General features: G+C 47.7%; 1 protein-coding gene and 1 long non-coding RNA gene across 2 annotated transcripts; one reads left to right on the top strand and one right to left on the bottom strand.

The window, feature by feature from the left end:
* The first annotated feature begins 33641 nt into the window (after window positions 1-33641).
* On the top strand, window positions 33642-35163 carry LOC125942553 (uncharacterized). Its single transcript, XR_007465200.1, has 2 exons — window positions 33642-34032; window positions 35030-35163. It is a non-coding gene; the product is annotated as an uncharacterized LOC125942553 (long non-coding RNA).
* Window positions 35164-48460: 13297 nt separating this feature from the next.
* LOC119437592 (uncharacterized) lies at window positions 48461-57779 on the bottom strand. Its single transcript, XM_037704602.2, has 6 exons — window positions 57624-57779; window positions 52278-52328; window positions 51570-51641; window positions 50504-50563; window positions 50150-50432; window positions 48461-48765 (listed from the first exon to the last, which is right to left on the bottom strand). The coding sequence occupies exons 1-5, from the start codon at window positions 57708-57710 to the stop codon at window positions 50181-50183; spliced, it is 522 nt and encodes a 173-aa protein (XP_037560530.1). The 5' UTR covers window positions 57711-57779; the 3' UTR covers window positions 48461-48765; window positions 50150-50180.
* Between the last annotated feature and the right edge of the window lie 14310 nt (window positions 57780-72089).

The following is a 72089-nucleotide window of genomic DNA, read 5'->3' as shown; positions in this document are numbered from 1 at the left end:
AGAAATTAATGGCACAATGCATATGATCAAGCAAACAGTGTTTTATTACACTTAATTGATGCTTTAAAAAACTGTCACACTATAATAATATTGCACAAAAGCTACTGAACTAAACCAATATACTAGTACATATTTAAAGATCAATTTCATATTACAATAACAATAACTAATCAATCAAATGTTTATTATAGGGCCCAGAAACAGCTAGAGGGCCTCTGACTGGTGCACTTAAAAAGCAATATGCGAGACAAAATGTACAAAGAACACAATTGTGGAAGACAAAACAATGCGAGATAAAGAAACATATAAGGAAAAAGAAAACAAGGAAGCGTAAACTGCAGTTAATCATACAACATGATTATCTACATATATACAATACATAGGAAATGAACTCTGAAATATGTCAATGCAAGCACAATTCTTATGTTTTTTTTTAGTCGAGCTATATATAGGACAGTCTTTATTGGAACAAGGCCAGGCAGAGAATGTTACCTGGTATACTGTTGCAGCACGAAAAACTGCGCACCTTTGGGAAAGTATAATGCCATGGACCACCTTATACAGGAACGAAAAGGCATGATTTAATAAGTCTTGAATGAGTGACTAACAACTTTATTAATCGAAGGGGTGAGGTTTAAGGGAGTCTAGAGGTGTGAGTTGAAGTACATTTGAGAGTGCTGGACTATAGTCGCCAGAATGGCAAAAAGTGGTGCTTGAAGACAGATATCAATTTATTCTGGATGCATTCAGTGAGGTCAGAATTGGATTTTCACGTTGTACCTTATTCTATAGAGACATACTCTAGTAGTGGAAGGCACACAGCAGCATACGATTGCAGAAACAGAAAAGGTGAGTGGCCATCATGCAATATACGACATACAATTCCAAGAGCGTGAAGGGCACGTTGTGCATATTTAATGTGTGAACAGAAGCTTAGTGTTTTGTCGAAGTACACACCAAGATATTTGATTTCATCGACCCTGGGCAGTGGAGCATCCCAAAGGGCGTATGAAAATTGTACATGGTGTGTTTAGCGCGTATACCTTAATACCATAGTTTCAGAAGCATTTAAGAGTACATATGATTGTTTCTGCACCAGCTTGAGAGTGAGAAAATGTCTTTTTGGAGGTCAATGCAGTCGTGAACACTGTTGACAGTCTTAAATATCCTTAAGTCGTCTGCATAAAAAGCCATGCTGTCCATCTATTAGAATGTTCTTAGCACTAACAGAAAGCAGGGAATGCAATACCGATTCAAACACTTTTGACTCAATGCAGCAGATAAGATATAGGCCGGTAGTTAGTAACTGCACTCGCAGCACCCAATTTGTGCATGGGCAATATCCACATGCTACCTTCCAAGTGCTAAAAATATGCTAGACTTTAGGGAACTATGGAAGATGCTTGGGACAACAAGGACGCTTCTATACGTCTTAAGCAGTGTGGGAGGAATACCATCAACACCACAAGAAAGGGAGGGTTTGAGCGACTTCATACACTTGAAAACAAGGTCTTCATTGACTGATAGCATAAGCACTGTGCCAGGCTGAGAAGGAAGGTTACTTGAAGCATCCTTTACACCATAGACAACAGAAATGTTCTGCAAAGTCATCAACAGTGTTCAAGACATCACCATTTTCATCAAGAAGACACCTCTTTGGTGCTCTCTTTAGAAGAATGACAGCGCACGAAGCTCCAAAAATATTTTGAATTATGTGTCATGCTGGCTTCAACACCATCCATGTGGTTGTAGGGATAATAATAATAATAATAATAATAATAATAATAATAATAATAATAATAATAATAATAATAATTTTATTAACAAATCTTTCAAATACAGTGAGAGAAATCAGGTTCGCCTAAGCCATCGCAGTGGCTTGTCACGCGAAACCCGACAGTCAGCAACAAATCTCAGCCACATAAACTGACTATTTTACAAAAAAGAGAAAAAAAAATGACAGAAAGAAGAAAAAAAAAAAGAGCGACACTGAAACGCTGGCTACTTGCGGACGATAATATACAAGTCAAAAAGACAGGCAGTAACCGATGACACATTTCGTAATGATGTAGATAAAATATATGACGCGTATAATCATTCCACGTATAATTCCTTTAAGTTTTTGCGAAGATCGCGTACAGATTCACAGGACGTAATTTCAGAGGGAAGAGCATTAAATATATCCGGAACATAATATGCTGGAGTATATCTACCAAAGCTGGTACGTGTGAGAGGAACTGAAAAAGTGGGTGTATAGCGTAAAGGACGGCAATACGCAGTGGGGACTTTAAATGTATCGGCCCAAAAATGTTTGAGCACCACTGTCTGAACAAAAAGTGGTCGTAAGTTCGGTAATTTTAGGATCTGAAAAAGGTTGACATCTTGTGGGCTGCATACATCATAAGTAACACTTTTTAACATACATTTTAATAACCTGTTTACACGTTGATGCCAAATACCAGAACAATGAACAAATGTTGTAATTCCATATCTGAGCACACTGTAGGCTAACGAGTGAACCAAAAGTTTCCTGACAGACAGAGGTAAAAACACTCTGATACGATACAATAAACAGACGATTTTACGGAGTTTGCTGCATATGTAAGATAAGTGAATCGAAAAAAGAAGACCGGAATCAAACCATATGCCCAAATACTTTACTGAATCAGAAAAATTAATTGGGGAGCAAGAACAATTGACACATCGAGACGTGTGCAAATAAAGCGAATAAGAGATTGACACACTCTTGAGAGGGCTATGAAAGCAAACCAACCTTGACTTAGAATGGTTAATGGTAATCACATTGATATCAAACCAGTCCATTAATTTTTCAACGTCATTCTGAAGCATTGAGAATTCATTCTGAAGCATGAGAATGTGGCGACAATTGCAGTATCATCTGCATATTGGAATAATTTGCAAGTAGATAGCACATTGGACATGTCCTTAACGTACACATTAAAAAGTAAGGGAGACAATATGGAACCTTGTGGCACACCGGTCCTCAGAAAAACGCGGGAGCTGTAAATGTTTGAAATGGAAACCAGCTGCGAACGATCTGCAAGAAAGTTGTCCAACAACCTAAAAAAAGGACCACGAAAACCTAAATTGTAGAGTTTATCTAACAATATAGCAAGGCATACCGTGTCGAACGCTTTTGCGACATCTAAAAAAAGCGCACAGGATACAAGATTTCTTTCAAGTGAAGAAAATAAATGGTCACTTATTTCTTCTAATAAAGCCTGAGTGCCCCTTTTTTCAATAAAGCCGTATTGACATTCAGAAAACCCTCCTGATTTGCAAATGAAACTTTTCAAGACTAAGAATATATGTTTTTCAATAACTTTTGCTAAACTAGGCAAGATAGAAATGGGGCGATAATTATGCACACATCCAGCATCACCATCTTTAAAAAGGGGTCGAACTACGGCTGTTTTTAACAGCGTGGGAATGCTTCCGCTTGTAATTATCTCGTTTAGGATTTCTAACAGGATATGCTTCAGAACACCAAAGTTCCTGAAAAGATCAAACATGCGAATTTTTTCAATTCCGGGTGATTGATGCCGGCCGAAGCTGCCTAGTAAAGAGTAAAGCTCTTCTTCCGTAATAGTGGGAAGGAAAGCGGACTCGATTACCGAAGTAGTAGTGCTAGCAGTGTGACACGATTGCTTAGACACAGCAGAAAACTGAGCGAAAATTGGTTATAGTTGTTAACGACTGTTGGTAAACCTGAATCAAAATTGTTCTGAATACCATTAGCCCGATTTGAAGATGAACCCCGCAATTCGTTTATCAGAGACCACGTTTTCTTAGTATTATTACGAGACTGATAAAAGCGGTTCCGGTTGTGCGAACGTTTGGCCGCACGAATGAGGGCGTTTACTTTATTTCGAGAAGTTTTGAATTGTGAGCGTAGAACGCTGTCACTGGGTGTATGTCTGCAGAGTTGCCATAGTAGATCTTTTTCTTTGATGGCGGATAATATCGCACCATTCATCCAGGGCTGATTCGAGCGGCGTTGGCGAACGTAAACTTTCCTTTCGCTGGATTTGTAAACAATGTCCATCGAACGCGAAAATTGCGTGTATAGTTCGGATCTATCGGTAGTTTCAAGCAGACCTGACCAGTCGAACAAGGCGACCAGTTTATCAAAAATAGCAGTATCAATAACAGAATGACAAGTGTTCGGTCTAGAATGGGACGGTGACCGAGAAGGAAAGCGCAAGTGACAAGCTATAAAGTAATGGTCGGCAACTTTTTGCTGTAACACAGCACCGTGAACTGAAGCAACGTCCGTACGGATGTTGAAGTGATCAATGCAAGATTTAACTAAATTATAAAGAAGTAATTTTTTTCCTAGTTGGATAGTCAATAATACTTTCAAGGCCATATTTTGCAATGATATCCAAATAATCACATGCCGAGGCTACTGTCGGATTAAGTATATCTATATTAAAATCACCTACTAAACAAATGTTAGGATCTAATGTCGTCCTCTGTAATTGAGCATCCAGCTCATTAAGAAACGAGGTCAGGTTACTTGAAGGAGGCCTATATAATGCCAAGAGTGAAATATGGCTATGCTGGTTTGAAATCTTCAGTCCCAAAGATTCCGCGCTAGAAAAGGTAGTCGCTATCTGCTCGACGCTCCAAATATCTTGTACGAAAATTGCAATCCCCCCGCCTCTCTGATCATACCGAGTGAACCAAAAGGAAACTAATCCCGAAAGAGTGAACAAGTCAGTTTCAGCTGAGGATATATTTATTTCGGTTAGCACAAAGACGTCAACTTTGTGTAAAACGCTGTCAACGTAGGAACAAAAGGTGTCCCAATGCTTTCGTAAACTGCGGATATTAACATGAACTATGGTAAGTGCCGATGGAAAGGAAAAATGACGATCAAATGCTTGAAAGTCAACCAAACTTTCGCACAGGGTCATGAGATTGCCTTGAAAACTGATATCGGCACTGGATGATACGGCGCTATGAACGGTTAGGTTAAGCGCACAAGATCATTCACACGGATCAAAGAAGCACCTTCCTCCTCCTTTGCAAACACGTTTCCATCCTTGGTCCAAACATATTTATAATTCTTTTCCTTTCCCTCCTTCCTGGCAAACCAAAACAGTTCCCTGTTTGCCGCTGTGAGATTATCATTGAAAAAAAAGCCGGGGATCTTTATCTGATTTGCATAAGTTCTTCAGTTCATGACGACTAGACATCCAAGTTTCCTTCACGGATACAGAGGCAAACTTAACCAGAATGACTGGAATTTTGTCTCTTTTGCTCGGCAATCGATGGATGGCAAGAATGTCTGAGCTGTCGAAGTCTTTGATGCTCAACTTTGTGGCAAGATTTGCCGCAAAGGCGCGCAAGTTCTCATCACGTGTAGCAGGAAGGCCATGAATTTCTAAGTTTGGACGGCGACTGTACTGCTCTTGTTCGTTCATTTCAGCCTTCAAAGCTCGGATCTGAGTCTCCTGCTCCTGCAGTTTGAGCGTCAGAGACAAAACCTCCGAGTTGCTCTGTTTGATTTCTTTTTCACTTGCCTCTATCCTAACGAGAAATTCGTCATATTTAGATGACATGGATGCAATAGAATTCTGTATCTCGCTCACGGAAGACTGGAGCTTGTCGACAGTTTGCATCAATCCCAAAAGTTGATCGATTTTAGCAGGAAGCGGTAGCAGAGAATTTAGATGAAGTCTAAGGGAAGAAAGACTGTCCAGTTTTTGATTTATAGCTCCTATCTGGCTTTGCAGAGCTTCAAGTTCATCTGTAGCAGATGAGTCTGGAGCCGCGGACCGGCTTTTTCCTTGTCAACAATGACGACATTTCCATACGTCACGTTTAGTCGACCCATCGAGATAAACGTTGATTCCGAAATTCCAGAACAGGATGAGCCCAAATGAAATGTCTTTTTACATTATTTGCAACACATGAAACGGCCGTCATCAGGAATATGATCAGAGCAATCTGCACAGGACAACGATGGCATTGCGCAGCAACAAGAACATACGCAACCTTAATATACAAAATACAAAACCCTCTATGGCAGTCGGCGGCACGTAGAAAGCAAACAGTGCAGTTAAGAGCCTTAGCTCACCTGGACAGAGACAAGCGTCAGACTGTGGCAAAGAATTGCCGCCAACTACAGAAGGTTAGGAATCAGTCCGGGCTTTTAAAGGCAAGGCTGAGACGAACAGCAGCCCTCTGGTGCCCTGGCTAGTCGATGGGGAGGTTGTCTTGCTTGTGCGGGCTTGATACCACCGTGTCGAAGTCCTGCGGTTATCGCTGTTGAACGCTGACAGATGATCGCTGAACGAGCCGGGCTGGACGACGCATGCTCCTTGACCGCATTCCCCTGGACATAGACAAGCGTCAGACTGTGGCAAAGAATTGCCGCCAACTAAATAGAAACTAAAATAATAATAATAATAATAATAATAATAATAATAATAATAATAATAATAATAATAATAATAATAATAATCTTAGCAGTACCATGGCTCTCTAGACAGCTCGCAAGGCTAAAAAAGTAAGGCTCATGCCTGTATGCTAGAGCGTCTGATAGTCAGCCATCTACAGCAGGAATTTGCTCTAGATGACGCGCGCGCTCGCTCACACACACACACAAAAACACGCTGGCTCACTTGCAGAGCACGTCACACGCACATACAGGCCAACATCTGGGACGTCGACGGTGCACAATGCACAGGAGTGCCGGTTCACTACGGTCGCAAGGAACGGGAGTATTAATGGAGAGAAAGCTCTGTATAAGAATGGAGTTGCGGTGTTGGACTGTACAGGTGTGATGGGGCTCAGGCTGTCCTGATGGCTTGTTAAGACGGACAGAAGAAGAAATATAAGTGTTTCCAGAGAGCCACACAGCGCCCTGCAGAATAGACGGACAAGTGCAATGTTGCGCTGGTATTGCAGGGTGCGCCACTTAAGGGCTTTGAGGGGATCCTTGTAGGCTGGCATGAGCTTGCGACGATCGAAAAGATGGGAGTAGAAGGTTCGCGTTGCCCAGCGCTGAACAAGCTAAAGTTTGTCAGCGAGATGAGTTTGGTAAGGGGACTAAACTGATGAGCAGTACTCAAGTCGTGGTGGTACGAGAGAAGTGTAGAGTGCTCTGAAAACCTCAGGTCCCCATGGAAGGGAGAGACAGGTCACAAATCCCAGAATGCCACGAGCCTAGTGACTTGTGCGGAAAAGTCGAGAGAAGGGCTGAATATTACACCCAGGGTGGGAAGGGCCCGAACGGTCTTCATGGGGGTGCCACTGAGGAAGTAGGTTGGGTGCACAGAGGTTGTGGTGTGGCTGATATGCATGGCAGCACTTTTTTCAGTGCTAACACAAAGTTTCTTATTGTAGGCCCAGTCATCCACCTTTACAAAATGTATTTATTTCAAGCGCATATGCTGCGCTGCATATTGGCATAAAGTTGCAGTGCAAGTGCTAACTAGTGAATTAAACACAGTCTGCGAAGATGCATTACGAACTTGGTTTTGAGTTAATCTTTTTCTTTACTACAGTTTATAGTCTCACAGCGAGATGCATTTTAGTGCAAGCTGAAGAGATTTGGGCAGCTTAAGCATACCGACTGCGCAAAGCACTGATGACACCTTTACCCCTTCCCTGCAATGCATGCACTCACACCATCTGCTCTTTCCATACACAAAAAAAATATCAAAAGCCAATTACAGTTTCACTGACTCAGTACGTGCTGCTTGTCAAGCAGGCATCGAAGCAATCCTGGTATACGCAGCAGCATGCATAAGTCTTGTATGACGCAGGTCCTCCTATGCATTGCACACGGTGCACATAGTGCAAACAGATTTTTTCCCAAGTGCTCAACTACAAGAACAGAAAGACTCAAACATGACAGCGCTGTATCACGTTTCCTTCAGTGTGTCAGCTTTCTTGAGCGCTGCACGAGCGATTTATCCCCAACTTGCCCATAAGACACCTGCACTTGAAAGAAGTGAGTGAAGGAGTACTGTGAACTTGTACTGAACTAGATTTCACATGCCGAATCGAGAGTGCACTTTCAACTAAACGGATGGCATGGCTGAAGATGTATGCGTATTTCCCATTGTTCGGCTACTAGTGTCTCTCGCTTTCGCAAGTTATCTTTGCCGCTGGAAACAGCGCCCGTTAAACCCGAGTCCCGAGACCACATAATTCACACACGAAACACGCCGCGGTTCACCACCTGAAGTTACACACGGTTCAGTTACACCACACCACACACAGCACGAAGTCAGGAGAGCCATATTTAAAATCACAGCAGCGCAAAACTGAACTGAAATTTCATTTCCTTCGGCACAGTTTCTCAGCTGTCGTTCACCGCCGGTCGAACTCGACGGACGCGCTAGGCCTACGCGTAATGTAAACAACATCGGCGGTAGACGAGTGCTGATTATCTAGACTTCGCACTTCGAAAGCAAGTTTCCATTCGTTTCGAGCACAAGAAAATATACATACAACAAGCACATGCGTTGCCACAATCGTCTGCAATCGTGATTCGGTTGGATATTTTAGCAGACGGTCGCACTGAGATCGGCGGAATCCAGCGGGCCGGCAGGTTGGGTTCGGCGGCGTCGTTCGAACGCGGCACGAATTCTCATCGCACTTCCACCACCCACGGTCGTGGGTCGTGTCGGCCTAGTGTCACAACACTGTCTTTAAGAAACACTGTCGCGCGCGTCGTACGTCCGAAGCACTCGGACGATCGTTGGTGTCGGCGCCTTCGCATCGGCGGCCATCATCAGGCGTAGCAGCCAGAGGCTTCGTGGACTCTGATTGGTGGACGCCGGCGACGGTTTGCAGCCTCTGATTGGTGGACGCCGGCGTGGCATCGGCTCGCGCCGCTGGTTTTCTTGCATCGGCAGCTGGCAAAATCTCCGCGCGCCGGCACGCGTCACCCCGTTCGCGACTGACGCTTTTGACGCCTTTGACGCATTGGCGCGTGCCGGCGCGTGGCGAAGCGTGCCTGTGGTTGGGGCTTAACTCTTTGACTGCGCTCCCCACTGGGTTTAGCGCCTTTATTCGGCCGCGTTGCCCTGTCTGCCGCATTCCTAACTTTGCGACGCCGCTTCATCGGAGCACGTTTTCTATTGCTCATTTTCGAGCCTTCCGCTCGCATCTCCTGCTGACCGGAACTTATATCATCGGTCATGATTTCCGTCTCAACCGCACAGGCACAGTCCCAATGATTTGCGGGTAAATCATTCCTCTCAATGCTACCTCGACTGGCGGAGAGCTTCAAACACTTACGGACAATGCAGCTATTTTCCTTTGCGAAACGTAGCTCGTATTCCTGGGAGCTGTCCACAACTGCACTGCCCTGCCTACATTGTGCTTTGGCGCACTTTTCTGACCGATTGGACTCTACACTGGTGCGCTTGTCTGACGACTCGGGGCCACTTAGGGCTTCTGCAAGAGCTACGTTCGCGACGTACTCCCTGGATAACTGTGCCAAATCGTCCACAGCTGGCCTAGCTGCTTCTCTAATATTCCATTGGCACAGTATCTCGTCGCGCTGAATACGGTCCCCATTAACGGGCTCCTCAAGATCTACGTCACGGTCTACGGATCTGGCCTCACCTGTGAACGTACGATTAGGCTCACGGGGATCAGCCTCTCTTCCTACCATCGGTAGGACCGTGCGCGACACTTCACACTTTCTGTGCGATATTTCTGCGGGTGCCTGACATACCTGCTGCTCCACTTTAAATCCCTGTTCTAATCTTTCAATCTCTTGATTCAGAGCATCTATCTCTTTCCTTACCTGCCTACTTTGTTCCTCTGCAATTTTGTTTCGTTCCTGGTGAATTCGTTCATACTCCTGCCTTTCTCGCTCTTCATGCTCCTCCTTTTCTTGTTCTTTCAGAATTAAGTTGCCCAAGTATTCAAAGTATTTCTGATCCCGGTTGCATTCTAAAATGGCTCTAATTTCGGCTTCTGACCTGTCATCCTCTACCTCTACGTCGAGCTCTTCACACAACTGCAACAGGTTAGCTCTCGTCAAACTCATGAAGTCCATGGTCACTACTTTAGGCTTTGACTCAGCTATTCACGATACTTGTTGCGAAACCCGCAAAAATTGCAATGCAAGTAAAAAACTACCAGTGGTTCAATTCTGTTTTCCTAAGAGAAATTGAAGCCTGCAAAATATAGCAGAAACCAAACGCCTATGCACAGAAGTAGTGCCCAGTCCCCAATTTCTCCTCCACCGCATCGATTCAATTGCAAGACGACGTAAATCCTGGGTCGCCTTTAATTGATTACAATTCCGGTAGGTATCTACGTCCCAATTACTCCCACACAAGTATGAGGTCTGGCTTTAATAGCTGGTTCAGATCTATGCTGAAAGCTGCTTTTTGCTTGGATGCGCAACAACCACAGTATCAAAATGGGCAGTTGTACACGCTTCATCGGTTTTGTGAAAGTCTAGGCTAAAAGATCCGATGACTCAAGCGCAAAGCCAAGCACTCACCCTGTACCGTGCAGTCATGATGCGCTGCGTTCATCCAGTCGCTCACGAACCAGTTGGCGATTGCCGTTGGCTGCAGGTTCCATCTTGCCGCTGTCATCCAGTCGCTCGTGAATCAGTTGTTGGTGACTGGCGTTGGCTGCAGGGTCCATCTCACCACGGCGATTCAGTTGATCGCGAACCAGATGCCGGTGACTGGCGTTGGCTGAAGGGTCGATCTCACCTCGGGTATCCAGTTCCTCGCGGCTCGGGGTTAGGATTCATCTCAACGCTGCCATCCAGTTTGTTGAGACTCGGGTAGCGTTAAGGCCGGTGACCCTTCAGCCAAAGGGATGAGTACGTCCGGGAGTAAGAGCGAGAGAAAAAAGGGTTTATTCTACATATTGCGACGTAGCGTTTACACGATATTTAATACGCCCCAAAGACGCGGCGGACCGATAACATTCGAGGCACAGATCAGTCTCAAGATGAGTCCCCACAAGCGATGAAGACCACGAAGCCGATGAGATGATGAACATGTGCAGCCAACGAAGAAGTCGCTAAGAAATGCCCACAGTAATTTCCTCCACGTGCGAGCGGCCAGCCTGGCCGCAACTTAAAGGGACGGCGAACGCCTTGGGAAAGGCTTCATGCGAGAGACGTGGACAATCTCGGCAGCGCGACAGCGGCGGTCAGTGGGAACCACAATAGGTTGGACGCGATAATTAACGGGAGAAGTCTGCCGCAAGACTCTGTATGGGCCTATGAACCGAAACTGAAACTTGTCGCACAAGCCAAGAGTGCGAACTGGTGTCCGGAGTAGCACTTCATCGCCCGGGCGGAAGAACACTGGGCGATGGGATGCGTCAGAGTTTCTTGCGGTCCTGTTGCCGTGCTTCAGTGTTGATGCGGGCGAGATGGCGATAGTGGAGGAAGCGTGACATATATTGTTCACGAGAGGATGCAGTTAGAGTGACCGGGACGGAGAAGAAAGAGACGTCAAGAAAAGAAGAGGGCGAACGGCCATATACAAGGTAGAATGGCGAGTAACTAGTTGTGCGTTGTACGGCGGTATTGTACGCAAAAGTCACGAATGGCAAAATTGCGTCCCAGTTTGTGTGGTCCGGTTGAATGTAGATGGCTATCATGTCGGAGAGCGTGCGATGAAAGCATTCAGTCAAGCTGTTGGTTTGAGGGTGGTAACTGGAGGTTGTCTTGTGGGTGGTGCCGGAGGCTCGGAGCAATTCATCTGCAATTTGTGAAAGGAACGCCTTTACACACGGTCGCTAATAATGACACGAGGAGCACCGTGACGCAGGATTAATGCTTGAAGTATAAACGCAGCCACTTCAGAAGCCGACGCCGAAGTCCCGCAAGCTGTTTCGGCGTAACGTGTCAAGTGGTCGACGGCTGTCACTATCCATCGATTGCCGGTGAGAGTCGTGGGAAGGGGACCATACAGGTCAATGCCAACGACTTCGAATGGTGCCGACGGACACGGGAGTGGTTGGAGCTCTCCGATTTGACCAGATGTTGGTAGCTTTCGGAGCTAGCAAATGGCGCAGGAAGCGACGTAGCGCGCTACACTTGTGGATAATGCAGGCGAGTAGAAGTGACCTTTGATGCGGTCGTACGTTTTCGGGAAAGCAAGATGACCAGCAGTCATGTCGTCGTGATAGGCCTTAAGGACATGCGCGCGAAGAGAGCGAGGCAGAACACGCACCCAGCGTTGACCGTCAGGGTGATAAATATGGCGGTGCAGGGTGCAGTTGTCAAGCTTGAATTGCGCGAGCTGTCGACGAAGACGAGCGTTGGGCGGGCGCAAAGTTCCCTGAATGCGGTCTATTTTGCGTCGACAGTAGGGGTCAGCGAGTTGGTGAGATATGAACGATCCATGGTCATCAGAAGGAGTCTGGTCAATAGCGGTTAAAGACAACACATGCGGGGAAGGACGGTCCGAAAGCTTGTCGCGGAAGGTAGGAGCGGAACCATGGCATGACCTCGTAGGAAGGGGGCAGCGAGAAAGCGCATCTGCGTCCTGATGCTTTTTACCACACTTGTAGATAATAGTGAAGTGATTCTTAAAGACGGATAATCCAGCGATCGAGCCGTCCAGACAAGTTCTTGTGCGTGGAAAGCCAACATGGTGGTCCGTAACAATGGTAAAATGGCGGCCGTGAAGATAAGGTCGAAACTTCTGTACCGACCAAACGACAGCGAGGCACTCCTTCTCAGTGATGGTATAATTCTTCTCGGTGTGCGTCAGTACGCGGCTTGCGTACGTAGGCGACGACCCTCTCACGTAAAGACTCATCCTGCTGTAGGAGAATACCACCGATGGCATGACCACTAGCGTCCGTATGTGGAAGTGTGGGTGCGGTTTCATCGAAATGGCGAAGTACTGGTAAAGATGTGGGGGAGTTTTTCAGATGGGTAAACGATGATTCGCATTCGGGAGACCACTCAAAGGGAACACCCGACCCGAGTATCATGTGCAACGGGGCAGCTATTGAGGCGAAGTCACGTATGAAGCGGCGAAAATAAGAAGCGAGGACAAGGAAACTGCGCAAATCTTAGGTCCGTTCGGGGCGAGGGAAGTGAAGAACCGCTGAAACCATATCGGGATCAGGACGAAGGCCGTCCTTGCTCACAATGTGACCCAAGACCTTAATTGTCTTGCTGGCAAAACGGCACTTTTTCGTGTTCAGCTGTAGGCCAGCGTTGCCAAGGCACGTGAGAACTTCGGCCAGGCGTTGCAGGTGTTGAGAGAAGGTGGAAGAGAAAACAACAATGTCGTCCAGATAGCACAGGCTAGTCTTCCACTTGAGGCCACGCAGAACGGTGTAAATCATGCGTTCGAATGTTGCGGGTGCATTCCAGAGGCCGATTGGCATTACATTGAACTCGTAGAGCCCATCTGGTGTTGAAAACGCTGTTTTTTCTTTATCGTCCTCATGCATAGGTATCTGCCAGTAGCCTGAACGCAGATCAAGACTCGAGAAGTACTCGGCATTCTGCAGTGAATGCAAAGCATCGTCCATGCGCGGCATGCATCCTTGCGCGTGATCTTGTTGAGTGCCCGATAATCAACGCAAAACCGGACAGAGCCGTCTTTTTTCCGAACTAGAACGACGGGGGATGACCAAGGACTAGCGGAGGGGCGTATTATCCTCCGTTGCAGCATCTCGACGACGTTTTCTTCAATGACTTTCCGCTCGGCGAGAGAGACACGATATGGTCGACGGCGAACAATGGACCCGCCATCTGTGTCTATCCGATGCGTGATGACGGAAGTCTGTCCCAATGAAGTGGCATGTGCGTCAAACGAAGTTTCATACTTTTTCAGCAAAGCAAGCAACTGCTGGGACTGTGAAGAGGTCAGGTCGGAACTGATGGCAGCTTCAAGGGCAGAGAGAGGTACGGAACGTCCAACAGAAGGAGCTTCAGAGGAAGCCACTTCAACAGAAACAACAGAGATGCTCGGATTTAGTGACGCAAGCCAACGTAGTGCCCTTAGGGATCAGAAGTTTTTCGGATGTCGGGTTGGTAGCGCAGACGAATGCGGAGCCATTATCAAACCGGACCAGCCCTGATGCAAAGACTAATGAGACAGACTTATGACTCTTATGAGACAGTGCGCAGATGGTTGTACGAACACGTCACCTTGGTCAATGACATCCGACGCGATTGCAACAATTCTCTGATGGCAAGGGAGTAGCTCGGTGTCTTCTGCAGCAAGCAAACGAAGTGCGTCATCTGTATGAAGTGAATAGGCGGTGTTGGTCATGTGGAGAACACGTTTCCGACAGCAGATAGAAGCGGACGCCGTAGAAAGAAAATCCAATCTTAATATCAGCTGCTGGGTACACGAACTGAGCACTGTGAATTGTGCATAATGCAGAATTCCATCAATGTAGACACGAACTGTGCACATGGCGGCAGGTAGAATCGCGTTCCCTTGAGCAGCGAGTAGCGTAGGTCGATCATAAGGAGTGGTAACTTTCCTGAGGCGTGAACACAAATCACGGTGAATAATTGACAAACTAGCAGCAGTGTCTATTAAGGCTTCCACGTGTACGCCTTCTACGAAAACAGATAGCATGTTATGCGGACGCGCTGGAGGAATTTCTGTCCTGTCGAGCCATGCAGCCCAAAAACTGCATACTTTAGTTTTCCGGGTGACGATCGGCGAATGGAGAAGTTGGTCGAAGTGGCGAGGTAGAGCGACGAAGGGGTGACGGCGAGCGGCGTCTGGCAGGACGGTAGCTAGGAGCCGTCGCGGACGTTGCAGGTGGCGATGTAGAGCGGCTGGAACGCGGAGCATAAGGACGGCGTTGGAAAGAGGCCCCAGCAGAAAATTCGTCCCGTTCGTAGGTGTCAAATCCGCGACGCTCGTCTTGCTGCCGCTTGTGACAGAAACGTGCGATGTGGCCACGATATCCACAGTAGTAACATATAGGTCGGGTTGGACGCCATGGCGGAAAGTTAGGTTGGTTATGTGGGCTGGTAGACATCGAAGCCAAGTGCATCTGCGTTGGTTTCGGAGGCATCGATGGCACGAAGGCTGGGGCAACTGCGGCTACCTGCGCGTACGTTGGTGGGGGCCTAGGGATTGTACACGCAGTACCCGCCATAGATGCCAACTCCTCCTTGACAACGTCTCGCAAAGTGGTACTGGGAGCGTGGGCAAGTAAGGGACCTGCCGAGAAGCTAAGAGACTGCAGCTCTTCTCGTATGATTGCGCGGACCATTGCGCGCAACGAGGAATCGGTGGTAGGGTTGTTGTCAGGGGTGCCCGGGGGCGGCAATCGGACAGACTCGAGTTCTTCGAGGCGCTGGCACGTAGCTACAATATCAGCGCCGGTAGCCGGGTCCTTGATTGCCAACGCATTGAAGGCGAGAGGCCCAATGCCTTTGAGTATGTGGCGTACTCTGTCTGATTCGGGCATGGAAAAGCGTTGACGCGTCGACAGACAGCGAGCACATCCTCTATATACGAGGTATATGACTCGCCGAGTTGTTTGCGAGTGTCGAGTGTCTTCTTCGCGATGGCGGAACGAACAGCCGGAGTACCAAAAACCTGTCGGAGCTGCTGTTTGAAACTATTCCAGTCGGTGAGGTCGATCTCGTGGTTGAAAAACGAAGTCTTCGCTACGCCCGTGAGATAGAAGGAGACATTGTGTACCTTCATCACCTCGTCCCAGTGGTTAGCAGAACTCACCCGGTCGTAGTTGTCAAGCCAATCCTCCACATCTTCACCACGAAAGCCAGCGAACAGATGGGGGTCGCGCTGGGGCCCACTGACGATCCAAGATGGAGTGGCTGCGGCAGGCGGAGCCAATATTGTAGACGTAGAAGTGCCAGATGGCTCATCCTGCGGCATGTTGGCGGACAGCTGGCACAAACGGCGACTTGAGCGAAGCTCCAGGAGGTAGAGCGGGCGAGCAGAGGACGGGGGACCGAGGAGCAACCTCAACCACTTGCGACGTAGCGTTTACACGACCTTTAATACGCCCCGAAGACGCGGCGGACCGATCACATTCTAGGCACAGATCAGTCTCAAGATGAGTCCCCACAAGCGATGAAGACGACGAAGCCGATGAGATGATGAACATGTGCAGCCAACGGAGAAGTCACTAAGAAATGCTCACAATGTTTACAGTGGCTCCAAATATGGAGGCCCACTCCATGGGACAGCACTTTGAAAGTCTCAGCTCACTACATGTCTGAGCACATATCTGAACACGTCAGGACCCCCACTGCACTCAAGGTGTCTCCTTATAAAACATCGGTCTTCCCTAGTTGACCCGGCTAGGAAATCAGATGACCTTGATGCGACCAATCAGAGGGGTCGTATTGTTCACCTAACTCCGCCTCTAATGTTTCACCTTCGAAGCAATTACGAGGCAATCCGGAAACAGGTGGTTGACACTCCTTCCACGATAGTCGGTGACTTAGTTTCTTGCCCTCCACCGGTCATCTTGCCAAGGTCGGGAGAATGGCCTTCACGCTAATCCCCGCTTCTAACGAAGGGTGGCGGTTGTGGTCGGTCGTTTCTAAGTGAGCTTCTTTGTCCGAACGTCACTGCCGGTGTCTGGTTGCGTCGCCAGGTAGGCGGCTGCTGATGAAGGGAGTGGAATCGGGGGAAGCACCCAAAGAATGCGCACTGCCGAGTTGGGGCGCGTGTTTGCTCGTCTCGTCGGTGTCTGGCACTGTCGCCGTCTGGGCGACGCTCATGAAAGGGCCTGCCTCGGTGGGAAACAAAGAACGCTCCCGGCCGGTTCGGGACGCAACATTATCGAAAAGTCTGCGCCAGTATCAACGAAAGCTGTCACGTCGTGTCCATAAATCGTTAAGCGTAGGTCGGCACTCACAAATTCGTCGGTGTTCCGTTTCTCCGGATTGCTCTGCTCGTTTCGCAGTAATAATGCGCGATTTTCGGCAGTTCGACGACTTGCAACCTTCCCCCCGGAGGTCGCCGATTTCAGTTTCGCCGCCGTGGGCTTGGAGAACGGCCTCTTACCACGTCGGCGAGACTGCGACGGTTCGGCGAAGAATAGCGTAACGGAGACGGCGGGCGCGACCGGAGATTAGCTGAGCTGCCTTGTTCCCGAGTGACACTGTCGTCGAAGTGTGGTTTTCTCTCTGGAAACTGTCGCGGAGTAGCAGGTGAGATTTCCTGGACGCCACCCTGGCGATGAGGGCAAAAACGATAACGGCCCAACCCCACGTAGCACGGGATACGCGTCTCGCTACGCGTAAGCGTACGCGTCTCCGAGTGCGTACGCGGGTGATGAAGGGAAGGGCGACCAGCCACACGATACGCGCCATACGCGCAAACGTGCGCGCTTCACTGCGCGTAGCACAGGGCTGACAGACCAGTGACGGCGGAAAGGTTTCGGTTTTAGAAAAGCTTTATTTCATTATGGCTGGTCTTTTCTATTTAATTTATCAATGTTACATCTACTACATTGTTTTTAAATTGAGAAATGCACGCCATTTGGCTCAACGCAGGCGATCAGAGCTTCATTGTTGATCCCTTCCATCGCTGGCGAAACTTCGGCAGCGACTCCCGGCGTCTCGGTCCGATTCCGAAACTTCAACAACCTGTTTCCAAGCCGCCGGAAGATAACATGCCGGCCACGTGACGTCGGGGCTGCCACTTCCGCCGCGTACGCTCAAAATGACGATCAAAATCAAGTCCGGCTTGACGCGCGCGCGGGCTGCGCGTCTCCCCTTCGAGACGCGTAGGACGAGCGCGCAAGGCGACGCAGACGCGTGACGCGTAGTCGGGCGCGTACGATTAGCCGCGTGTGGTTGGGCCTTAAACGTGCCCTGGTTCGCCACAGTGAAAGCACAATGGTCGGCGATCAGCAGTGCGCCATACGTCGGTCTTGCGAAGCTAGGGTCGCCTGAAATGCTCTCTCTGTATCCAGGGAGAAGTATAGGTGGCCGCTGGTGGTACTGCTCTACTGGCACGGTAGAAAGCGGGCGACGGACAGCGTCTGCGTAGCTTTATGCACGTGGCTCGAAGCGCGGCTCGGGACACGGTTCAGGGAGTGGCTCAGGAGTTGCAAATGCTTGCCGGATTTATTGGCGAACGACTTCAGCGACCGAAGCAACAGTAAACTTTTTCGGTGTCGCAGTTTGCTTCGAAATCTCGTCGCACAAAATGTCTCTGATCAGTTGACGCAGCGAGGTCTCGTCGGTCACTGCCAGGACAGCGGCTCCTGCAGGTGCATCGTTAGTCAGGCGTTCGTATTGCCGGCAACGCTGCTGGAGCGCCCGCTCGATTGCTGTGGCTTCCTTAATAAATTCTTCCACTGTTGTAGGCGGGTTGCGCACGAGACCAGCGAACAGCTGTTCTTTGACGCCGCGCATGAGATGGCTCAGTTTCTTCGAATCAGGCATGTTGGGATCAGCGCGGCGAAACAAACGAGACATGCATTTCATGCAGACATGCAAAAGGATGCATTTTCCTTTTAATTCCCGGACGCTCTTCGACGTTGTCGTCTTCCATCCAGCAAAGAATTAAACCACTATAGGCGGTACACCGGAAGAGTGGCTGAGAATCTCATTGCTCGCCTCGCACTCTTCGAGGTCATTGGCGATGCAAACTTTGACCCAGTCCATCGGGCTTTCTAGAGGTATCTGTGCCTCTATCTGATGTGCTTTTATCAGCACCAGTTCGCATGCGTACCTCCTTGGTGATCTTACCCTCTTCGAGGTCACTGCCTATACGCTCCGTTGCCCAGTCCGTCGGGCTTTCTGAAGGCATCTGAGCCGCTTTCTCCAAAGTGCTTTTACTAGCACAGATGCGCATGTGTGCCTCGATTTTATTGGAAGTTGCCTGTGCCCTTTTTTCCAAAATGACTACATTTCTGTTGTGTCCATTCTGGGACCAGCTAATTCCTTCCTGCCGCCCATCTCACTGTCACTCTTTCGCTGAGCGTCTAAACCGCACGAAAGACCGTGACTGCGTTTGAGGCAGTCACCAGACAGAGATTTCAAACCGCTAAGTCTGGAGCCTGCGCCAAACGCTTGCTCAATAGTGCTTGCATACGACTCCAGCTCGCGAATCTCTATCACAGAGCGTGCCCTTTCCGCACCGCGACTTTGAAACACAACTGCAACCCACGTGCCTCGCGCTCAAGCTGATCTCTTTTCGATTCTCGATCCGCAGCTCGTTCTTCTCGCGCCCGCGCTTCCTGCTCGTCTAACCACGTCTTTAACTACGCTCCTTCCAGCCTCATGCACTCCGGTAAAGCTAACATCTCTCGCGTGCTATCCATGGCTTCAAGCCGTTATAATTAGCAATAAAATCCAAACGAGCGGCTTTTTCCTGTCGCTGCGGACGCCAATTTGTCATGACAGGTTCTTTTGTTTCACTGGTTCTGACGGTTCTGTCAGGCGGAGCCACCGAGAACCAAATTGAGGACGAAGCCGTTTATTGTAAAACGCGCACAAACTTTTAATGAAACTAAAACGAAAAGCAACCCATAAAATAAACACTACAAGAAATATCATGGCTAGAAACAGGCTATAATGGTAGCACGTAAGTTCGGGCATATCACGCGTGTCAGTGCGCACAACAGTTTCGACGCGGAGCAGCGGAGATACGAGACGATGCAAGCAGCGGCGTTGGTCGGTTTATTGGACCGTTGAACAGGCGATCGGAGTGCGGCAGCTCTAACTTGGAGTTCTGGCCAGGCCGCTATTGACAATTCACTGCAAAGTGCTAAACGCTGACCTCTTTTTAATGTGTTTAGGTATGTCAACTATTTTTTTAATTCTTTTAATTCTTTTAGAACGCGGTAACCCAGTGTCGAGGTCGGCAGAAAACCAGATGGGATGATGAAGTTAGGAAATTTGCAGGCGCAAGGTGGAATACGCTAGCGCAAGACAGGGGTAATTGGAGATCGCAGGGAGAGGCCTTCGTCCTGCAGTGGACATAAAATATAGGCTGATGATGATGATGATGATGATGATGATGATGATGATGATGATGATGAACCCAGTGGCGTATCAGGAGGCCGTCGATTTAGTTTTAGCCAATTTCAAGCGATGTGGACAGGGACTGTCTTTCACCTTTGCACAGCCTGCTACTAACAAATTACAGTGTTTAGGTATCACCCTAGCGTTTTTACTTCGTCATGTTTGTATTGCGCATTAACACAGAACTCCTCAAAGGAACTCCTCAATGAAATGCCCACTCAAAGGTTGTAAAACGTGGTATTGCCTCTCTATGCCTTGGGTCGGCGCTGCGTAAATCAAGTGTTCATACAATGCAGCAAAGTCTTTCACATCAGGTCACTAGGCTTTTAAAAGCTGGCTTGCTTCGGTCGGTCATCCGCGCTGTGGCCGAATCTGTTCACCGTAAGGTGGAGAAAAGACTGTTTAGCTCTGTGTCTGACGATACCAGAATAGACGCCTCTAGACGTGAGGCTGTGCCACACATCCACAACATTAGCCACAACCTTAAGAAGGTGGCAGTTAGATACGGCCTCCGTGTCACTTTTTCCGCCCCCAACAAACTAGCTCAGCTATGTCGTCGTACCACGAGCACTGAGAGACAAGGCTGCACAAAGAAGCATGCTAGGCGATTTGTGCGCTGTTGCATTGAGGTAGTCTACGAGATTCCTCTCAGCTGGGGAAAGTCGTATGTAGGCCAAACGGGCCTGAATGATCGACTGAGGGAGCCAACCTAAACACATTCGATGGTGTGCCTCTTAGTGCGCATTGCAATGCATGCGCGTTTGAGCCATATTTTACACCCGTTGCCATACTGGCTAGGAGTGGTAATAAAACTGCTCGTGAACTCTCGGAGGCACGCTACATCGAAAAGAAAGGTACCACGCGTGTGAGAGGTATCTCAGTCACGCTGTATGCTTCTGAGATGCACTTGTTTCAAGCACATATATAGCGGCACAGATAACACTTCAATGTCACGCCATATCTCTTATGTTGCGCGCGCGCAGGAATGGCACCATGCTTTACTTTACTTATTTATTTATTTAAATATACATTACAGGCCCATAGAGGCATTGTGTAAGGGGGAGAATACAATCAAAGACTAACATTTACAAGAATTAGAAAGGATATGTGAATACATATAAAAAAATATGGGGCCCGAAATACACTAATGTGCAGTAATGTTGTGTTACAATATTGCCGCGCCTGTACGCCGATGAAGAGGAGGACTATGTGAGCCGGCATGCGCGTTTCTCTCAAGGCGCGGCGAAGAAGAAGTCGCAGTAGCGCGCTGTATTAAAAAGGCGACCTGCTGCTATTCATCTTGATCAGGGCTGTGCGACCTCTGTTTTTGACGTTGCGACAATATTGACACGTATACATGTTTATCTTTCACCGGTGGCCGCTTTCCACCGGCTAACAAATGTTAAACCTTATCGCTCGACGCAGATCGCGCCTGCATCGGAAGCTTCTCGAACGTTATCGATGCTTCTATCCGTCGTCTGTGGTCACCGACGCTCATGTAATCTGATTGTATGAGCGACGCGAATTGTCTAGAGCTTTCTGGAAGACAAGCGCGTACCAGGGATTAATCTGGAACCTTTGATGACTCGCGTATAAAAACCGCCGCGTTTCGCCGCCGCTGAGATTTCGACGATCGCCGACTGTGTTCGCCGCTTTCGTTTGCTTCGAGTGTAGCTTGCTTTTGTGGGCACAGGTTCGCCCAATGAAGAATCCGTTTCGTCATACACAGTTTTACGACTGTTTACTTCAGCGTCACTACTACGTGACATCTGGTGGAGGTGATTTTATATGCTTGTACCGGACCCCCCCCCGTCCAGCCGTGAGCCAAGCCCGAACCGTCCAGAAGACGTCGACGCCTACCCCGACCAGCGAGCTAGCCGTAGGCTATGGGCACCGTTCACTGTTCAGATGGCGCTACGACATTTTATGTTTCGCCCCAGTATTGCCGACGCCGGCCGCTAGAGAGGCGATGAAAATGATACGCCATTCCGAACGACATCGGCTTCCTTATCTATCGTCGCTCGTTTGAGAGGTATGCTCTGAACTTTGACGATATCAAGCTCACAATTGTTCCCGCTGCTCATATCGATTGCGAACGCGTGCTATCATATGCAGAGCACGCGCACTTTGATATTTTCACAACTCGGGCAGTCTTCTTTCGTGATAAGCGATCAAAAGTATCACGGCGAATGTGTACAGCGTCTCTAGTTTTGCTGGTTTTGACACTGGCCGTCCCAAAGCTTCACTTGTAGTGGCGCATAGATCATGCGCAAACTGCAATGCGCCGTGCCTATTGAACCTGCCACCGGAGTACGAACCCCTACCTGACAAGACCAAGGGGGCAAAAGTCACGACCTCGGCAGCAGCTGCCATGACAGCCCCTGCGCCTACATCTGCAATCGTGATGCAACAACCCAGGGAGCCGCCGACTTTCCGCGGTTCGCCATGTGAAGACCCCGAAAGCTGGCTGGAGGCATACGACCGGGTCGCTACGTTATACAAGTTGGACTGCGACGACAAGCTGGGCCATGTCTACTTTGCGCTTTAAGACGGCGCCTGAACCTGGTTCGAGAATAGGGAGCGTGCACTAACAACCTGGGACCTGTTCCGAGCCGCATTCCTGGACACCTTCCCGAGCGTCGTCCGTAAATAAAGAGCTGCAGCCTTGCTGGAAAACCGCGTACAGCTCCCGAATGAGAGCATCGGTATGTACACTGAAGAAATGACTCGATTATTCCGGCACGCCGACCCCGCTATGCCAGAAGACAAGAAAGTTCGCTTGCTCATGCGGGGAGTTAAGCTGGAGCTATTCGCCAGACTGGTGCGGAATCCACCAACGACAGTCCAAGACTTTCTCTCGGAGGCTACGACGATCGAGAAAGCACTGGACATGCGCAACCGGCAATACAATCACCGTTCGACGCCACAGTACGCCGAAGTCCAAGGACTCTTCCACGACCTACGAGGCACCATCAGGGCGATAGTACGCGAAGAGCTGCAGAAGTTGCTACCATCGTCGCAGCCTCAAGTTGCTTCCATCGCCGATATCGTGCGGGAGGAAATCCACTAATCGCTAGCACTTCCCAAATCTCCGCAACTCCAGCCGGAAGCGATGACCTACGCCGCCGTCGCCCGTCGTCAAGGCCCCCCTCCGCGCTCAAGCCAGGGCCCCGTAACGCCGCAGTTCCGTCGTCCACCGCCGCCGCCGCCAGCACGCCCGCCCGTCGCCCAGCGCAGCTACCAAAGAAAGACGGACATTTGGCGCGCCACCGACCACCGCCCGCTCTGCCATCACTGCGGGGAAGCCGGCCATGTCTACCGCCGATGCCCATACCGCAAGATGGGCGTACGAGGGTTCGCCGTCAACGCGCCGCGTCCCGTGCGAGGTGAACGACCGCGCGACATCGCCGACTACCTCCCCGGAGCCCAGTGGGAACCACGACAACCCTCACGGTCGCCGTCACCAGGCCGCTACATCTCGCCGCAACGCCGTCAGTACACCGGTCCCACCCGTGGCCGATCTCCAAGCCCTTACCCGGGAAACTAAAAGCAGCAACCGATGGAGGTGCGGTTGCTGTACGACGCAATGCCGAAGATCCTCCGCCGCCGCCGACGACGACGATGATTCGCGAATCATCACGACGAGATATCAGCACGCCGCCTAGCAACAGCCTTGACAGCACTTCGCCGCCGAAAGAAGACCTTCCGACGCGACGTAGCAGCAGCAGAGCAAGCCGACGCAGCCGTGATCCGACGCCACGAATTAACCGCAACGCCAGACGCCGGTCTACCGATCTAGACGTGCTCATCGATGGTCATAACGTAACCGCGCTCGTCGACACTGGCGCCGACTATTCCGTCTTCAGTGGCGCGTTCGCCGCCATGATGATATGTTGTTTTCTGGCGCAAGGGCCAGCTATGGCCAAAGAGCGCCAAGACGTGGTGTAGTGAGTGAGCAATGGTATGATCAATGACAGTGGGTAGGTGTAGGGTGGCTGTAAAGGGGCCTAAAATCCTGCGCACTAAAGGTGCGTAAAAGACAAAATTAATAAGATCATGACAATGATGTGATAGGGGCGCAATGAATATAATATGGTATAAAAAAGCTGTGAGCGATACTAGGCACTACTGCCTCACAGAGACCCTTAGAAGCAAGAGCCTGGAGGAGAGTGCATTTCAAAATGCTGTCGCAGCAGCGTTCTCTGAAAGAGGACCCTGCTACGAATCTCTCGGGCGAAGAACTTGCAAAATGTCGATGTCGGTTAAAAAGGCTATAACTGATTCGTGCTGAAATACCGGGTAATTATGTAAAAACATCGCTGGGTGTAGGGGTAAATTCTCTCTATAGGCTTGGACAAAGTGTTTCTTTCTTTCAGGTTCTAGTAGTGGACATTGTACTAGGATGTGAAGTACAGTAAGTACCTCCCCACATCTAGTACAGGTCGGGGGTTGGCCTCCAGACAACAAGTAATTGTGCGTGCCGTAAGTGTGTCCTATTCTGAGCCTACAGAATAGGACATCATTTCTTCTAGATTTCGTGGTGGATGGCCAGTTCCCTAAGCGAGGCTTAATTAAATGAAGTTTGTTTAGACTCTGGGCGTCCCACAAACGTTGCCAGTGGGCTCGAAGTCTCTTGCGTAGATATGGCATCATATCGGGAACAGGGACGGGCATGGATGTGTTTCCAGCTTTTGCGTCGATGGATGTGGCAATCTGGTCTGCCAGTACATTTCCCTCGATGTTTCGGTGTCCTGGCACCCAGCACACCACAACATGCTGCCCAGACGCATAAATATTACATAGTAATGAATAAAGCGATACTATTACAGGATTTTTGTGCTTTTTCAGAGATTTTAAAGCTTTTACTACGCTCAGCGAGTCTGTAGATGATTGCTTTTGGTATTTTCGATTCTTTGATATGTTTAAGAGCCGACAGTATTGCATAAGCCTCTGCTGTGAAAATGTTCGTTTAGGGGTGCAGGGTGTCGGCATCTGAAAATGATGGGCCAACCGCTGCATAAGAGACGCCGGCATGAGACTTTGATGCATCGGTGTAAAATTCCGGACAGGAGTATTTATGCTGCAGTTCGAGGAAATGCATTCGAATGTGTGCAACCGGGGCGTGCTTCGTAACATGTAAAAAGGACAAATAACAGTCGACAATCTGCCACTGCCACGGTGAGACCTGTATAGTGGGTGTCATTAGACGATGTTCAAAGAGTGGGACATCCATTTCCTCAGCCAGACTTCTCACACGCAACGAGAAGGGCTCTCTTACTGCAGGTCGGTTATGAAAGAGGTGGGAGCTGGACAAATCATTTACGGTGGAATATGAGGGATGTTCACTGTTTGCATTCACTCTAAGGAAATACATGAAATCTGTGTAGGTCCTCTGCAAGTGGAGGGACCACTCATTGGATTCCACGTAAAGGCTTTCTACAGGGCTTGTCCTAAAGGCACCTGTAGACAAGCGAATACCTAGATGGTGGATGGGGTCCAGCATCTTCAGCGCGGTTGGGGTGGCTGACTGATAAATTATGGCCCAGTAGTCTAGGCGTGTTCGTATGAGGCTTTTATACAAATTTAACAGACACTTTCTGTCACTGCCCCATGTAGTGCGTGACAACACTTTTAAAATATTCATTGTTTTCATGCACTAGTTTTTTAGATGTTTTAGGTGTGGTATGAATGTTAGCTTTGTGTCAAGAATAATGCCTAAGAATTTATGTTCCGTTTTTACAGGTAGACGCTGTCCTTGCAGGTCAATGTCGGGGTCGGGGTACAGTCCTCTCTTTCTAGAAAAAAGGACGCAGGTGCTCTTTTGTGGATTTAAGCAGAATCCATTCTCGTCTGCCCATTTAGCCACCTCGTTCAGACCAAGTTGAACCTGCCGCTCACAGATTGCAAGGTTGCATGATTTAAATCCAATCTGTATATCATCGACGTACGTTGAATAAAACATATTACGTGGGATGCCTAGACGCAAGGAATTCATTTTTATAATGAAGAGAGTGCAACTGAGCACCCCACCCTGTGGCACTCCAGTTTCCTGCACAAAAGGTCGTGATAATGCATTGCCAACTCGAACACGGAATGTGCGATTCACCAGATAATTTTCAATGACATTTAACATATTACCACGTACACCAAAGTGGGAGAGATCTCTCAGTATTCCAAACCGCCATGTGGTGTCGTAGGCCTTTTCCATGTCTAGGAATACAGATAAAAAGAATTGTTTGTGAACAAAAGCTTCACGTATCTGTGCCTCAATACGTATCAAATGGTCAGTGGTCGATCGACCCTCGCGAAAACCGCACTGGTATGGGTCAAGCAGCTTGTTTGATTCTAGGAAATGTATCAGACGACGGTTTATCATTTTCTCGAAAGCTTTGCAGAGGCAGCTTGTTAGAGCTATGGGCCGGTAAGTGGATACGGACGATGGATCCTTGCCCTGCTTCAGGATAGGGATCACTATGGCCTCTTTCCAGGCAGAGGGGATCTCGCCGGAGGTCCATATAGAGTTATAGAGACAGAGAAAGGTTTTCTTAGTTTCAGAGGGTAGGTTTTTCAACATGTCATATAGTATACGGTCAGGTCCTGGGGCAGATTGGTTGCAACAGGTGAGTGATGCATGCAGCTCTGCTAGGGAGAAAGGTAGGTTATATGGCTCGTTTCCGGTGCTCTTTCGGTCCAGTTTTGTTTTTCTATTGCTGATTTGTATCTTTTAAACGCTGGAGAATAGTGTGATGAACTGGAAACATGTTCAAAATGTGCACCCAGATGGTTCGCTTGGTCCTCCAGGCTGTCTCCCTGTCTGTCTACCAGGGGAGGCGGATGTGTTTGTCGTCCTCTTACTCTATTCACCCTGTTCCAAACCTTGGCCTCATCCGTGTACGAGTTGATACTTGATAAAAATGTTTGCCAGCTGTCTCTCCTGGCTTGTCTGCGTGTTCTCCTACCTTGGGAATTGATTTTCTTGAAACTGACAAGGTTTTCAGCAGTAGGATAATTGCGAAGCTGCCTCCATGCTCTGTTCTGCTGCCTACGTGCGTTCCGGCATTGTTCATTCCACCACGGAACACGGCGTTTGCTAGAAAGACCACTTGTTTGGGGAATACACTTAGAAGCTGCATCTATTATGAAATTTGTAAAATACTCGATGGCACCGTCAATTCCGAGCGATGAAATGTCAGCCCACGAGAGCTTACTGGTAAGTGTTTGGAATTTTTCCTAGTCCGCTGCATTGACCTTCCACCGGGGAGCATGTGGTGGAGATTCGTATTGTCTTGGCGCTCTCAGCAGTATTGGGAAATGGTCGCTCCCGTAAGGGTTTTTTATAACTTCCCATTCAAGTTCTGGTAATATGGATGGAGAAGCTATGCTGAGGTCTATAGAGGAAAAGGTTTTGTTTGCAAGACAATAATATGTCGGTTCTTTTTTGTTAAGCAGACAAGCACCGGATGAGAAAAGAAAATCTTGAATTAGACGGCCTCGCGCATCGATGCGAGCGTTGCCCCACAGACTGTTGTGTGCATTGAGATCGCCAAGAACAAGATAGGGCTCTGGCAATTCGTCTATCAAGGACTGAAATTCGTGTTTGTGTAAGCGGTAATGTGGGGGTATGTATAGCGAGCAAATGGTGATGAGTTTGTTAAGGAGAACCAGTCGAACTGCCACTGCTTCAAGGGGTGTTTGCAGCTGCAAACGTTGACATGCTATGCTTTTGTGAGTCATGATGGCAACACCGCCTGATGATGCGAGACCATCATCGCGATCTTTACGAAACGTAACATACTGTCGAAGAAAGTTTGTATGTGTCGATTTTAAATGAGTTTCCTGTACACACAGCACTTTTGGATTATGTTCGTGGAGAAGTTCTTGTACATCATCGAGGTTCCTAAGAAGGCCTCTGATGTTCCATTGTATGATTTGTGTATCCATACTGAATGTAAATGGGTGCTGTGTGTACTAAAAAGGAAGTGTTGCCTTAGATTACAGAGCCGTTTCCAGGCCCTGTAACGCGGGATTTGTCTTTTCTGAAGCGGTCGAGGGAACCTCGCCGCTCCTTAGGCACTTGGTGCGCCGTCGGGGTGGGTGTGGTGTCCATTGCCTCTTGTGAGGCGCCGGACACGGGCTCTTGCGAGCGAGAAGTTTCACGAGAAAGTCTCGCCGCGAAGGACGAGACATTTGTGCCCACCAGCCCGGAGGTCGATGGGGCTGCCTTTGGGCCTGAGCTGCGCCGGCTGTTGCCAGCACCAGCAGGGGCCGGTGAGGGTGAAGCAGCCTTGACTGCACCCACCGTGGGAGCTGCTGGCGGGCCTGCGGGTTCGCTACGCGAAGCGCAGGCTGCCACCGAGGACTGTTGTGGTGCCGGCAACCCTAGGGTAACCGGGCCTGTTCGCTGGTTGGGTGGAGTAGACTTAGCTGCTTCCACCCTGGGGGCAGGAGCCACAAGCGACAGCTCGCTGCGCGCGAGCTGGGCAGGTGGCAGTAGCCGCTGCGACGCTGCCCCTTGACGCGCCGCATCAGCATATGTGGTAGTGTGGAATGGTGAGCACCTTTTGCGTGCTTCCCTGAACGATATGTTCTCGCGCACTTTGAGAGTGATAATTTCTTTTTTCTTTTTTCCAGTTAGGACAGGATCTGGAGTAAGCTGGATGTTCACCATCACAGTTTACACAGTGTGGTGTCGCTTCGCAGTTATCTGAGGCGTGACCTTGGACTCCACATTTCGCGCATGTAAGTCTACCACGACAGCTCTGCGAGCCGTGGCCAAATCTTTGACATTGGAAACATCGTCTTGGATTAGGTATGTATGGTCTGACAACTATCTTAGTGTATCCGGTTTCTATTGTTTGTGGCAGATCGCAAGTGGCAAAGGTCAGGATCAGGTGTTTTGTAGGAATTTCTTTATTGTCTCGTCGGATAATGATACGCTGTACGTTGGTTACATTTTGCTCTTTCCAGCCCTCCAATAGTTCGGTTTCGGACAAGTCAATGAGATCTGCATCAGAAACTACTCCGCGTGCTGTATTCATAGAACGGTGAGGTGAAACGGTAACAGGAATGTCTCCAAATGCCACAAGCTTGTTGAGTTTATTGTGCTGCTCTTTATCACGGATCTCAAGCAGGAGGTCCCCGCTCGCCATTTTGGTCACTTTGTAACCTGGGCCAAGGGCGTCAGTCAAGCCTTTTGCGACTAGAAAAGGGGATACGGTTCTTGCTGGTTTTTCGGTCTTCTCACTGTGAACTACTTGGTAACGGGGGAAAATTTCTCTTGGTCTGAATAAGCTTAATAGTTCTTCGGTGCGTCCCCTCTTGTGAGGGTGACGATCAAGTAAACGGGGAAATGCAGGCGTTCCCATACTGGTTTGGTTTATTTCGGCAGCAATGGCGGCCACCCACCACGGAGCCCAACTAGGGGACGCTGCAGAACTTAACGCGTAAGGCTGCAGGCGCCAACCGTACATTGCCACTATAACCTAATATATTATACCCAAGGGAGGGCACATACACAAGGTTAACCCAAGCCGCCTGTGAAAATTAGGAAGTGACGGAAAAGAAGAGATGATAGGAGAGTAAAAGAAAGGAGATAGGAAAGCAAAAGGTTGGAGAGGGGGACAGGAAAAGGCGACCACCGGTTTCCCCCGGGTGGGTCAGTCCGGGGGTGCCGTCTACGTGAAGCAGAGGCCAAAGAGGTGTGTTGCCTCCGCCGAGGAGCCGTAAAGGTCCAAACACCCGGCATCGGCTCAACCCCCAGGATCCCCTTTTCCCCGGACACGGCTAAGCCGCGCACGGCTACACGCGGTAGGGTCCAACTCTCATGTGCTCGGGTCCGTGGTGTCGCAACACACCAAACGCCTGCTTACGCAGACGCCCCTGCGTGGGCGTTCGCCGCCATGTTAAAGAAGGTGAAGACGGCCTGGCAAGGACCCGATATCCGGACAGTGGGAGGCCACCTAATAACGCCGGCTGGAATCTGCACAGCGCGAGTCACGGTGAACAAGCGCACTTACCCGGTGAACAAGCGCACTTACATCCCTGGAGCCCTGCTCCAGCGATGTCATCCTAGGCATGGACTTTCTAAACCAACACGGTCCAGTCATCGACTTAAGGTCCAAGTCGATAACGCTTTCAACATACAACGCGATACCACCGGATACAAACATCAGTTACCATGCCTTGAATCTGCTAGAAGAACAAGTCACCGTTCCGCCTCGCTCCAGCGTAATGATTTCCGTCGGTACCGAAGTGCCTGCAGACAAGGAGGGCGTCATCGAGGGCGATCATCACTTACTGCTCAACCGTGAAATTTGCGTTGCTAGAGGCATAGCAGAGCTACGTGAAGGGAAATCAAGAGTGATGCTCACGAACTTCAGCCACGAATACAAACACATTAACAAGGGCACCACGGTCGCCTACATCGACGAAATAGTAGAAGCCAGCAGTGCGTTCGCCTTCACGGATTGTAGTGCACCTGCAACGACGCCTGTAGTACCTGAATCAACTTTCGACGTCAATCAGAACTTTCCCAAGCATAAGAAAGAACAGCTAAAGGCTCTGCGCCTGCAATACAAGAACTGCTTCTCGTCGTCGTCAAGAGTTCGACAAACCCCTGTCGCCAAGCACCGCATCATAACCGACGAACATGTCCGTCCACTCCGTCAGAGCCCGTACCGAGTTCTAGCACGGGAACGCGAAGCCATAAGGCAACAAGTCGACGAAATGCTACGCGACGACATCATCCAGCCGTCCAAGAGTCCGTGGGCGTCCCCCGTGGTGTTAGAGAAGAATAAAGATGGAACCCTCCGTTTCTGCGTTGATTACCGTCGCCTCAACAAAATCACGAAGAAGGACGTATACCCTCTCCCACGGATTGACGATGCCTTGGATCGACTCTACAACGCGAAGTATTTTTCATCGATGAACCTCAAAACCGGCTACTGGCAAATCGAAGTCGACGAGAGGGACCGGGAGAACACTGCCTTTATAACAACAGACGGACTGTTTGAGTTCAAGGTCATGCCCTTTGGCCTTTTTTCGGCACCTGTGACTTTCAAACGCGTCATGGATACAGTATTGGCCGGCTTGAAGTGGCAGACTTGCCTCGTCTACTTGGACAACGTCGTTGTGTTTGCCTCAAGCTTCGAAGAACACCTGCGGTGCCTTGAAACAGTTCAAGAAATCAAGACTTCCGGACTCACGTTGAAGCCAGAAAAGTGCCACTTCGCTAACGAGAAGCTCTTGTTCTTGGGCCACGTCATCAAGTCTAGAGTGTGTCCTGACCCACAGAAAACGGTGGCCATCTCTGACTTTCCTCCGCCCGCCGACAAGGCAGTGCGTAGATTTCTTGGACTGTGCGCCCATTACAGGCGCTTCGTCAAGGACTTTTCACGGATCGCTGAGCCACTGACGTACCTCACGAAGGCCGACGTCGATTTCAAGTGGGAGACGCCGCAAGTCGAAGCATTTGAAGAACTGAAGCGACGCCTGCAATCGCCGCCAATACTTGCGCATTTCGACCAAAACGCCGATACCGAAGTACACACCGACGCAAGCAGCGTAGGACTCGGCGCCGTGCTTGTGCAGAGGACTGACGAACTAGAAAGGGTTGTAGGTTACGCTAGCCGGTCGCTGTTAAAGGCGGAAGCTAATTATTCCACAACAGAAAAGGAGTGCCTCGCCATTATATGGGCTACATCAAAGTTTCGCCCCTACCTCCATGGCAGGCCCTTCAAAGTTGTGAGCGACAACCACGCCTTGTGTTGGGTAGCTAACTTGAAGGATCCTTCAGGTCGCCTCGCACGATGGAGTCTGATACTTCAAGCATTCAACATCACCGTCGTTTACAAGTCCGGGCGAAAGCACTGTGACGCCGACTGCTTGTCTCGCGCCCCCGTCGAACCGCCGCCACAGGACGACCAGGATGACGACACTTTCTTGGGACTCATCAGCGCCGACGAATGCGCCGAACACTGAACCGACCCGGAACTAAGGAGCCTTGTCGACTACCTGGAAGGAAAGACCGTCACTGTGCTGAAGGTGTTCAGGCGAGGATTGGCGTCGTTTTTCTTGCAAAACGACATTCTCCTAAAGAAAAACTTCTCGCCTCTCTGAGTCAACTACCTCCTCGTGGTACCCTCAGCATTGCGTCCAGAGGTTCTCAGAACGCAAGCCCTCCATGAAGACCCAACTGCTGGACACCTCGGTCTTTCCTGCACGCTCGCGAGGATACAATAAAAATACTACTGGCCTCGCCTCTCTGCCGACGTCGCCCATTATGTAAGGACATGCCGAGACTGTCAGCGACGCAAAACACGGCCGACAAGGCCAGCCGGACTTCTACAGCCGATCGAGCCACCTCGCCGACCGTTCCAGCAGATCGGCATGGACTTACTGGGGCCTTTTCCGACGTCGACGTCCGGGAATAAATGGATCGTCGTAGCTACGGACTACCTCACCCGCTACGCCGAAACAAAAGCCTTGCCCAAAGGCAGTGCCGCCGAGGTAGCCCAATTCTTCGTTTAGAACATCCTCCTGCGTCACAGTGCCACAGAAGTCCTCATCACCGACAGAGGCACGGCCTTTACGGCAGAACTAACTCAAGCGATGCTGCGCTACAGCCAGACACGCCATCGCCGGACCACCGCCTACCAACCGCAGACGAATGGCCTCACCGAGCGCCTAAATAAGACCATCGCCGACATGCTGGCAATTTACGTCGACGTCGAACACAAGACGTGGGATGCGATCCTTCCGTACGAGACCTTCGCATGCAACACGGCCGTGCAAGAAACGACGCACATGCCGCCGTTCAACCTGGTCTACGGAAGGCACCCGGCAACGACGCTTGACGCCATGCTACCGGACGTCACCGACGAAGAAAATCTCGACGTTGCCACCTATTTGCAGCGTGCCGAAGAAGGTCGACAGCTCCCCCGCTTGCGCATCATGAACTAGCAGACGACCGACAGCCGACACTACAATCTTCGACGACGCTACGTCGAGTACCAGCTCGGCGACCGTCTTTGGGCCTGGACTCCGATACGCCGACGAGACTTGGCGAGAAACTGTTACGTCGCTATTTCGGACCCTATAAGATCATCCGACGTATTGGCGCACTGGGCCGGTATTTTGTAGCGATGACTTTAAAGTAATAATGCCTTCTCGCGCTTATCGCGCTTTGTCAGTGGTCAGAGCGACGGCCCGCGCGCGTTATCAACGAGATCAGCCGGCCTTATTCTAAAATAAGTCATAAGGCATCGCTACAAAATCGCGACCCTGGACTATGAGGTCGTGCCAGACGGCATTTCGCAATTCCAGCGACGCCGCGCACGTCCTGAAGTCATCCACGTGGTGCGTATTAAGCCTTTCTACGCCCGCTGACGAGCTTATAGGTACTTTGTTACTTTGTTATTTTCTTTATTACGGGTCATTTTGTTTTCGCTTTCGCGTTTGTTTGTAGCATCGGGACGATGCATTTTAAGGGGAGGGTATTGACACGTATACATGTTTATCTTTCACCGGTGGCCGCTTTCCACCAGCTGACAAATGTTAAACGTTATCGCTCGGCGCAGATCGCGTCTGCATCATAGAGAAAGAAATTGAACAAGAGGGGACACTCGGCAAAAACTGGTTACAGGAAACACGTCACCATACGTCACGCTATACTTTTGACACCGAACGTTAGCTGCCGCGAGCATCGAAAAAAAAGAAAGTGAACTTAAGTTAACTGGCATTCATTTATTTTTTTAATTCTTTGCCGCGAAAACTAAAACGTTTTGCGTATAAATTAACTTCAGCTTTGCGACTTATTTTCCTTGCCTTACCTAGCCACAGGTCAATGACGCGCCAGATACATGCGTCATGCGCCAGACACTCCCCCGAAGCCAGCGAGGATGGCTGCGCGCGCGTTTGAGCGCTCGCGCTCGGCGACGCGTCTGTCTCATTCTTTTTTTTCTTTTTTAAATGTAACCTGGTTTATTGGGCTCTCGGCGTATTCTTGCGTTCCTTCTGCACTGGGACAAGACACCACTGCACTATTGGACTACGGCAAGGTGAGAAATCTTGTTTCACAGTCTACGACGCAATTAGGCTTACGGCACGGGACCGAGACTTAAGACGCAGTTAGCGAAAAACAGCTCGGCCATTCTGGCGCAGTTAATTTGAGTAAATGAATCGTGCTGAGACATGTTTCCGACGCTTCCTAGGGGACTATTGTAACTTATTTCGGTTTTTGAGCCACACTGGCCGCACAGGGCGCAGTTAGCGAGAACTCAGCCGTGGTGTGTAGTCTAGTGCATCTTGCTAGGAGAAGTTTGTGCTGCTTTCTCTGACGCCAGACATTACTGAAAAGTAATTTCGTTACTTTCTGGGGTACTTTTGAGGCACGCTGACCGCACAGCGCGCAGTGACGCAGTTAGCGATAAGCCGCTCGGCCGTGGTGATAAAGTTTGGCGTGTAATGAATCTTAGAGGGACAAGTCTGTAACGTTTTTTGTGGCTCCGCAACAGCATATACTTTCTTTCGATACTCACGCCTGTTGAAAGCGCGATGGGTGATTGCCAAGAGTGATAACATGGGGTGTGCTGCTGGCGCCGCCAGAACGCGCGAACGACGAACATATCAGAAACTTGTAATTCGAAAATTACGTCTTCTAAAGGACTGAAAAAAGGCATTGCACCCACGCATTTGTCTTGAGTGCCTGTTGCGTCCGTCTCTGTGTATGTCGCGTACCGTCGCGTCGCCCGAGGCCAAGTTTTGAAAACGCGAAGTCGCTCGTGTATTTGTGCTGCCTAAGTGCAGGAAATAATGCCCGCAAATTGGGGAACGCTTGGAAACCAGATGTTTTCGTATATGTTTGGGATGAGGCGGGTATTTTCTACGCCATGTATGTAAAAGCGAATTGCTTTTGTTTTTAATGCCGCCCATTCACCGCTTTCGCACGTTTCGCCTCGCAGTATTCCTATGTCTAAATGCCAAAATGACTCATGCTTGTAACATGCTGTTACGTGCTTGCAAATGTAACATGCTTGTAATTTGCTTTTTTTTCAGCTGGTACCGTCCGGTGGAGCTTCATAAAGGAACTACTGCCTTACCTGCTGGTGTCACAACGTTGGATGAACGCACAAAAAGCGCGGAACGAGCTTTTATATAGAGCAAAATAAATATTTCCTCATTGCACAAAAGGTCTTGCGTCTACTTTGCGAAATTGCACGTGGCACAGATTCGATGGGACTTTACGAGATCGTTCGCAATCATTTTTACTAAATAATAAACCGATTCTGCACGAAGAGCAAAAAAAAAGGGAAAAGGGGGGGGGGGGGTGCGCAGCCGGCGTGCTAGCTTGCGTTCAAAATACGCGCGCCCAAAACCGAAACCGGAAGTGATGCACGTGATCGACACCGACCGCTTGGCACGCTGCAGTCAATTCGGCCGCTGGGCCCTATGGGAGTTTCCCCTCTTGTTGGATTCCTTTCTCTATGCCTGCATCGGAAGCTTCTCGAACGTTATCGATGCTTCTATCCGTCGTCTGTGGTCACCGACGCTCATGTAATCTGATTGTATCAGCGACGCCAATTATCTAGAACTTTCTGGAAGACACGCGGGCACCAGGGATTAATCTGGAACCTTCGATGACTCACGTATAAAAGCCGACGCGTTTCGCCGCTTATGATATTTCAACGATCGCCGACTGTGTTCGCCGCTTTCGTTGTGCTTCGAGTGTAGCTTGCTTTTGTGGGCACAGGTTCGCCCAATAAAGAATGTTTCCTCATGCACAGTTTTACGACTTTTTACTTCAGCGTCACTACTACGTGACAATATGTACAAGGAACAAGCCGAACACTTTTCAACAAGACACTTATTCAACAGTAAAATTTCATACAGTATAATATTATCAATAGAGTTACATAACGAGCGAGACCTAATTAGGCTATAACAAAACAGTATTTAAGGCATATTTGCGCATTAATAACGGGAAATGCAATGAGAAAAATAATACGTTAGGTTATGTAGAGTTGTTTGAAAAATGCGTTGTTAGAAGAAGCCGGAAATTTTCTTGGTGACTGATATACTATGATGTTAGGAAGGACCTTCCAAAGACGAATGGCTCTTGCATGAGCGGAGTAGTTAAATGAATTAATCTTTCTGTAAATGCAGATGAAATTGAACCGATTTTACAACCGTTGTTACCTGTAATATGGAGTTTCAAGAGGCAGAACTGATGGCGCTGTGTTTACGTATTTACGAAATAAGGTAACAGGGCTATTTCACGACGATCATGCAAGGGATGTAGTGAGTGTTCGAGTTTCATTTGTCGCATACTTTTGTTAGAGTCAGAGCAACGTGAAACAAAAGGCGTAGCTCTATTCTGAAGAGATTTGAGTTTTTTGATCAAATATTTCTGATCGGGAGACCACATGGATGCAGCTTATTCAAGCTGACGTCCAACAAATGTTAGGTAAGGTGGTTACGAATATTTTTAGTAGAATTATGTAACTTGCGGTGTATGTACCCTAATGATGTCGAAGAATTGGCGCATATGTATGCAATGTATGCCGACCATGAAAGCGTCGAAGTTAGGTTAACACCAAGATACTTATATTGAGTATCATGCAGAATAGTGTTATTTATGTGATAAAAAACGTAGCGTTAGTGTGCTTGCGGCTAAAAGTGATCATTTTAGATTTAGAAACGTTAAGCTTCCTTCATCAGCCAAGTGTTACACCAAAGAGAAGTTCTTTTTGGAGGATTGTATGATCATCGGCACCAATGAAACGATAAAGAATGCAGTCGTCCGCAAAAATGCGAACGTAGGAGGAAATGTTATTCAGTAAGTCATTAATGTATATTAGAAATAGTAACTGCCCAAGAACGTTGCCTTGTGGTACACCGGAAATAACGTGTCAAACAGGAGAGAAAATAATAACTTCGGTGAATTGCTGACGATTACATAAGAAATTGCGAATCCATGTTAGTAAAGAGAACTTAAGAGCAGATAATTTCAAAATCAAACGGCAATGTGCTACAAGGTCAAACGATTTTGAATAGTCTAGAAAGCACAACCAGTTTGTAGATCCTCTTTCATGTTAGTATGTAAATCAGCTGTTAATTCAAATAATAACGTCTGACATGAAAAATTTCTCCGAAATCCGTCTGTTGTTGCCTGACACCAGGCACGGGTTAGAACATACTTTATTAGCGAGGCGTACGCTGGCAGCCTCAACTCAACAAGAAGACAACACACAACGATACTTGAGCTCGTATAGCACAGGCTATATCTCGGCGCATGCGCGGCCAGCATTAGTTTGTGAGCACGCAAATATGACATGCGAATGGCTCATCGCATGACTGATGACGCCACAACACTTCCTTCACGCCCAATTTGAGAAATTATCGCAAGTTTGGCGATAAGGTGGACGCCGTTTCCTTGTGCTCCTTCGTAAGAGTAACGGCTGCTCGTGATTGCCGGGACGTAATGGAGTCATTGCAGGCGACGACGAATCCGGGCTTTGGTCTGTCGTCGGTGTAGTATCGATAACGTCACATGCATGTGGAAAGTCCCACGTCAGCCACTGGCTCGATGTTCGACGGTCGCAGGTGGTCCGCATGGACGAACCGTACTGCGTTTCGCACGTACACTAGATATGTTGAAGATGACCTGACACGCGTCACTTCTCCAGGCCACCAGTTCACCCCTTCTCCACGCACAACTGGTTTTAGCATGTAAAACCCTAGAAAGAAGAAGCAGCAAGCACTCGCGGCGGACCTCTGCTCAGTCAGCATGTTTTTATTTTTGCTGATGGCACCTTCAACGTTTTGGCGTCGCAGCGACAATCAGGCCCACAGCTTCCTTCGTACAAATAATTCAGCAGGTGTTCTTCACATGAAGGTGTGAGGCGTTGTTCGATAACTGAATACGAAGTTATCTATTCTGTGTTGAAGCGTTCTATAAGTGCCCTTTTTTGCGTCTTCTAGTATCTGTTGTAGATGTGCTGCTGTAGTTGTCTGAACTGTGCGCTCCACTGCACCGTTAGACTGCGGGTGGTACGGCGGCGTCAGTGTATGCCTCACACCATTAGCTTGAAGGAATTTTTTGAACCCAGCGGCTCGAAACTGCGACCCGTTGTCTGTCACTACCTCCAGAGGAAGGCCATGCGCCGCGAACCAAGAACGCATGACCTCAACCGTTTTCGAAGTGATTGTTACATTCATGATCTTAATTTCCAACCATTTGGAATATGTGTCGATAGCGACAAGAAATGTCTTCCATTTTTCTTCGGCGAAATCTAAATGCACTTGTTCCCATGGATTTTGACATACTTGCATTAACGACAAAGGTACGGTGTCGCTGCAGGGAGAACAGTCTAGCATATTTCACATTTTTGCACAATGTTTTCATGGGCCTTGTCCATTCCATGCCACCATACTTTTTACCTCGCTAATGATTTCATTCATTCATTCGGGTTATTCCCAAGTGATGTTCATGCGCAGCAGTTGCAGTAGATCATTTTTCAATGACTCCGGTGTGTTTGTCCATATAAAACACCCTTCATCTACACTGAGGTCCAACCGGCGTACCCAGAATGGCTTCAGTTCCTCAGACACTGCTTTGGGCCATCCATGTGATATCATGCCACGCACAGCCCTCATCACATGATAGCGTCCAGTTGCCTGGCTTCCATCCTTTGATGTTAACATCAGCAAGTCCATTTAGGGCCAAAAAGATTTCCTCGCAGTTGCTGTCTGTGTCGGGTAAGCGAGACAATGCGTCTGTATGCTGCATGGATGTTCCTGGCTTGTGTTTGGCTTTATAGATGTAGTCGGCCAAAAATGTCAACCAGCGATGCCCTCTGGCAGTGGCCACTGCACTGCCCAGCGATATAGGATCAAACAAAATTGTCAAGGGCTGGTGATCGGTTATTGTATCAAAGGGTCGCCCGTAGAGGTACATGTGAATTTTTTTTTTTGCAGCAAACACAATACTTTGCGCTTCTTTTTGAATTTGCCTGTAGTTACGTTCGGACGCAATCAAAGACCGTGAAGGAAAAGCAACTGGCTTCTCCTCACCGTTTACCACATGCGATAGCACTGCACATAACCCATAATAAGATGCATCACATGTGATCATAATTTATTTTTTCACATCACAGAGTTGCAGCATACTCTTAGTAAATATGTCTATGCATCTGCCGAATGCCTTATCACATTCACGTGACCAGTGCCATGTAGTTTTCGCAGCAAGTCGCGCAATGTTTCCAAGACCGAGCACAAATTTCGCAAAATTTCCCATAGTAGTTAATCAAACCCAAAAAAGGTCTTCAGATTGGCTCACGCTAGTGGCCCCTGGTGCTTTTCTAATGGCTTCTACATGTTCCGCCTTTGGGGGCAAGTCATCCTTGTCAATCTCTTGCCCCAAGTTTGTGACGAGCTGCTGAAAGAAGCTGCATTTCTTAGCGTTCACTTTTATGCCATGTTCACTTAGGCGTCGCACCAATTGCTCCACTCATTCTCACCTGCGATGACTAAATCATCTAAGTAGCTGGCTGTTCCAGGCATATCGTGCAGTATCTCGTCCATGACTGACTGGAAAATAGCCGGTGCCCACGCTACGCCAGAAGGCAAGCGGCGGAACCTAAACAGGCCTAAGTGGGTGTTAATTGTGAGCAGTTCTTGAGGTTGTTTGTTTAGTTGAAGCTGCAAGTGCGCCTTCGAGATACCTATGATGGAAAAAACGGTTCCACCTTGCAGGTTTGCGAACATATATTCAGGCAGCGGCAAGGAATATTGATCGACCTTGATTGCTGGATTTACCGTGACGCGATAGTCGTCACACAACCACAGTTCCTTCGTGTTCTTTTTTGGGACAATCACAAGCGGTATTGCCCATGTAATGTGCCTGAACCTGTATAGGACACCAGCTGTTTATAATTTGACCAATTTTTGCTCGACTCGCTCGCGCAAAGCGTATGGCACTGGTCGCGTCTTCATGAATACAGGGCGCACGCCAACCTTCAATCCAATGCTGCATTCGAACCCCTTAATGATACCAAAATCCCAGTCAAACACCTGGCAAAATTTCTCACCAAGCGATGTCTCCTTATCCAAAGCCTTTACAGACAAGACTTGAGGCAATAAGCCAATCTCTGCCAAACAACGTGGGCAGAGATTCGCTTCTTTCGCTACGACCAGTGGCTGTTCGAAGCATTGGTCTTGGTATTGCAGCTTTACATTCAGGACGCCTACACTTGGCACTGCCGTGCGATTGTATGTGGCTAATTTGACATTTGCTTGTCTGCGAGAGGCCTTTGTAAAGTATTTCACACACTCTACTGCTGCGCCCGTGTCAGGTTCCATGGGTATAACTATCATTTATCAGAAGCTCGAGTAAAATGGCGGGTGTGCCTTTTTTTTAGAACGCTTCTTTGCTTCTTTAGAACATCCACGACTTCCTTAAATGACGTCTTAGCTGGTGTTTTAGGCAGCAGCAAGCTCCGCAGCGTGACGTACTCCTTCTCACCTATAGCCGTTATGAAGACCGGGAGGTTCTTGCCTTCGGCTGTGTTATTGACAGCGATAAATATTTCGAACCCCTCCAGGTACACCTTAAAGTTGCCGTCATGTCGTTTGAACTCCGGTAGCTTCCCAACAGTGGTCGCCATGATTCAGTCCGGCCTGGTGGTGGGCATCCTAGAAATCCGGCGTGAATGCCATCCTCGTCAGGGGGGTGAATCTTCCTATGCCTCCCATTGGTTCCGTATAGCAGGCACGCAGTCCACGCTAGCGCCAAGGCGCACTTCAATTAGGCCCTAGCGGGCGGATCACTGTACTACGGCGGCGAAAAAAACTCTCCTTTCGCTATAGCACTTTTTTTCTTCCTTCTTTTTTTTTATGACAACCGCTCGGCCCTCCTTTCCCTCAAGACTTTCCTATCCCTCCTCGCATGCTTCGCGCAGTGATTTTTTTAAAATTTTTTTAGCAGTCCGGGGCGAGATCGTTTTTTTATTTTGTAGCGGGCGTTAACGCACCGCCGGACCGTGCATTAGCTAGAAATAAGTGCAAAGCGCACACCTACACACGTGTTCCTTGCGATACGCACAGGTGGTACTATATTTATAAGGAGCTTTATGTTCGCTGCCTGTTGACATAACGATTTACTGCATCGTTGTGGTGTTTTCAAATCAGCTAACTGTTGCCTCACCACCGGACAGCCATGTACGACTGCGCAAAATTACTATCACAAATAAAGACCGGGAAGTAAACTGCACAGTGCTCACCTGTTGTCTTTAGGGATGCGGTAGAATTTCACGTCGCATGGCTCACTTCGTCTTGATGTGTTCGCACACCATCTAACCACACACGAACAGCGACAGCTGCGAGACATTGCGGGGAAAAGCCGGCAAACGTGCAACGGTAGGGTGCCACACGGACCACACTGCTAGCGCGGAAGGCGAAAACTGCAAAACTGACCGCATAAGGCCAGAAAAAAAAATTGCTGCCCTTTTGTACGTTATCAGCACGGCTGACGACGAGCGCGGGGCGCGCCAGCCACGCCGCCGATAGTAGAAGGCGAGAGAGAAAGGTCAAAGTTAAGAGAGGGTTGGCAAGAAAAAAAGAAAAAAAGAAAAGCGATTTTGGTTTCGCATCCATTTCCTGCATGGCGCTACAATTCGCGCGGACAGAAAACCCGCGCATTTTCCGAGGCCTGTCCTCGTCGCCAGTTGTAGCTCGTCACCAGGCACTCGCGGACGCACTTTATTATCGAGGCGCACGCTGGCAGCCTCAACTCAAAAACACGAAGACAAAACACAACGATACTCGGGCGCGTATATACCCTTGCACAGGCTGTCTGTCGGCGCATGCGCAGCCAGCAGTAGTTTGCGAGTAGGCAAATATGACACGGGAATAGCTTATCGCATCACTGATGACGTCACAACACCGTGTTGATTGATAAAGAAAAATTTGTTGGCTTCCAGGTGGCTGTAGACATTTGATGCAATTATATGTTCTAGCATTTTGCTGCATATAGATGTTAATAATATAGGACGGTAGTTTTCCGGTGTGTATTCATTACCGGACTTAAATATTGGTGTAACCTTTGCTATCTTCCAGTCTGAGGACAGCAGGCCAGTCCGTAATGATTGCCTGAAGATATGAAACAGATTTTTACTAGACACTATGAAGGTGTTTTTGAGAATTTTAGAATTAATGTCGTCCATGCCACAGGATGTGGTTAGCTTGAGGTTATTTATCATTCATGTGGCACCTTCATCTATTACCAACTGATTTTAATAAATCAGTTGGTAGCTGTGGGTCCCTTGTGTGTGTCTCTTCAGCGCCCCAAAAATTATGTTTTCCAAATCACACCACCTTGCCCAAGAAGTTTTGTTAAGTTACATGGCCTGCCGAGCTCAATTTCTTTGTCTTAATGTCAACTAGAATATCGGCTGTGTTATAAAGTGTAAATACGGCCAATTTTGGCATTAGGATGTGTTCTATATTCGAAGGAGGGGAGGGGGGTGCCATATAGATTACGTCCCCCTGTACTTCTGGAACGGCAAGCTGTACGCGTATGTCTTGGTTTACCAAAGTACGTTGCCAATAATGTACTACACCTAGAAGCAAACTTACCGCCTATTTTGGGTAAATTTAGGTTTTTGACGATCAATACATTCTTAGAGATAAATGCTTCCAATATAAAATTCGAAATAATTTGTAGTTTTCCGCCTGTAATATTTTTATTTTCAATCTTCCGGGCATCGGTTTCGTACTACTCAGGTCGTCTTCCTACAGGCACTTGTTGGCCCCTTAGATATACGAGTATGTGAGGTCCCTCCTAGTAGCAGCGAGAGAGAGAATCTCCAGATTATATGTGATGATAGCTATCCAAACGATTCTAAACATAATTCTTAAAGTGTTATAAATGGTCTATTCCAAAATCACTTAATGATGAAAAAAATAAACGCCACATCGCGACTGACGCAAGGCTAAAAAAATGTGGTATAAGCATTTTCTCTTCTTATTTGAACTCATCGTTATCGTTAAGACTTCCAAACTACATACCTGTAATTTTAGCTGAGTTTCGGGCGGTTGTACTTGCCCTACAAAAGTGAAATCATCAATCTCCAAAGTTGTTATAAGGGATTCTTTATGATCTGCTCTCACTGCAAATAGTGGTTCACATATTTCACGCACATTTCATTGTCTAATACCATCTCACTTACCACTAATTAGATTGGTATGGGTGCCTGGTCCCAAAGGATTAGTTATGAATGAATTAGGAGCCAACTTGGCGAAAGCAGCGCTTAGGTGTGCAATTCTCTCGATCCTTCCTGTTAGCTTTCATAGCTGCTGCTAGGTTCAGGAAACGTGCTGTCAAGCAAAACTCTTGTAATGAATCATTAACACATGTAACTGATTATCGAAACCTCACATTTCCTTGGAGTAGAAACCTCTTCCATACTAGAAAAGTTGAAGTCCTGTTAACCAAATTCCCATGACGAATATGTAAATTTGATGTGGTCTGGCGCCGTCCTTTTTTGCTCATACTGTGGTGAGGATCAGACGATACAACACGTCTGGTCATGTCGCCGTTTTTCATCATTAAGAAGACATACTTTAGAAGGACAGTTTCATGGTGCTGGATTGAATATGACGGAATACCTCCGTCAATATTAAGTTTGCGTTTCCTTTAGTTGGGCTACGTAGGAACGCTACATATGTATATAAATAATATTTAGATATTTTAAAATTAAATTTAAATAAATTTTAGCAGTTTAACTACTTCATAGAAAAATTGTGCTATCACATAAACAAAACCGCTCAGTGAGCAACGTGGTCACAAGAACTTGATTTAAAAAGAAGCAGTGGCTAACCAATGGCCTCATAAAAAGCAATAATCATAAACATAGCATGTATAGATGATTACGACGGGGCCCATATAACGCCAAACTTGAAGCTCATAACGAAAAGTACAAAATATAATTGAAATACCTATTGCTGCTGGTAAATTGTTTAAATTGTGTTGTTCATAAGAAACAGCGTTAATAATGATTGCCGGCATGGATACATCCAAGCATATCTACTGAACTAGCACTTCTTAACATCACCGGTAATACGCGTAACAACAGCGCGACCAAACTATTCAATATTGTGACGTTGTCGTGACGGTACATTGGCACAACGGAAGTCACGAAACTATCTGTTAACAGGGCGAACCTGTGCCAGCAAAGGCCAGCAACGCTCAGTACAATGGCCAGCACACTCGTTGAAATCTGGTTAGCGGGTGAAGCGCAGGACACGACTCGCAGGAGGCTCCAGCATAATGTCTCGTGCCCGCGTGCCTTCCAGAGAGCGCTACATTATTCGCGTCGCGCATACAATCTTAATATACAAGGTGAAAGGGACCCTGAAACGATTTTGACCATCTTGTACAAACGTACTGAGTCGTTAGAGTACGTCCTTCTGATCATTCATTGACGCATCTAAGCGCTCCACGTAAAGCGTGTAATTTATTTGAAGGTTTTTAAAAGGTACATCGCTACCAATCGCAGCACGCCAATTGGCTGAATTTTGTGACCAAGTGACGCGATTTGACCATATCAAGTCAGCTTTCCGACAGGGCGCGTCATCGATTTCTCGAACATTATGTGAACAAATGTTGTTCGTAATAGTTTAGATGTTAGTTAATTTGTTTCTATAAAAAGAAAGTAGCAGAAAGAGAATGCACAAGGACATACGTATCACTACACAAAAAGCACTTCCGGCCCACAGCAAGTGTCGCCTGCATGTATTAAAACGTGCTCCGTGTTGACGAGAGCTGCACGGTCAGTGTTGGTCTTGTTCTTTCTTTTCGCGAGCACCATGGTTCGCCCTTGTTGCGTTGTGGGCTACAAACGTAGCGATCGGCGACATGTCAAGCTGCGACATCGTGCCCCGCTGCAACGCATCAGACGAGCGGAGTGGCTGCAGCGCATCGCACTGTCGGTATCCAAACGGCGCCAGCATCTACGCGTTTGCGGTCGTCACTTTACGTTGAAGGATTGCCACAATAGAGTTTAGCGTGTCCAGTATTCGGGTAAACGCAAGCGCATGCGTACTGGCCGTTTTACCACGTTTTACGTGATGAACGGCGGCGCAAACGGGAACTGCTTGCACGGTGCAGTCACCTGGCGGCACAAAGCTCAATGAAACACACAGCTATAACCAACACAGCAGTAACCAAGCAGTAACCAAGTTTTTTCTACTTTGCTGCTGGCTCAAATTTTCGGCAGGAGCGTAATATTGAACACGTTGTCTTTGTATATGTTTAAATGTTTTACACTAGTTTGCAAGAATATTAGCTCTGTATTTGGCTGGTTAAGCTCTGGGCCCCCAGATGGCCCGACCGTGCATGCCGATCAGGCCGCTCACGTACTTCTACTAAGCTCTTTCATCAAAGCAGTATGGAGGGGCTTTAGTTTACGCCTCTGGCTATCCGTCAAAGAACCCAGCTCGCCTGTGGTTACCGGAATACCGGACACGCTCGGCGCTGCGACAGAACGATCGCAACGCACGCTGCTTGATCGTTCTCGCTGGGGATCGACGGCCGGGCGGCTAGCGGAGAGGTTGGAGATCCTTCGCGCGCTGGCTCCAAGACCAACCGGAAGTAGACAACAACACGACACAACATGACGTAGAGACAGCGAAGGCGGAGTTTAGCTCCGATCACTCGGCGAACGAGTTGAGGAGGAAATGCATGGCTAGGGAGGAGGGCAACTTGTAATCGTCCGTAGCTCTCTTAATATGAGACGCATCTCTTAAATTGTGACGCGAATGGTTTACTGTAGCTGTACCCTACACGTCTACAAAATTTGTCCGAACCGTTTCAGGAACCCTTTAAGCGAGAACATACACGACAGATAGTATCAGCGATAACATTCGAGAAACTTCAGATACAGAAAAGGGCTTCTTGCGCTGGGCGATAAGAATGCAGCACAGATTGGCTCGCAAAAGACGTTCATCGAAAACAAACAATTTATACGCAGGCCTTTATGAGAATCTTCGTGCTTCTTGCAAACTTTATTGGATCATTAGGTACTTTTAATTAAAGTTTATTCTAACGGTGTGCGGGGTGTACCGCTTAGCCTTATAAAGAGGTCTTTATCTGACCGACAGCAGAACCTGGTTGTCAACGGAGAACATTCCCGCACGTGGACGAGAAACACCACAGTTCCGCAAGTTTCTACATTAAGGCAAATCTTATTTGCAGCTTTCATTAATGACTTGCAAACATACCTGGTCAATCATTGTGTACTGCATGCAAGTGGTACAAAATTTTTGTATCACAGCGAAAAATGGACAGTAGTTGTACGATAAGGCTAAAACACTGCTACGAAAACATACTTTTTGGCGCGGTGTTAACAGTTCAAAAAACAACTCTTTATTATTTACCGCTCAATACAAGCGCCTCGTAACAAAACGGGAACTATTGGTGAACGACACCCCACTTGAACGAGTACATCACACCACATTTGTTTGAGTCAAAGTTGACATTCGTCTTCCTTGGGGTCTTCATGCTCAGATCTCAGATGCATCTATCGTACTCCACCAATCCTTTACAAACTGTGCCACAACTTTCCGCTAAAGACACCACTGATACTTTGTTTTGTTTCGTATTCGCAGCCATATAAGCTACGTCTGACTTAGTCTGACCAGTATGACTTAGCGAACACCCGTACAGGTCGCGCAGAACATGGCTCTTGTTATTTTCTTGCTTTCACGACAGCGTGGTCCTGTGCATTTTGCTTGTCCTCTCCGAAACATATTACCAGTAAGAAAATGGGCCGAACTACGCATGATATCTTTTGTATTTAGTATATTAAAAACACGATAGGCTGTCCCGCAAGCAAGGAAATGCGTGGAGTCACTGGCCGCGAACGCGGACCCGTCGGTCTCGCCTCGTGCACCGCCGACGCGTGCAGCAACACGGCGCTTCACCGCGCCAGCGTCGGCGCGACTACGAGCAGGACGGTGCTGCGGCGTCGCCGACGTCAGCATGTAGCACCTGCTGTCCAAGCGCAATGAGGAATCTCGGGCGAAACTGCTAGTTTAAAAAAATAAATAAATGCATCAATAAAATTGTCTGACGGCTGGATTCGAACAGAGGAGCCCAATACTGTAGCCATTACGCAATGGACGCCACAACGGCGTGACTCATAATAAGACCGCTGGTTTGGTATGTAAAGCCCCGGAAATATATCTGAAATATTTAACACAGGTTCAAGTGTGGGCCGATCCCGAAAACAGCGCAGTCCTAAGGTTGTGCCGTCTACAAACATGTAATGAAGTGAAAAAAGCCCGATGCAGCTCCGTGTGCACTTAATCCGCCCCATTCTCAGCCAGAACCATTTATCGACTTCAACTGGAGGTGTTATCCTGAAGGAGTACTGTCTAATATGTATTCCATGCGTTCAATGAAGCTCCGGGAACTCAAAGCTTTAGAAAAATACAGCAATGCCTCAAATCCCCTAAATAATTTAGTATAGTGGCTTTATTCTTCAGGAGGGCACGACACAGTCACCTCCTAGGAAATGAAATAAGATGTGGCTTTAGGAAAACCACTGTAATAAATTATTTTGAGCATTCGTGGCTTACTTTTTCTAGGGTTTAGCGGTCCAGGACCTTCATGTGACGAAAAAAAAATATCGTGATGCCAGTAACGCTGGACCCGCCGGACGTCGGTGCGTTTCTGTCAGAATGCGTCCTCGTAGACTTTCTTACAAAAATCACTGGCGTAAAAGCTTTCAGTGGGAGCTGCGAGTTGGTCGCCTCAGTGATGGACATTGCAATGATTCAAACGGCTTTGTGACGTTGCAAACATGCATTCTCAGCAAAACATAGCATTGGAACTGCAATAATCAGCAATATTAACATGTGTGAGCAGAGACTATATTTGCCTCCTGTGCTCGGAATGTTGCACATATCAAGCATAATAAATAGCGCCACAAACAGGTTTGGGGCCACGTACTCGTAGCGGAACGATCCAAGAACGATAGTAGCGCGCCCTGTCGGATAGACGCCGCAGTTTCTGGGCGTGTGCCGCGCGAGCTGTCAAGGAATGGTCAAGTGCACCGACGCTCTGGCCGAGAAGGCAAACTTGAATTGCGAAGCTCTCCTTTTATTTTCCGCTTACTGGTTGTGTTGGCTCATTCTACACTCGGCACCTTTCGGGTGCATTACGCGAACGCACAACAGCAGCGTCCTGTAAACCTGTATCGCGCGCCACAAGCGGCTTTCGGAAGGCAGTGGGTGCTGGCCTTGAGTGTTTCAGACCGTGGGTGCCCATACGCACAACGTCCTTTTAAGGCATCGCAAAGGCGCCTTAGAAAAACGTGGGACGCGTCGCTGCTGCATTTCTCGGCGGTTTGTCGCCACTTGCACACCTCACCGGCGAGGAATGATGCGCTCACAACAGGAAACGCACTGGCGTACAGGCCCTACAAGTGGGGAAATGAATGGCTTCTTTATTGACGACTGTTGAGCTTACAGGCTTTCGCTATTTTTCTTTCCGGGATAGTGTACTGTCGCTCTTCCTTTGTCCGTATGGGCTTGTTTTATTCCAGAGTGGCATTTCCCCTTTGGTTGTGACGCCGAGTAGGAAGAAGGAAGCCGGCGTCCGAAGTGAGACAAACAGAAAAGCCAGAGGTGCGTCGCGGTTCAGCAGGAAGTCGGCAGAAACGAGGAAATGACTGAAGAGCCCAGGCTGACGATTCACGGGGCTGATTTAGATCACAACGTTGCTTTGAGAACTGCAAAGAGAGGAAGAAAAAGCAGGTCGTTCTTGGTGGCTGAGGGCGTGCTGGGCATGACAAGGACTGCGGGAAATGTAATTAAGGACTAACCATTGGCAATTGAAAAATAGAGACCAGAATCCCGCTTAACAACGTGCTCTTACAGCAAGTATTTTTGGGGCCAGCATTTGTGCTGGCCTAATGATTACGTGGCAAGCAACTTGGATAGTATGCGCTTCCACACACGAGCGGCGTTTCTCCAACTCTTAGTATCGACCTAGCATATTTTCGTGCCCTTTTTCATCTCACGCGAATCATCCACTGCTGCGAAGAGCCCTATTTGCAGAACCAGGATTCGCGGAATATGCCCTTTCTAGCAGCCGGCAGTGATCGTGTTTGGACTCTTGTGAGACGAGGCCGCTAACGTTCATTCAGGCTTTTCGTGTGTTTCTTTGACCACTGAGGGTCATAAACCGTGCACAGCCGCAGACCCGACAGGCACCGCCTGCAAGCGGCTGTTTTCACCCGCTCGCCCAATAAACGCAGCCGAATACCGTCAAAGAAACCAACGGACAAAGTATAAGCAAACGTTCGCTTCCCTTTCAACACGTTTATCAATGGTCGTGGGCATTACGCTGTACGCGGTGCTGATTTATAGGCGACGTTAACCGTTACGTTTGTACAGAAAATGTTGCTCGCTTTGTTGTTTTCTTCTACCCAGCCTGGACTTTTCTGACCGGAACGCCAATCTCGCCGCAAATGAAAAATAGCCGCTGACTCTAAATGCTCGATGGTTATTTTTTGGTTTGGCTCTCTAAAGCCTTGTCTTAGTGTTTCTTTTATCTGCTATCATAATACAAGGCTATTCATTGATGTTTAGTGCTTGTTATGTGAAGCGTGTACAAACGGTTTTTTTTTCCTGCAGCCCCACTCTGCATGCTAACCTGCCACTATTTTTTGCATTCTGCGGAAGACGAACACTCGAACAAGCTCATCACTTAAGTTCAACCGGCAAGCGACGCAGGTTGAAACCGGTAGTGCGAAGCCGTCAGTCCTTCCTGACAAGATACATTTTTCAAGTGGCCGCGCCTAAAGAAAGCGCACATTCATGGGCACAGCATGGTATAGTTTACAACAACCCAGGCCTCGACATCGAAGGGTAAACGACAATGGTTTTCTTCAAGTGAGCTCATTATGCTAGCTGACATTATCCCACTGGACTGCGGCACACAGTCCGTCGAGAAGCAAGGAGCGCTGTACTTTCAGCTTGATGACAGCAGTGCGGGATGCTCTAGCGAAAGTGCAGCATCCCATTTAACCAAGGAGGAGAGATATCATTATTGCAACGAATCCATATCGATGCATGCAAAGACAGCAGGAGGGTCCCCCGGGGAGCGCTCACCTCAGAGTCAGTCGGGGGCTCGGCGCGAGACTTAACCATGGGCTGGCGCACCAGCCTGGGGCCCGCCCTGGATCTGGATGCCACAGATCTGGGAGATGTGGTAATCCATGCAAGCCTGGTACAGCTGCACCTGAGCAACAAACTGGTGGGCGAACTTCTCCTCAGCCTCCTTCTTGCACTCGTCGTGCTTGGCGAGCACCTTGGGCTCCACATCGGCGGCCAGCTTCTTGTTCAAGATCTCGGTCCTGGCACGGTCGAAGCGGTACTGGCCGTTCTTGTTGAACTGCACACGGCAGAAAGTAACAGCATCGGTGTCTTAGCGCACCATTTATTTCGGAGCTGTGTTTAACTTACCCATCCTTCGCTGTGGAGAGCGCAGGTGGTGACATCCTCACGGTGCTGCTGGATCACGGTCTGCGCAGAAAACACACGCGAGCTGTGGAGGAGGTGCGCATAACACTGACGCATGTTCCGCCGTCTTGCAAATGCGAAACCACTCCCGCAGGGCTAGATATTCCAATGTGTCATGCATAGTGAGCGAAAAGTGAGTTGCTTTGGAATGTTCGCGTGCAGTGCGTCTGAATGCCGTGCTGCTCACATGCATTTTCTTTTCCCTTGTAAGCCTGAAAAAAGTGTGATCTGATCTGAACTTCTGCGGGCATTCTGCCTCGCCCATCATGTTTTGTGCCTTTTGACAGGATTCGCGATCGGCGTCTATTTCTGTCATGCAAAGCCAAATCGGCTTTGGGAGTGCTTGGTGCACGATAGGTGCACATTCACAGCGGTTACCAACATAATAGTGCCGTGGGCATGCGTGCCTGCTGTATGTGGTACCAAAAGTGCGCAGGTACGCTGCTCAATGCCTACCCGAAATTGTTGACTTCGGCGCTTTAGGTGATGAAAGGTGGAGGAGAAAAAGCCAAAGAAATTCTGGTCAAATTTCTATTGCAACTTCTCTATAAGGGGCCTATCATTTACAATAAATCTTGTGACGCCCCACGTTGATTAAGCAATACATCTGTGTGAGTAATAATATCATCTGCTTCTGCTCACGTTGACAGGGAGAAGATTTCTGCCCTAGCAGCCACGCAGCCGCAAACTGGGAGCAGAGCTAAAGTAGCTTGCTACAAATGGCGGTGCTTACATTGAACGCTCTAGAAAACCTCACCAGAATATGCATTCAGCTTGCGGTTAATGCCTCAACCTGAAACGTACCCTTATGGCCGCGTGAATCTAAGTTGTGTGCTGTTCTGGGAGGCTAGTCAACTGCGAGAGGCAATCTTGTGGCTTTCTGCTCGTATTTTGACGCGAAGCTCGGTAACCCGTTTTTGTTACCTGGGAAGCATCGCGCAAGTGGGAACAAAAATGCCGCCCTATAATCCCCCCTAAAGTAAGCGAACGGCAGAGTGGAGAAACTCACCTCGTTGGCGTGCTCGACGTCGGGGAGGGGCACCTTCTCGAGGCAAGTGTCAATGACTAGGGCCTTCTGTTGCTGTTGTTGTGAAAGACAGAAATTCTCATGAGAAGGCACACTCGTTTCTGCGATGCAACTACAACAGAGTACGTGTGCTCATTTCGTTATGAGAAATCATCGATCGTGGAAGATGGCGTACTTTCCCCGTGACGCTGCAATTGTTGATTACAGGAGCCTCTCCAAACAAAGCGTGCGTGCGGACAAATCTCACGGCGCTTGCACGTACATGCATACACACTGGGCTCGCCGGCAATAGGACGACCACAGAGCCTCGGTCAGTAGGTGGCCGCCAATCCTCGCCCACCAAGGACTCCGCCGCGTTCGCGGCTGACTACCACGCACATCCTTGGCCGCTAATTGTTTCCGCTCTGATTTCTCTTGGCGCTGCCGCGAAGGTGACGTTGGCGACGCGCTTGGTTGCTTTTCTCTCTCTCGTAATACAAGTAGGCAGTCAACTCACTTCCTGCAGAGCGGGGGAACCGCGTGGGGTGAGGCGCCACTGCGAAATGCCCAAGTGGGCGGAAAAGGCCAAACGGTGCGCTCCGCTGGCGGCGCACGGTAATCGCGCGGAAAGCACTTGGAGTCGCGTGCCCTTGTGTAGGGCTCGTGTAGCGACTCAGCCTGCCGCCCCTCCGCCCCCTCGTGAGAACTTACTCTTTCCTCCTTCGATGGCTGCAGCTGGGGGCATTTTCCCCAGTTGATTTCCTGCGAGAAGAAGAAAAAAACGTCTTTATTGCGACGGAACAAGGAAAGCACGCAAACTAGCGATGTTGCAACGTGTAAAGCAGAGCAGGTGCTCGGTATCTGTCTCACACCGAGACGCAGTTAAAAGGGTCGTTCGAAACAAACATGTGTTCATTAGAGCTCCCACGGAAACAGAACACTGCCATTAGCCGAGGGGGTCATTAGACGCTGCCCTCCCTCGACGATCGGTGTCATCCCGCCTCGGCCGCCGACCTACATCTAGGGACCCGCAACAAAAGGTTTCACAATAGGTACCCGCACGGTGAACATCTCAGCCTTTCTTGCGCCCACTGCATGCAAGCACGAGCACTGGCCACGCCCAGAGTTTGTCGGAATATCCTGCTGCATTATCATACATGCCATCCGTCTGCGCAAGGCGTAAGCGATTGACAGCTGGGTAACTGTGTTCGCAAAAAAAAAGAAAAATACTTAGTATATTTGATTTTTGAACCGAGAGCTTGTGACGCAGCAGCGAAATTGCTCGTTTCCAAGGCACGCTCCCTGCGACACGTTTTCTAATGCAGCGTTGTCTTGGTTCCTTATGAAAACTTGACGCAGCGTTTGCTTCAGACAAATCCATGTCTTTTTTCTATGAAGAGTGTACAGAGATTTATAAAATCGTGTTGACGTGTTTGTGCGTTTGTGAGCGCTATGGGCGTTTCAATTGTATCAACGCGAGAGCTACCGAAAGCGAACGAGAACTGAAAAGGGCAGAATAATTCATGCGTCGAACGCCTGCGTCTTATTACGCCGTTTGGACTTGTTTGTGTGCTCGATGAGTATTGCAATGGTTGCCACGAGCGAAGAATAGCGCATTCTTCCTGAACCAAATTAAGCCACTCACATGGCGACGGGTGAGCGCTGGCGGCTCAAGCCAGCCCTTATGCTTAGGGCCTCAGCGTTGTCGCCGTTTTATCTCGATAGCGGAACTCTGTGGTAGACTTACGGGACCTGTACCGTCTCGGAAATATTTCATGGACGGTTAGCAGCGCTGGCTAAGCTGCGAGCGGCATTTTCAAGCGCGGGCAACAATTGTGCTGTACGACCAGGTGCCAATGCAGAGAAGGCCAACGGAAAGCTCCTACTGCGATAGCGCACCCTCGCCGGGTAAACGGTACTGCGTCTATCTCATTGTCTTTTCCTGGTTCCACGTCGCGTCTGCCGCTTCGAGGAAAAATAAGCCGGTCGCGATATATCGGAGAAAACGAGACCCAGTGCTCCCGTTGTCGACCGCCTCTGTCGAAACCGGTCTTCCCGAAAGTAAAAAAATGCGAGAGAAAAAGTGCCGGTGCGCGATTGCATCGCTGCCCTCTCGTCTTCTTCTCGCCTCTCAAAATGTGGATCACGAAGCGCGCGCTGGGCGGAATGCGCCGCTCGCTGATTTCACCTCGCTGCTCTCCTCGGGTAGAGCGTCTGCGACGGTGTGACGCAATACCGCTCGCGCGGGTATGCTCGCTTTGCTAATTGGCCTGGACGTCGCGAACGGCGGGTTAAGGTCGATGTGACCTCTTCGCAACCACGTGCATCTAGATGTAGACATCAGGGAACACCTGTCTTACTGCGATCGGTAACAACTGGGATTCAATTAGGCTCGTTGGTTCATTGTTATTCCGTTATGTGCAGCGCGCAGGGACAAGATGGACACTGAAAGAAGACGCAAATTGAGCGTCTTCGTGTCAGTCTTCGTTCCCATTCAGGGTCCATCTTGTGCCCGTTAGTTGGCACTGTAGATAGCGCAATAACAATGAAAAACTATAAGCTGCACAAAAGCTAGCCGTGGGCGGAGAAGGCAGGCGAGAAGTGCGGGCAAAGAAGGCGATGATAAGAGCGGGGCTCTTTTTGAAGCAGTTGGCTTACACCATCCAGCATTGGAATTTTTCCTGGCCAAATCAACAGCTCGTGATGCTCTCTCAATATGTGTATGAAGGGTGACTAATCGAACCGGGCCGCCCTTTCGGAGCAGCGTTCATGACAGGGCCTTATCAAGGGCCTCGTTTTGTTTCACGCCTACCGCAGCTGTTTCTATTTCCCGCAGAAAGTCCTTAAAGTGCGGCTTTGGTGGTGCACCGCTATAATTTCAAAGGGGACGCACTGTCTAGAGCCTCTGTTGGAGCGTCAAGCGACGCGGAGTCCCGGCGCGAAACGCTCCCTTAAATGGCTAAAATCAGAAAGGCGATGAGACTGTATGCTCGGTCATCAGCAGGGTCCTACCGAGGTAATCAAATGCTGTGAGGTCAGTCTCCTTGGCAGGCCGCATAGACCGAACACAATCTCAGCGCCACTGGTGATAGCCGAGCGAGCTGCGGCGGCGCAGGTCTTTATGTGCTGACCCTTTTCTCCCTGCTCTCTCGCGAACTGGCCACGAATAGGCGTAACCCCATTAAAAAAAAGTAGGCTCTGGGCGTTCGACCGCATCGCGACGCGAAAGAGTTGGGTAATCGCTAGGCGGGAACTGGTTTCTTACTCCTTCGAGCGGTCGCGCCGAACGGTGCAATAGCGGATGGCCACGTCGCGCCAGCGGGTCACTAAATATAGACTAACCCGTTCGTCTGGTACCCGGGCGCTTCCCGGCTCGACCTTCTCGCATTGATAGCGTTCTATCATTGTTCCTCAAGTGAGCTCTCCATCAAGTGGACTTTCTTCGATGTGGAGACAAGTGGGGCGCCCGAACTTAGGTTGTCGTACAAGGTCTCCGACACGCAGCTGAGAAGTTTGCGGTGTGATACAGCACGGCCTGGCCGCTCCCAAACGCTGCAGAACAATGGATGATTCCAAATTCCCACCTACAATGAGTTGAGTACATTTATCATGTTCACTACAGACTCGGTTAGTTGTCGGAAATGGGTCGCACCTTAACATCTTCTGGAGCACTCATAACTGTCACGGCGAACCTAGCGTCATAGCTCTTGACAAAGAAGTTGTGGCATCAACCTTTCTCGCGCTAGTGTCTACCTACCAAATTGCCCTTGGGCTGACTTTGCTGCGCCCTAGTGTCTCAGTAAACGACACTGTGTACTTTCGCAACACCAGGCATCGAGTTTCCAACTCCAGGGGCTACACATAATCACTCTTGTGTCGGAAGAGTTCTTCGAATGGTGGCGCGCACGTTGTGTCTTACCTGTGACGTCTTTCTAGGCAGAAACTGCTATTAACTCAAGGTACTTTTGACGGATTACGGAGGAGTTGCAAAAATAGCAATGTTGCACTTTTTCAGCGACTTCGCGGCCTCGCTCTGCGTAGGTCGTCCGCGTCAGCCCAGAAAGTTATGCTTACATCCCGGAATCGCTTCCTCAGAAGATTTGATAGACCACATGTACGACAGAATTTGCGAAGCAGGCTCTCTCAGAACTATTTCACTGGTCGCCTATGTTTCTATTACGGCTGATGCGCTGAAGCTTTAACAAAATTATTTTGTTCTGGTACCGGCGTCAAACTGTTGGATGAAGCAAGCGTAGCTGCTCTGAAGCACCAAGCACTTGAGTGTAATATTTTCACGCTGTTTACGACTACCCAAGTCTATAATGACGGCATACGGAAAGGGACCGGAATGGGCAATTTTAGCTGACACACAGCTTCGCTGAGGCAGTTTATCAATTTGCACACAACAGCTGGACGTTCGCCTGCCGAGCCGATTAAGGGGAGAGTGACGTCGGTGTGGTTTTCATTTTACAGCCACTTGTGACGCTCGCTTCCTTAGGAGCAGACGTTGTGATTATCAAAAGTATCAACGCAGAGTAATTCTCTACAGCGTGTGAGCGAATTGCAATCGACGCTCAGTCAGAACTGCCGAGTGATGAATTGAAGAGGTTAGGCGACGGAGCCTGCCGACACACTTTTGCGGCTCTATCCTTTTTTTTGTTGCCAAAACTTCAACCAACATGCGAGTGCCGCGACAATTCACTGCTTTGCGGACTCGGACCACTCTTCTGCAACGCGCGTTCTTCGGAAATTAGCGCGACTGCTGGTGTCATGTCATGGCGAACACCTGCCGCGCTATCTCGACATGCTCTCGTGGTCCGTGACTGTTACGAAAGCTAAAACTGCACAACATTCACGCCCTATTCACCAATTGGTTGGCGCACCGTCTGTCTCATGGCTACACACATTTATGAGGTATCAAAGTAAAGAAAACACCGGCGAAGAAATTTTGGTTTCAATCCAAATGCTTATAAACCTCTGCTTCATATATAATTTGGCATTTTTAACTGCAATGGACGGCTGTTTTTATTTTATTTTTGCGGTCAAAAGGAAGCGCCTTTGTCTTATAAAAGCCAACGGCAAAATTGGTCAATGTGAAGCGCCTCACATTATTCTGGTGTTAACTATACACGTAGCAGTGACAAATTTTGCCATGAATGCCGTTGACTCCCGCTGTGCGCAGGAGTAATGTGTAAAGTACACGCTGGGCTAGCTCACCATGTTTGAATGGCTATTAAGGAGGTGCGGTTTTACATTTTACAAAACATGCTAGCCTTTGTTCCACGCTTAAACAGTCAGTGCACAACAGCAGCAAACATCTCATCTCTTCATAAATCTGCTGTAATAAACTCTAAAGTTTTGATATCTTGAACCGCTTTTTTTACTTTATGGAGATTGAAATCACTTGCACTTAAGGTGACGAATTCTATGCTTGCACAAGTCGTGCTCAGACGTTATAATCAGAAAATACCTTGTGACCATGTTGGGGCCTCGGATTTTGTAGCGCAAAGGACAATCTCAAAAAGGTCTTACAAACATCTGTCAAGGATCGTCGACCGCGACTATCGAAAAGTATTTTTTTGTGCTAAGATTGAGCTAGATACAAAGGACAAGCTGCCGGAAGCTTAATGTAGCTCGCCGTTGAGAGCATGGCGGCTGAAAATTGCTTATCAAAGCAGACCAGTCATTTGTCCTGCAATAAAAGCTATCGCGGAACCAGTGGTAGTGATACGCGGTATACTTTACGCGACCTAGATTATTCAAGAGGCCTAACCTGAGTCGGTCGACACAGCGCAGGATTGACAGATGTCGAACAAATTGCTGTGAGCCGTCAGCAATCTCCGTCAGCGCGGCTAAGGATCCTGCTTTGAGATGTCTGAATCTCTCCACAGAATGCCATGCACAAAGACCCTCTCGCTATGGCGCTCTACAGTGGGACCAACGTCTCCCTGTCGGCTCGCAACAGCCGCGGACAGGAGACATCGTTCACAGGGTTTTCTTCTACGATCATGCATACGCGTGCACAAGTGACACGTGGTTCGGCCACCGGGTCCTTACCGGGCGCGGAGGCTCGGCCCCTGCGGTCTGGGCGTAGGCCGGAAGGACGAGCGCACAGAGGATGAGGGCTGCCTTGAAAGCCACCATGTTTGCGTACGTCGCTCCGCTGGGCTGATAGTGGAGAGAAGCTGACCGAACACCCGCGGCTACGCCGCTTATATAGGCGCCGCCGCGGCCGCCTGCGCTGGGATCCAGGCTAGCCCGGCTGCCGGCAGGCCATTGGGCGCCTTGCCCGCCGTGGCTTTCCCGGCATTCCCTTTCCACGGCACCCTCCCCCTCCAAGAGGCGGCCTCGCGGCGGCGGCGGCAGCTGGCAGACCAGAAGCAGCTCTTCTTTCAAGGTCCTCGGTCGCCGCTGATGGTCCACTATTCCTGGAATCGCCCTGGGACCGCTCTTCCGATGAGTTGCGTAACGTCAAGGAAACCACCGCCTCCTGGCTTCGCCCGCGTAGGCGTGACATGGTCAGGTGGCAATCACACCGCCGGCAATGGCCTCGCACTTCACACCGTTCGCTTCTTTGTTTTGCTGCTTCCAACACGTGCTTCGAGGAATCTTTCATTCGCGAGCGCGTCCTTTCACTAAGTCTTTGCATATCGGAAGGATCGCCCCTTCACGAAACCTCGCGAGACAGCTACTAGAATTCAATTCCGGTTAGTTTCTTCTGCATTGTCATTTCTCAACTAGTGGTGCTTCTTCGCATGAACTTGTAAAGTGGAATACTGGGCACACTTAGACCTGCGCCTCACGCTTGTCTTTTTTGAGAAGCGCTGGAAAACGGAACTTTGTATGCAAAAGGACCTCCTGGTTTGTTGACCGTTCATGCACAACCTTAAATGGCTTTTTGATACCACCTGATTTCTGTGGCAAATTATTAGGTTCCACTGAGAAGAGTGGGGCGGGTAATGTATGAAACACTCTAAGGACCACTACCGTAGTTTGAGAGAATCCTTGTCCGTCAATGCATGTTCAAGATAGTGGCTGGCCATATGTGAAACATAATTATATCTACAGAGATACTACACTTACACAATTCTTCACGAGACAATATAAAAATACTGTGGAAGACGGGTCGGAGTCACTTTATTGTTGTTCACTACATTATTGCAAGAAGTATTTCGCATGCTTGATTAGGGAGCAGGGATTATGTGTGTGTAAAGATTAACGCGGTATATATCACTGACCTCATTAGCAGATGATAGAGCTGGTAAGTGGTAAATATTATGCAATAGTCTGAACATGAGTTGGTGGTCCCTAGCCAGATTCTTGAGGCCCTAAAGAATAATTTTCGTCCAGGCCAAGTTGTCACAATAGATTATGCGAAAACAATTTCCAGCCGAATACAAATGGTCATCTATTAATCATGTCATGAACGCCACTTTACCGCTTTCATTGAAAAAAAAATGTACAACAAATAGCAGTGCTACAACTTCGCTAGAACTCGGTTGATAACACGAAAACCTGAGGAAATGCAAAGGCTGCGATTACCGGAAACGTGACAAGTCTATTAAGAGGAATCTGCAGCTCGGGGCTCCTATCTCAACATATGGAAATGGAGAAGTCATTTTTCTCGGCAACCACTCGACCGGATTTGAGTAGGTTTGCTAGATTTGAAAGAAAAAATGTAAATCCAGTGACTGTAGTAAGGAAATTTTTCATTTAGGGCGTCAATTTTTTTCAACGATGTTAGAAATTGCAATATTGCACAAAATGAAAGTATCAAGCTTACAACTCTGTAAGACACCAATAAGAACTGATATAGCAATTCTGTAAACTGCACAAAATAATAAATAGAACAGGGACAACACTCTGAAATACGCCACAAATATATGAGTAGGACTTTTACAAAATCCTTGTAAACATTGTAACACATTCACATCAGCTCTAAACTGCGATATGAAAATTAGTCGTTTTAGATGCTCTCATGGATGCCGTGTACTGTGCTGCAATGTCCGTTTTCGGTGCAGATTTACGGGTTTGTAAATTTCCTGCTTGTACGATTTTGTAACTTATAATTTTTCGAAAATTATTGTAAAAATGCGGCATCGTAAACCAAAATTTTGCTGTTGAACGTCACTAGAATTTAACTTTCTCTCTCAAGCGCAACAAAGTTCATTCAAATTGGTTCAAAGATTGTCTCATAAAATCATTTCTGCATTATACATGTATTTGGATGGGCGGCAGCGGAGTTAGGCCCGAGATAAAGCGTGCTCTTAAGGGAAGGAAGTGGACGAGCCATATAATGCGTGCTGCATTGTAGTAGGTAAAAGAATTAATCCCAAGGAATAGAGTGGAGTCAACTGACGCTGCACGCCGATAGTGAATATAGGAGCGGAGAACGCGGTCGCGGTTGTAGCTTACCGGTTTCATTGGCATCTTCAACACTCGCTGCGTGTGAGAAGCAAAGTAAGACTGCAGTTAAAGGCTGTGTAAAATGTTAACCTGCTTCCAAGTAGCCCGAATTGAGAAGAGGACTAGTTTATCTGCGGTATTCATACGGGTCGCCCGATGCCTCCTATATTTCAGAAACTTCTTATCAGATAATATTTACGCCTGCCTTTTTTGTAAACTTTCGTGCTATAGCTTACCGAAATGGTGGCACACGTTAATCTTCTTTTAATATTATTGGACCGCAAGAAATAAAAATAAGAAATATGAGCGGTGGTGAAATGCCCCTGCGTTTGTTTCACGCGGCGCGATGGTGTATGTGAGCAACAGGTCGTTCTTTTAAACAGTAACCACACGAAAAACCATTCATTATCCATGTAGGTCCCAATATGACAGACGCAGCACACCGAAAATGCGTCCGAAATACCATGCGGTTGTCGTTTTTAGTAATTCCCACTTGTACCATTCGAACGGGGTGAGGTCGTCGTGAATATGCGCTGACATGTTCTCAGTCGATAAACACCGATCGGCTGGCATTCTTAGCACGTTGCAGCAATTGCACCATCGACTGTTCACTGGAGGTTGACTGTAACGCTGGGTACCTTGATTTCTAGTAATGTGGAAAGTTGGGCGAGTTGGTGATTAATCATCATACCGTAGCACGTAGCAGGTATGGTCTACAAGTAGATTTTTCAGCTCCAAACAAACTCGGTAAAATTTGTGCCAGACTGAATCGTAAAGTTTCATCAAATATGAAAGGAAATAGATATAGGTGCACGATTAATCATACAAAGGAATTTGTCAAGTGCAGATTGTCCGTTGTGTATTGTTTACCCATATCTTGTTGAAAAGTATATATAGGCCAAACGGGACGGTGTGTGAACACAAGACTTATGGAACACAAAGGGTCAATGAGGGGCAACATTCATTCCCCCATTAAAGGGGATTGTGCACAGCATGAGTGCTCACCGCTGTACAATGACACTACAATTCTTTCGCACTATAAAGATGAGCTGACCAGAGAATTAGTGGAAGCCATTCACATTTACAAGAAAAAAGGGGGTTGTAGAAGTCAACCATCTGTTCTTCTGAGCCATAGTGAGGTGGCGTTTTTGGAAGGTCACTAGATTAAATTAGTAAAAATCAATGTGTTAGGGGTGCAACGATTAGGATAGGATTGCACAGCGTGTAAGATATGTTGCCTATCTTTGACGCCAGAGGGTGCGCGGATATATGTTTTGTAAAAGTGCTGCTAATCTGACCTTGCACAACGTTGGAGGGCGCGCGGCTATATAAAGATTCTAAAATAAACTAGTTGCGAGTGCAGTGAGTGTCGTGTATTCATGTGTCTCTTCACTTTGTCGTTATCAGTGCGCTGCTTCACCAATACGGTATGATGACCTTGATTTCCGGTCTTTGCGACCTTCTTTTCAGTAACTCGAATAGGAATGTAACGCGATGTGGGAGAGGCGGACACTGCACCAGGTAATAATCCGCCACTGGTGACAGTTTACTGCATGAAAAAGAAAACAAAAATCATGCAGAAACTCTACTGCAGTTGCCTAAGTGTGAGTAAGCATTGTGCCGCTTGCTCATCTCGATGCAGGGTGGTGGGGTCCGACCAGCATAATCACTTATCAAGCTTTATCGGTCATAATCCAACATATCGGAATACATCCAACCCTTATCAACCTTTATCGGTTGTTGTCACCCTTATAGGACTTGATCCGAACTTTATAAACTGTTATCGCTCGTTATCAACATGCGAAAGTGTATGTGCAGTGAAGCTGTTTCAATACCATCACTACATCTGCTGAGGGGGTATTCAATGTTTGATTGATAGTTCAGAGGCTTGTTTTGAGCTTGTTTTTTTAATGAAACGTATGCTGTTCTGTGTGTTGTATCGCTGATTTCAATGAATGCCTGCACTGTTCGCTTTACTTTGCTGTGTGCTTGTAGTCTCAGTCTTGCGGGGGTATGAGCCGGTGCATGTTTTTGTTTGCTTACGGGGGTATGTCATAGCCATTGCACTCGTCTTACGTGACGGACGGACAGGTTTCTCGTTGGGTAGGCATAGAAATGCTTACGGGTTTAGAACTTTAGAGCTCGCGCATGGGCTCAGCATGCGAGGAGCAGAATGATGCTCCTGGTGTGCAGCCATTCACCGCAGTGGAGACTCCTCCTACGTGGGCTCCTCCTTCACTCGGGAGTGTCGTCACTGCTGACTGCAGGACGATGTCCTGAATAAGGTTCAGGGCCAAAGACAGAAACTATGCCTTGCATAAATAATTAAGGCTCCGTGGGTTGGACCGTAAGTGCTGTGCGCCGAAGCCTTCGGGGCAATGTTTGCCATGGAAGCGATGCCAATCTGTGATGAAACCTTCATTATGGCACATATTGCCGACTTCAAAGAGTAACATGTGTGGAAGTTCTTAATGAGCAAAGGGAGAAAAGAACACTGCGGTTTTTGAGAACCTGTCGTAGGGAGACTAATGCATGTGCGCACGCAAATTGCTTCATCTGTTTTCCGGCTGTGCAATGAAAACTTTTGTTAAGGTCGCTACAGACGTCTCTCACTGTGAGAATGTACGCTGGATTATCTTTATTTTATAGTTCTGTACAAGCACACTTCTTTATAACGTGGAGCCGAGGAGACCAACCATGACATCAATGTGAACTTGAATAACCTGAAACAGGGGTGTAATCATTGAGGTAGAGCTGTGAAGATAACATAATTTCAAGCCACGAATCTCATTCTAAGTTGGGTTACAAGATCAGTGGCAGTACGCTACCCTAGCTGTGACCCGGCGCTAAGACAGCCCGTCCTTTGTGTGATATCGAGCCAACCAGAAAACTGAAGCCTTTACAAAGCCTCTCTATAGCAGAGCCTCTCTCAGAACAACGCTTTTCCGGAACAAAAAGCGATCAGTTCGCATACCATACCACCTGAATAAGAGTTGCTTTCAAGCTACGAGCATCAGCACATGTTCGCACGGTATCTGATATCTTGCTGCCACCGACAAATGAGGCAATGCTTACCGCTCGTAGAAAGCCATGGCTAATACTCGGCTCGTCCTTCACAACAATCCCACGGTAAAACCACAAACGAGGCAGTGCAGGGTGACATTGGTTGGGTCTCGTTTGAAGTCAGAGAAGCACAGAGCAAAATTAGTTTTGAAGAAAGTCTCAGGAACATGGATGAAAATAAATGGGCGGCTAAAGTGCCCAAGTATCTGTACATGAAAAGCGTGGACACAGAATGGAGGAAGAGGTCAAGGAAGTTGGCAACCAAGTACAGGATAATCGAAACTGTAAATAAACAACCAGGAGTCATCAGAAAGAAAGTGAGAGAAATAGAGACCATGAATTGGATGCAAAAAATGGAAACAAGAAGAACAATGGAGATTTACAAGAATGAGAAGAAAGAAATTAGAAGGGAAAATCTGTACGATAACACAAAGGGTTGTGCCTTGCTATTTGAGGCTCGAGCCGGTTGCCTAAGGACCAAAACATACTGGAGCAAATATTCGGAACTAGATGAGGCATGTGTATGCTGCAGTAAAGATCCAGATACCACTCAGCACATCCTAATGGCATGCGACCGGATCCACCCAGCGAGAACCGTAGGTAACGTGCAACTCCCACAAGCGCTTGGGTTTAAAGCGGAAGGAAACATCAACAGATCGGCCGTAGAGATAAGCAAGAGACGATTAGAGTACTGGTGGGAAAAAAGCAGGGAAACGATGAATAAGACCTGATCTCTTAAAATCATAGGTAGCGGTACAAGGTAAATTTTTGAAAAAGAAAAGGAATGATGAGAGGTTAACAAAAAGGCTAGACAAAGAACATGCATAGTATACCTGAATAAATCAATCAGGCTAGATGACTATTTTCAAAGGGGATGCCATTAAATAATAATAATCATCATCATCGTCATCGAAGGTGGCGTTTGTGCTTCACACGTCCACGGCGTACGAGCAACAAGTGTGATTCGTTTTCTATGGAGCCAGGGACGAGTGTCCATCGAAATCCAGAGAAATGCAGCCAACGTATGGGGTAATGTGTCTAGATTTGAGAAGCGTGAGCTGAAGAAGTTGCTGGCAGGACAGCGATTCACGTGCAACGATGAAGCGAAGACATGAAGTCTGATTGTGGTTCCACCGTCAGCCGGACGAAGCCGGCATCTAAAATTTAGTGCGGCGGTGAGACAAATGCCTGAACCGGTGCGGGGAGTATGTGGAAAAATAGTGTAAGGTACGTAGAATAGTACGTTTATTTGGAATAACCTGCATGCACCTTATTTTGGCTAATAATAAATAGGGGAAAAGACTTCCTGATGCTCCCTGGCATATATATATATATATATATATATATATATATATATATATATATACATATACATATTGTGACGCATATAAAACGATTTGCACGGTACAAATTTACAAATAGAGAACATTCGTGGAGACGGAAGAGAGTCCAGCCAGAATGTCTCAACTTTGCGTCGCCTTCCCGACCGTCGTTATTCTCTTCTTCGCCTCATCGCAGCCATATTATATATATATATATATATATATATATATATATATATATATATATATATATATATATATAATATATATATATATATATATATATATATATATATGCAACGCCGGAAAATATCACCACGCAGCATGTACGTTGCACAAAAAATTGAATCGGCCGTTTCTGAATCCCTCTACAACATAAAGAAACGCACCTGGCCCTCAAGTGCCTAATAAAGTTTTGCATGATACATCTTCGTTAAATAACTAATTAAGCGGAATATAAAAATGTTCTAAGCAGCGCCACATTACGGCCAATCATATGTCGTTGGTTTCATTCACCTGCGGTGAGCCACTTTCTAAAAACCCTTGGTTCAAGTTACGTGAAACGCCCTGTATGGGCTATATGATATATATCACATTTGTGTCGATAAATGTATATTTTCCACATCATTGATTAGCGACTCTTCACGCCCTTCTTTTACATTGATGTTTTAGCTCAATTTGAGTTGTGTTTTTTTTTTTCATTTATTTTAGAGCGCAGCCCTTAGGCGCCCGTGCATGCGTTGAGCGTCGGCGTCCCTCGTGCTGCCTCGGTGTAACCGAGTGAACGAGCACAGCTAAGGATGAAAGTGCGAACGCGAAGCGCCTCGGGGGATGAAATACGGCGAGAGAGCGCGAGGAGCAGAGTATCGTGAAAGGGTGAGGGCGGAGTGCGGCGTCGCGAGACGTATTCTGCGGCGATGATCGCTACAATATGGCTCCAAAGTAGCGCGCGTCAGCTGCTCACCGATGACGCCATCGATAAGGCATGCGGCGAGCGCGTCGAAACAAAGCGCGGCATGAGCGGAGGTCTGTCTGTGGCGGCTGCTGTGAATCACGCCCACGCGTCTCCCATGCGCTGCCTCCCGCGATCTCCCGATTTGCGAGTCAATCGCGCTACACTTCGCTCCAACTTGCAGCACGATACAGATTTTCCGCGCCAGCCAGTATATCGCGAAATCAACACACGTATAGAGCGGCGCTCTAAATTGCATTAGGTAATGTCGTAATCGTTGGTGGATTTTTTTATTTCATTTTTTACACACGTATATATTTTTTCTAAAAAGCAGTTTGCCCATGATCACAAATTATCTCACCTGTGCAAAAAATGCAAAATAATGCAGTTCGCACAACTTGGAGCTGAGTGTAGGTCATAGTATGCCTGTCATGGTCATCTTCGTTGTCGAACAAAAGTTGCAGTCACTTCAACCAAAGAAAGACGTTCCTCTAGACCTCCCATGCCCCATGCTAGCATGTTGCCCCCTCTCCCCTGCATTCCACAGCAAGTACGCATGTCACGCAGCTATGACTAAAAGCGGTCGAAGAAAACCAAATACATTGGGCAGTCTATTAGGTGGCAAATGATTGCTTCAGCGGACGCAGCAATTATCTGCGCATATCGATGGATAATATCTTGTAACTCATTGCAGCATGTGTGGATGTCAGCCACAGTTTCAAAGAGCTGACGCCAAGAATAAAAATTATAAGGGAGGTAACTGAGGCCGAAATGACTGACAGGCTGGGTACACGATGCCTGATCTGGCCATCTGTAGATGTTAATATGAAATCAGCGCGCATTTCTTCAGGCCGATTTTAGATAATTATGTGCAAGTTATGGTTGTGTGACATGCACTGACTCTGAATATATATATATATATATATATATATGCTGCCCCGCTTCAAATAAACATTTGTTGGAAGTCGGTGCTTGTGGGTCTCACCTGCTTCATCTTGGTTGTGCGCTAGTCCTCTACTGAATTGATGCTCTTGCGAAACCAGCATAACTGACGTTGAACGAGACGCTCCAAGTTTCCCTCTCTCCACCAGTTTTTGTCTGTCTCAAAATGTAAATATTCTTCGTGTTCCTGTTGGCGTGCACTGGGCATGGAAGTATGCTAGTAGTGTCTCTTTGCTAGCGCTAGTCTGAAATCATCAATTTTTTAAAAATAAATCCATGTTCTGCGACCCACCTGTTTCGAATTGACATTGATATTACCGAGAAGCTTCGCTGTTTTTGGGTCGTTCGGACTTTTTGCACTGACTCGAGTTGCGGGGTTGAAGATGGCTGACAGCGAAATAAAAGACATACTCCAGTTGAGGGCTGAAAGTCTAAGGAGACAGGCTCGTTGAGACCGAGCCCTCCTACAGAAATTAACGGGGAGGGAGGGGGGCTTTCATGTGGCCGTAGAGGCGAGGATTTGATCCCGCGACTGCATGCGTAGCAGCACAACACCATAGCTGCTAAGCCACCAGGGCGGGTCTCTAGTAATTGTATAGAACTCTGGGGTTACACCTTACCGCAAGTTATCAGGATGGCATAAACCACACCTCTCAAGTATTTCATGAAGGGCTTCTGATGCCTTGTACGGAAACCTTGTCTTCTTTCACGGCAAATTCGAGGGCATAGCTTAGAAAGCTTCTTGGGGGCAGAAAAGCTAGAGCCACACCATGGCGGATGGCAACCTCATGAGAGTTGTCTCTTCTTTTGCGCTAATTGTCTTCGTCAGCAATGCAAGACCAACTAGCCCAACAAGTGCGTACCCTAAGGCCCCTGATTTTATTTTCACTTAAATCACATTGTGAATATAAGTCCACCTTTTCTTATTTACGCTGACAACACGTCTACTTTACGCATATACAGAGATGCGGGATCGTATAGCTCTAAAAACGAACTGCTCAGCAAACTTATCTGTAGCAAATTTGTTGAAACAAAAACAGATAGAACATAAACCGTGCATTTTCAATTTCAATGCCGTAAGAGACTAAATTACACTCCCAATCTTCATCTAACGATTGGTTCGTTATCAACCCAGACAGTTTCAACAGTAAAATATCTCGGAGTGCTATTCAAGCAACTCGTTTTCTGGAACACAAGTGCAGATAGAATTGTTTATAAGCTATCAAATATACTTGGCATACTTTCATGAGTTTGGTATTTCATACCGCAGTGCATAAAGAACGTCTTGTGTAAATGTTTGTTATCGTCGATCACTAATTACTGTACAGTGTTGTGGTGCACACCAACGTTTTGTAATCTAAACCGTTTAAGTGTCCTTAAAAAACGTGCACGTAGAAGATTCATAATTTTCCACAGCGCTCATACTCAAGATGATCTGAAGGCACTTCATATTACGCCAATTTTAGAATTATAGAACACTACTTTTGCATGGATACTTTAGTTCAAACATATCCGTAATATAATTTGTCCAACTTAAAACAGCATGCTTATAACACATGTACATACGTATGGCTATTATTGTATGGTACCACAAGCGAGAACAACTTATACTTATCAGATGTTGCGTTGCAATTTACTTAATTTGATAAACAACGCATATAACTTCTGTAACAGCGAGAAAAATAAAGAAGGGACGACGATACAGACAAAGTGAAACGAGCGCTGACTTCCAACTGTTTATTCTACTGACGATTTCAGGCATATGTATACATAGGAAGCGTCAGCAAGAAGGGAAAATCAAGGCGATAAGGAAAGAAACATCAGTCAGCATGAATGACACAAGGTGATATCAACGTATATAACGGTTGACCAGCTGACTTTGCTTTTGGGAACTGTCTTGTTACTTTTGTAATAAATGTTTGCATTGTATTATATAACGTTTCTTAGTGTCAGTATTTGTATTCCCGTACTTATGCTTATTTTGCAGCAAGCCTGCTTGCTGTGCTGTTTTGGGCCGGAAGTTTTGTATATAACGTTTCTTAATGTCAGTATTTATATTCCCGTACTTATGCTTATTTTACACAAAGCTGCTTGCTGTGCTGTTTTGGGCCGGAAGTTTTTTAAGCACCGAAGAACGAGTGTTTGTCTATTGTTTGTAAGAGAGGGCGTGGGCTCTTACTCAAACTTCCATAATGGCTTTTCGTCCACGCCCCTAATCACCCTTGTGATGTTAACAAAGATTTTATTGACCACACTGCCAGCGAGCCGGCATATTTTGTGGGTAGTAAAACATTAAACCACTGCATACAACCTGTACGTGCGATGCCTACTCATAGTCATCTGTAAAACACGTGTAAGAACTAAAGGTCGCGTGATATTTAATAGCTTTCTTTTATTTAAAAAATCATATTTGGTTAATCTCTTACTTGGCCCTCCGGGTTTGGGCCCACTCTTGTCCCCATACTGCAACGCAAGGAGTTGGAGGGGATCCGAGGGCCCAAACGTTTTCTTAGCTGTAACCAAGAATGCGAAAAGAGAGGGCGAAGTTATAGAGGAAATTGTTTGTTATGCTTTTTTTTAAATATACCTTGAGATAACAATGAAGGTGAGAGCCGATCATTCCGTGTGAGGTGCTGCTTTACTAGCCTTAAATGTACTATTGAGTACATATGTATCGCGCCGAAAATCCTCACCATCCATCAGCAGCTCTTGATGTCGCTGTCTTTGAAGTCTGGCATTTCGGCATAAATTGTGAATGGTGCATAAAGATTGAATGAAATTAGGCTGTAACCCGCAAATATTCTATGAGCCGACACATTTCATAGCGGATGAAAGCAAACACTTTTATATTCATCGCACTCAGTTTTATAGCATCTAATTAACCGCTTTAATAAGGCTCCACATTGCATACATTCCAACATGCACGTTGGACCTGCAAATTTCTTTTGACACTCGCGATCCGGTAAGTATCCACCTTGATGCGGTGTAAGACATTCATCGAAGAAACTGAAAGGATCGAGCGCCGTGGCTCCATGACGCAACACAGAAGCATGTTTACCGCGTGCAACTGGGTTTACAGGATTTCCTTACAGCTGCGGGCTGTCAGACTGGCAGGTGCTTTAATGAATCAGCCTAAACAGCACAATTCGAACGTGCGCAACAAGACGGGAGGTTTTTTAGCTGAGCATTGAGGCGACGTTGGTTGCTCCCCTGATTTTCAGCGCACGCAGTTTCTAAAGAGGAAAAACAAAGTTTAACGTGATACTGTAGAAACTTTTTTTCATCCATGAAGCGGGAGAACATTGCCTTAGCAAGCCTGCTATTTCCCTCTCTGACGCAGAGGCCGATTATCTCAAATGTTTGATTTATTGCGCCGTTCTTTTGCCCGGTAGTATCGCCATCGATGAACTTTATGACAAGGCTGTAGGGTTTTGTGTTTTCTTGATTTCACGCTGAGCTAGGGTTTCTCGCATGTTGTTAGTAATGCCTTTTTTTTCCGCGTTCTTGTGGGTCATCTCCTGACACGCACGTATATTGTGTTTCATGGCTGTCTCGTTGTCATTTTCATTTCATGGTTCGTACGCCTTTGATGTAAAGCATCCATTAGTTAGGTTTTCGTTTGGTTATTTCTGCTGCTAGCGTCCTTCGTCGTCCCACGCATGCTCATAATGAAGCGTCTGTTGTGTAAATATTTAAAAGAACCGTTAAAGAAAGAATCTTAAGCTGTCTGAATGATGGTGAATTCACAGTTAGGCGATTGTGGCTCATATAAATGTACGAGTGATGGCAATAAAGAGTAGTTGTAATCAGCACCCGTCATGTGTCCCTGTGTTTTAAGCGCTGCTTTCCCAACCGTTCAAAATTTGAACACGGACGTCGTTACGTGACAATTGCGTGATCGTATTACGTTTGAATAAACATTGCATTGTATTTGCGTAATTAGCGTTTCTATTTTGCGTCATTTTGTAAGAACAGTACCGCCATTATTGTTACGCTTGCATAAAATGTTCTTGAACACACTCACAAATATAAAGAAACATTCACATAACCGATGCATGGTATATATCCGAATGCCCAAGACAAGAAAAAACAGTGTTGGGTATACGTACATGAGGGCGCCTCTTTCGATTTACGTTTACATGTATATTTCAAACAATAGAGGTACGTAGGAAAATGACGTCACTTCCCTTACGCTGCGACCGCGGGTTTGGCCTTCGAGCGGCCCGCGGCTGAGTAAAGTCGCGTTACAGTTCGTACGGGCCATCTATTCCTTGAACGTCCGCTTCACTAATATATATACATATATATCAAGTGGCGCTATGTGCGCCCGAAGTTTTTGTGTATCTCGCTCTCCTATTTCCGTTCAGTTGGACAGGGGCCAATGTACGTGTTGGTATGCATGCCGTCCCGAAATGTACACTTGCTTGCGGTCATAAATCAGGTCCCGACTTTCTTTTTTTTTGTTCCCGATACTATATGCACGCGCAAGTTTGTAGTCACGTTGATGTCTCTCGCTCTCTCCTTTTTCCGTTGAGTTTGACATAAGTCAATGTTCCTGTTGGTATGCATGACGTCACTAAATGTACATGTGCCCGTAGTCATAGACCAGGTACCTTTTCTTCTTTTTTTTGGTTACAGAGAAAATGTATAGATTCAGCTGTGTATGCTTGCAATCGCACTCTTGATGAAGGCCGGACCCTGGCCGAAAGGTCGAAATTAAAATTTTCTTGCTTTTCTACGTGCGCCGGCACTTCTTTTAACTCATATACATATTCAAATCATAAGAAACCAACGGACAATGACACGAGGGACAGCATAGAGGAAATTGTGATAAATGAAAATGAAAGTGGATTGAAAAAAAAGCTCAACCTTGCACTCGGCCGTGCAAGGCTTGAAACAGCGAAGCGGGGCGATCGTAGCCCAGCATTTTCCGGAAGTGCGCGCGTACTTTTCATCTTATTACTCATGATGATGATAATCTCTTTGCGCGTCTCGGACTTACGGCCATCACTGCGCGTTGCTTAGCGCAGCTTGCAACACCCACACCGCGTTCCAGCAGACCCGCTCCGTGAATGCGGCTCTCTCTCTCGCTCTCATGTTCTTTATCTCTCTCCCGAGCATAGCACGCAAAACCTCTTCACCTCTCAGAGCATTGGCACGAGCGCGTGCGAACGCGCCAGCTGTGGACGAAGACGACGCCTAGTGGTTATGACGCTCCCCTTGGGACCATGGGTACGCGGGTTCGAATCCCGCCTCGGCGAGAAAGTTTACTTTCTTTTATTTCTTTCTTCATTGCTGATGATGATTGTTTCTTGATCCGATCCACAAATTACGGCTGGTTTAAACAGCTTCGCTGTTAAAAACAACTTGCCGCAGATGGGATCGACCCCACGTCTTCGCATTACACATGCGATGCTCTTAAATTGAGCTACCGCGGCGTCGTTTTCCCATCCACTCTCTGCGGTATTTGTCTGTCTACTAGAACTAACCCTGGGAGTGCTAGCCAGCGCCACCACTCACGGCCATTTTCATTTATCATTTCTTTTTTCACTTCAGAACTACAAATAAATTACCCATTGCTGTCCTTAGTGTCGTTGCTTGTTGGCTTATCATTTACTAATAGAAATCAGGCTTCTCGGTTTCCTTTAGTTTCGTTCATTGCATAGCGAGGGTCTCGAATCCGCCCGCTTTAGGGCCTTCAGGTAGCATGTGTGGTTTATTGACCAGTTGCTTTGACCCAAAACGTTCACGCACTACTTGACGCCTGCAGTAAATAGGTAAATCTATATCCGTTGCCATCGTCGTGAGTTGTGACGCTGGCTAACACTCCCAGGTTTA

Source organism: Dermacentor silvarum, chromosome 1, assembly GCF_013339745.2.
Source record: "Dermacentor silvarum isolate Dsil-2018 chromosome 1, BIME_Dsil_1.4, whole genome shotgun sequence".
Classification (NCBI taxonomy): domain Eukaryota; kingdom Metazoa; phylum Arthropoda; class Arachnida; order Ixodida; family Ixodidae; genus Dermacentor; species Dermacentor silvarum.
Note: the sequence above shows the minus strand (reverse complement) of the source record. Positions and strands in the feature narration are given on the sequence as shown.

Excerpts from the sequence above, each read along its gene's own strand:
- LOC119437592 (XM_037704602.2), bottom strand. The coding sequence starts at position 57,710 with ATGGTGGCTTTCAAGGCAGCCCTCATCCTCTGTGCGCTCGTCCTTCCG. Across the intron at positions 50,564-51,569 it reads ACGTCGAGCACGCCAACGAG|ACCGTGATCCAGCAGCACCG; the intron begins GTGAGTTTCTCC and ends TTTTCTGCGCAG. Across the intron at positions 50,433-50,503 it reads CTCTCCACAGCGAAGGATGG|TTCAACAAGAACGGCCAGTA; the intron begins GTAAGTTAAACA and ends TGCCGTGTGCAG.